Raw genomic sequence first — 72,089 nt, 5'->3', positions numbered from 1 at the left:
TCTAAGTCATAATAAAAATAAAACTAATTATAGAGAAAAAGTGATTATAATATTTACTTATAAAGCAAGACTAAGTCAATGATACATCTTTAATTTGCAAGGCAAGTTCCAGACAATATCCGAACAGGACTGTCCGATATAATTACGAGTTGACTTGACTTAATGCCCTTAAACTTGACAAACACGGCACCACCATATGGATAATGACCAACCCCTGTCAGAACCCCACCAAAAAGGGTGGGTCTCACGCCAAAAAAGGGACCCTCGCGCACCTATTGTTGGGGTTCTGTCGGGGGGGTCCTGTTGGTGAAGCACGATCCTATGGATAATAACCCCCATTTGGCCCCATTTCTTGAAAATGAAAAAGGATATAATAATATTTTTTTTTTTTCGAAACATGAGTAATTTAAAAAAAAAATTCGATTTATGTGTAATATTATTTTATGAAAATTGTGTAACTGAAAATAAGAGAAAAAAATAAAATGTAATTTAATGAGATTCAAACATGAGCATATTAGCCCCGTTTGGCTCCATTATATGAAATTTTAATGGTGATAATAATGTTTTTTTAAGAATGTATGATTAAAAAAGAAAAAATTTTAATTACGTATAATATTATTTTATTGGAGAATATGTGATTGATAAGAAGAGATGGAAAAAGAATGTTGGAATAGTGATTTTTGAAAAATGTGTAGTTAAAATATAAAGAAAAGCTTTAGATTTATGTGTATTATTTTTTATGAAAGAATGTATGGTTGAAAATGAATTTTAAAAAAATATATTTTAAAAATAATGGATATACTTTTTCCTCATATTTTGTGGAACTCATAAATGTTACATTTATTCACCACCTATTGCTATCTATTTAGCTTCTGTTTGATTCCTATTCTTTCATCATTAAAATGAAAAATATGACCATTATCCATCATATCAAGCCATCAAATTTGAATTTTTATCTTTTGTGTAGAACCCATAACGACTATATTTTTCATTTCATTATTACAAAAATGAGAAACAAATGGGGGCTTAATGTTTGAACCGATTGTAATCAATTTCAACTTGCTTTAAGTTTTTGATGTAGCCCTTGTTTGTTTGACAACTATTATTCCAAAACTCTTTAAACTATATACTCATTGTCAACCACATATTCACAAAATAAAATATTCATCACGTAAACTCTTTTTTTTTTTTTTTTTACCACATATTTTTCAAAAATTTATTATTCAAAATATTAATTTTAACGAATAATGGATATCAAATGGGGATTTATATTTTATCCCTGCCTCCAATTTTCAATGAACATCTTACAAGTTTAATCGTATTCTGTACTTCAAAAGTAAATTGTTTGGAAATTCACTCAATAAGTGTCGACTTGAAATCGCATCCTATCCTATCTAAGCCCCAGTTTGACCTCCATTTTTTAAAATTAAAATTGGTCGAGTAGTATTTTTTGAAAAATGAGTGATTAAAAAAAATGAAAATTTTTCAATTTATGTGTAATATTATTATATGGAAGATTGTGTGATTGAAAATAAGAGAAATAAAATAAAATTTAATTTACTAGGGGCACATGCATGTGATAAGCCCTTTAGAGATGGTTCTGTACATACTAAGCTCTTGTTTTAGCTCCATTTCATCGAAAATTTATTTTTTTAAAACTCATTTTCAATCACATATTTTTCAATAAAATAATTTTATACATAATCCAAAAACTATTTTTTAACGATATATTCTTAAAAAAACAAAAAAAAAAACCCTATTTCAAAATACGTTATTTTCTTCTAATTGGGACTCAAACAAGGGCTAAAGTTTGGTAACAAGACAATTATCATATTTAATTGATTAGTTCTAGAAGCATGTATAGAAACTCATAATGAAGAAGGCAATTGTTAATTATTTTTAATGATCCATGTAAATTAGTACATGTTTGCCCTTGGTTTTTAAAATTTATTTTTTATCAAACTTATTTTCAATCACATATATTAGTCCTTATTTGATTCCTATTATTTTCAAAATACATTTTTTTTATTCTCTTCTTTTCAACTACGCATTTTTCAATAAAATAATATTACACGCAAATTCAAATATTTTTCTTATTTAATCAGACATTCATCATCAATCAACTATTCAAAAATACATTTTTAGGCAAAAATATAGCTCAAATAGATCCTTAATAAGATTTACAACTCTTATCAAATTTTAAATCATATATTTTATTATTTTTTATCAAAGTTTAATATTTTATTAAATTTTTAATTAAACCAAACAGGACCTAATATTGCAAATGCAATTTTTGATGATTCTTCTAGGTCAAGGTCACATGGGCCCTAATTTTCCGGGGTACATGTCTCCCTCATTGGCAAGGAGTCTGTAGCTGTCTTTAATTATTGGAAAACTCTGTGTGGACGGAATTTTCAGTGACTGAAGAATTCCAAATACTTACATAGGAAGTGGATCCCATGTGAGTAAAATAATCCTAAAATTATCCCACCCACTCCGTGGTAATTGTATTATGTAAAAGGTCTATAAACAAATTTTCTGTACGTGAAGGCAGCTCTTCACTATTTTATAAGGCATTTCTTTTTCAAACTTGTCATCCTTATCCCCCCTAGTGGCAGAAAGTCTTCAATAAGGCGTTTCTTTTTAGAACTTGTCATCCTCGTCTCCCCTCTTGGCAAGGAGTCAAAAGTTCCAAAAGAAACGCCTTTTTGGAATTGTGAAATACAGCTCTGACCGTTGTCCAACACTTGCCAACAGGAAAGAACAACAAGAACATTATCCACAACAATAACCTGTTTGGGAGCGATTTTTCATTCCCCAAAAATTGATTTTTTTTTACGGTTATTTCTCTATTACAATCGTACTTTTTGACTTCTTCATTTACAGGTGGCCCTAACTTTTTTCCTAACGGTCAAAAAACTAATTCTCAAAATCAATATCGAATAGGCCCTAAATAGTGAAGAGGAAAGAAAGGATAAGCTCTTGTTTGACCCCATTTTGGAAGGGAAAAAAATTATTATTGAATAGTGAATTTTTAGAAAATGTGCGATTAAAAAGTAAGAATTTCTTTTAGTTTACATGTAAAATTATTTTATTGAATATATGATTAAAAATAAGTTTTGAAAAAATGGATTTCCAAAATTATTTAATTAACAAGAAGAAAAAGTTGTTTATATTCTATTTATATTCTATCATTAAAATACTTATTTACTTTATTATCTTATTATTTTCATCGTTACCTGAAGCTTCTAAAGTAACCCGCAGCTGCATCGACTTTCAGCCCATTGGATAAGTCTTCTTCCTGCTTTATTTTTTTCGAGTAACTCTGTACATTAGGGTGCAGGTTTTCTATTCATTGGTTTGCTGCATGAGTGGTAAAGCATTTTTTTTTTTTTTTTTGGACTTATAAATTGTGAATATTATGAGGTGTGTCTTGTTTGGGAAAACTTTTAATTGAAGTTGATCAAACATATTTAATATTTACATATTTTATAGGATTCATAATTTACTACTCCAGCATTTAAGATCTACAACTTATAAACACTTTTGAAAAATTAATATTTATTAGTCATACAAGAAATGTGTGGATAAAAATATTTTCACTCCGTTCCATTTCCGCTAGCTCTAAAGGTAAGGCCTACTTGATTTAAGTTTAAAATAGTTGACAATTAAATAAAAATCATAGATTGATTTAAGATAATATGCCTTTAATGTTAGTTAGGATATGTACCAGCCCCAGACTTGTTGTATTAATCCATTTCTACAATCATGATTGACAATGTATGAATTGTCAAGATACTGTTGGTTGCAAAAATAAGTTGTTTTCAAACTATCCAATAAAAGTTTGTGATATGGTATGTTGTCAACAAAATTATCATCCATGATTATACACCAAGCATGCTTTGATTTTTGTAGGAGAGCCAATATTTATGTAAGCTACTAGTTCCAGGCGGGACACTCTTCAAGGTGTGCAAGTGGTATGGCTACCTTGGATTCCATTATTATATCAATCATGCTACATGAAACAGAAAGTTTGACATAATGATTAACATATTGCCATATGACATTGAACAATTCCCTGTATACAGGCCCCATGTGATTTTTTTATTTTTATTTTTTCAAAATGCACCACCACCCCACCCCCGTGTCTTGCCTATAACAAATCTGTGAACCATCTGTTTGTAAAGGTAGCATCACTCTATGACATTTCATTATGAATAATGCTATTTATAGACTATTCATTGCGATAGTAGCCCTACGTGACATTTTACATAGAGGTTTGTGATTTAATAAATTAATATGATAGTTTTTTATTGTCTTAGGCATCAAATTGCTAACCGCCACATGTATACTACGTAGGACGACTGCGATAGTAAATGATTGCAAATATTATTATCCTTCCATTATTGGATTGTTTTAAACACACAGCTTTCCCTACCAATCACCTCCCACTATAACATCTTTGATCAGTGCACTGATTAGAATCTTCTGACAAAGTAACATTATTGAAATTGAATATACTAGATTGAAATACAATTGAAAAAGTTTAAAAACTTGTACAAGGTAGTTTCTGAACTATTGTGAAGATGTTTTAATCTCTCTAAAAACACGCTTGCTTGAGTCTTGAGGCTTTATCTTCTTCTATACTTGAAATTTCGAACTTGAAATTTTTTTGAATTTTGTTGAAGAACCTTGAAGGACAATAATCACAGTAATATCTGTCCTTGAAATAGTCTTTTGTTTGCCATTTCTTTTGAATTCTTGTCGTCTTCTCCCAGCTTTTGATAAGGAATTTGCTCTAATAAAGTTTCTTTTGTCTTTTGTCTGCCATTTCTTTTGAATTATTATCCTTTTGACTGTTGGTATTGCTGGTAAAAATAACTTTTGATATGACAAACACATTTGAAATGACACATTTCTTGAATTATGAACCCGATATTTCCTATACTCATTCAAGTTACTGTGTCCATATAGTCATTTTTTATACTTTTGACTTTTCCTGGGCAATTAGTTCATCAATGTTTAGCCTATAGCAATCATCTTTAAATTTTTTTTGCCTCATTTTCGAAGTGTTTAAATCATTGACGAGTAAGACTTGGTAAAATCATTTTGTCAAGACCAAAATAATCGAAATAAGTTTGAAACCATTTTGAAAAAATTGTAGAACAAGCCTGATTGAAAATAATGAACCAGGAATGGGTCACTGGTCTAAAATAAAATAAAATAAAATAAAAATAAATTGAACCAGACGTCCTTATAATCAAGATAATTGAAATGAGATTCGAATGTATCATCTTTTGATAATCTCATTCGCTTCTCTTCCCCTAGTTGTTGTCCCCAATCTTCAAAAGACAAAACCCTTTGTGCAGAAATTTTAGAAAAATCAATTTTGTTTGGAATTTTAGAATTTGGGGTATAAGTTATTATCGCTAATCTTGATTTAATTATGATAGCTTCATAATAAGTTCGGGGCCTTTTTGATGTTTCTAGGATTGAAATGGAAATAAGGGGGGAAAATGTCTTGAAGAAAGTCATCAAAAGATGAATATCTATGGTTCCATGAAGTTTTCATTTTAAATATGGGGTATGGAATTGGTTATGGGGTATTGAATTGGTTTGGTAATATAATGGAAAGATTTGTTAATGTTGATATCTATTAATTTTCCAAATCCAATGAGAGCAACTTTTTTGAAGTTTGATGGTTTTGGTCCCTCTAAAATTCTTTTATTTTGAGGGACATTTTGGAAAAGATTTTTGGAGGCTAGGGTAGGTTCTTGAGAGGTAGGTTCTTGAGAAGTAGAGGAAGATCCATGAGAATTTTGAATATAATCTTTTATTTAAAGCAGAGGTAGTGACGTATTTTTCTTATTCTACTTTGAGGAGGAAGAAGACTCCATACTCACAAATATTTTCTTTAGGAATTTTTTGCTGCAGAAACTCTCTTGTTAAAAAATCTGGAAAATAGTCTGATTTACCTTACGTATATTAAATTTTGAAATCAAAGTATGATAAGATGGCTTGCCATCTAGCGAAAATTTGTTTTGAAACAAGGTTTTTTTTATGGTTTTTTGCAAAATATCTTTTGAAGCTTTCCAATCTATTTTTAAAACAAATTCTTTGTTGATTAAATCATCTTGAAATTTTAAAATACATAAAACAATTGATAAAATTTCTTTTTTGATAATTAAATAATTCTTTTGAGGGTCAGCCCACACACCACTGTGAAACCTAATCAACTGTTCTGACTAGACTTTTTTGGAATCCGTTTTAACACCCCCACCATACCCTATGTTAGATACAAATGTCTCAACAATAATGGATGCAAAAGGGTCAATAATTGAAAAGCGTGGATGCTTTTGATGCTTCTTTAACTTTTCGTACTGTTAAAGTATGCTCGTGACTCCATGATGCGTGATGTTTTTGTAGTCTTTTCAAAAGAAGGGCACATATCAGCCTTATATTTTTAACAAAGTTTGACACGTAACTGACACAACCTAAGAATCTTTATGAACTTGATTTGTCTAAGATTTCATCAAGAAATTTGTCGGTGAGATCTAGATTTCTTTGAATTGGAATAATGGTTCGTAAATGTATATCATGTCCTAGAAACCTAATACTTGTTTGACAAAGAACAATTTTTAGTAGAAAATGCTAATCCATTTTCTTAACAACATGAATGAAGGTATTCATATGTTTAAATTACTGTTTTTAACTTTCGGAGTAAATTAGAACATCATCTATGTAAACAATTATGAAATTTTGAAAACGATTGAAGATATCATTCATAATTTTTTGAAATTTAGATGCTCCATTTTTTACACCAAATGACATAATATTCTACTCGTATTGTTCGAAAGGAACATTGAATGCAGTTTGTATCTATCTTCTTCTTTTATTTGAATTTGCTAAAATTCCGATTTCCTATCAAATTTTGAAAAGATAACTGTTTTAAATAATCTATTCAACAGATCTTTTCTTTTAAGGTAATGGATATCGAATCCATTGAAGAGCTTTGTTGAGATGCTTATAATTAATAACGAGTAGTGGAATGCCTCATTCGATTTCAACCGAATTATTGACATAGAATGCAAAACAGCTCCAAGGATATTTACTTGGATGAATAAGTCTCTTTTCAAGTAAATTATTGATCTCCTTGATACAATGATCAAGAATTTCTTTATTCATTTGAATATGAAGGAATTTTTTAGGAATATTTGACTCATGAATATCAGAATTGTAATGAATATGTTTCTTTCTATTCCAAAAAGCATTGGGAATAGTATAATATAATTCAGTTTCAATTTATTTTTTAAAATTTGAAATTTTCTCTTTAATTAAAGAATTTTGTAATTGTTCTTCTATTCTTTGAAATTTAATTTAATCTTTAAGAAATTTAATATGATTTTTATTAAGATTAATATTATTAACAATTTTTGAAATTGAAGCTTCCTTTAAAGAATTAACATCTTTATAAGAATGAGAGTTCGTAAAATTAAAATGTATTTTTTGACCAAGAGTTGTAGTACTTAATCCTTTTTTATCTGCTATAAAATGATAAATTTGAACAATAAATGGAGTTCCAAGTATTACTTCTTGGTCTAAATCTTTAACAAGATAAAATATATATTTTTTAAAAACATTTGAATTGCAAACATGGGCTTTTGGAGTTTATATTGAATATTGAGTTTTTTACCACTTGTACCTAAAGATGCTCAGTAGTTTTTTTCAAAATATTTTATAGGGATTAATTCTTTCCAGATGAAATTTTGATCAGCTCCTGAGTCAATGAGAACTGTAGAAGTGAGATTGAATTCTTTATTGACCACAATAATCATGATACAATACCATTTTTGAAGTTGAATACAGTAAATAACATTAACATCTCCTTCTTCGGATTGAGAATTTAAATGATGAGCATGAGAAGTATCATCATCAGAGGAGGATTCTGAAGAAGCTTTTTGTTTAGAACTATATTCTTATTCCAAATCTTTGGCTTTCAAGAGTACAACTTTCATTCTAACTTTATTCATTTGACGTTCAAGGATAGAAATTTGAGATTTCATCTCTTTAATTTTTTTTTATCATAAATTAGAACTAGAGACTTTTGACGCTTCTACATTAAACCGATTTAACATGTTTTTCATGTAAATTGGTTCGACTGGAGATTTTGATGGCTGAATAGAAGTGAACTTTTTCTTTAGTTGAGGATTCTTAATTTTTTCAAATATTTCTTGAATCCTTCTTTAGTAAGAACATTTAAAATTTTACAATCACAAATCTTCTTACTTTGATTTGCAGAAGATGAGTACACACTTGAACTTGTTTCAACATCAAAGTCTTCTGGATGTTGATAAACTTGTTCAATTTCGTAGTCAGATTCTTCATTTGAACTAGAATCGATTAAATTAAGAAATTCTAGTTTAATATTTTTATTAATTTGAAGATTATTAATCTTTCCCCTTCATAGGGCATTTATTAGAATAATGTCCAAAATTTTGCATTTCCAACGAGTAATATTGGAAGTCTCGGAAAAATTTCTTTGAAAATCCTTTTTTGGAAAATTGTTGAGGAGAAGATTTATGAATTTTTTTTGCCTTTTGAAATGTTCTTCTCTTCAAGTGAGAATGAAAATCCATTTTGTTTATTTTTTAAGAAGGAGGAATAATTTTCTTAAAACCATATTGTTCACAAAATTATCTAAGTTCTCTGTAACCCTCAGGTCTTTCTGATTTTAATTTGGCTTTGAGTTTAAGGTCATTACAAAGAGTTAGACCTTCTTTGTTAACAAAAATGATAAGTTCTCTATAGGTAAGATTTGAATATGGAATGGTATCATCATATTGACATTTGATAGAATTTTTTACTTTTTCAGCAAAGTGTCTAGGAAGTCCGGATGGAAATCTTTCTTTCCAATAGATTCAATTGCAATCTTCATGAAGTAAAACATAAGTTAAAAACAAGTTTGTATACCAGCAAAAATCGTGAAGTTTTGGACAATTGATATTCACCAGAATATTAGACTGCCTATCTAGTATATCAGTAAGAGTTCCAATAAAATGTTTGATAATACAAAAGAGAAGAGTGACAAGGCTATCATTATTTCCTTTATCATCAACAGCATTTGCAATCTCGTCTCTTTCTTGTAGTAGATAATTAAACCACCATTGTTTGAGTTGACTAGTATGTCCAATAACTAAATTATTAGTTGCGAACATTGGAGGAACCTTTTTTACAACATATGCAATATATTACATGGCCATAGTTTCCATTAATTGAATAAGTTGATATTCAGTTAATCCATTAATGTTCCATTCAACAACGGCTTTACCATCATAAGTATGTTGGAATTTTCTTTTTTCCTTCAAAAAATAAATATGGAGGAATATGTTGAGGATAATAAAGAGGAAGTTTTGAATATAGATTTTTTGAACCTCTTAGTTCATTGATTTGAGGAATTTCTTCATCAATAAATTGAGACTCTAAGTTCATCAATAGTGTTAATATTGTTTGAACTAGAAGATAATTTGGACAATTGAGTACTAAGCTCCTTTAAGACATTCATCTCAATATTTAGATTGCCTAATTGAGTAATCATAGTATTGTGAGGTTTGAATAAAGAATTGATAGGTTTTCTTTTTTCAACAGATTTAGAAGAAGAGGAAGCTTTAGATTTCGAATTAACTACAATTCTGTTGAGTTGAGAACACATGGATTGTTAAACAATACTAGTATAATGGTTTTGGGTTTGAATATTTTTAATATCTTTTGTAACAACTTCAGATTCGTCTAGTCGCTCGAAGATATTTTCTTGAGAGTAAAGGCAAGATTTTTTGTGTTTCCTTGAAAATTTCTTGCATAGGAGGATGTGTAGTTTGAAAGGAATCACCTAAAGGCATTTTTCAAGTATTTTGAACTATTTTTGTTTTAGTGGATTTTTTGATATAAGCTTTGAAATATGTCCACTCATAAAAACTTAAATATTTTGAGAATGAATAATATTCTGCCCAAGAAGATTCAATTTTTTCTTTTGAGAAACATTTTCGAAGTAATTTTCTAAAGGTTTTGACAACGACAGATTGATCAGTTTTGAATTCATCTCTTCTATAAACTAAAGAAGAAATGGCATTGCATTAATGATCTAATTTTTCAAAAGAATTTGGAAACATATCTGATAAAGTAAGGGAATCGAGTTGTTTTGATTCGGTATCTTCACCAGTAGTGTATTGAGGTCTTGGAATATTAGGAGTAAAATCAACTCCTTTTAAAGAGGAGTATAAAATCTTGAAGGTTGAAAAAGATGATCTCTAGATCTCTCTTAGATCTAGAAGAATGTGATCATTGAAGTCTGTTAGAAGATGATCCTTTAAAAATCATCTTAACATATCATCGGGAGAAAAAATAATTTGATTTGGAGTTGTACGAGTAGGAGGAAGAATCGAACTTTAAGCATTTTCAAAATCTCATTCTAATATTCTAGATTGAAGATTCCATGGTATTTGAATGAAGAGAATTGACTTCTATAAGAAGACTCTCTTCTTTTGGGATGAACGAAGAACTCAAATGTTTAATTAAATATTCATGAGTTTATAATATATTCGATATATTACAGTAAAAGCTTTTGAACGATCATCACATTCAACATTTTTCGTTTGAATATGGAGCTTAAGAGCATTAAGCTATGCTCCATCATTAAGGCTAATTGAAAATTTTGGATAACAATTTGAAAAGATTGGACCACTTTCAAGATTTGACTCAAGAATAGAAAATAATGAGTTTTTGAATTTGAGAATGCTTTTATCTTGAAGAGTTAAGAGTATAAGAATGTCTAAATCAAGTCGAAACAAAGGTTTGACAACAATTTGAATCAATCCGATATGAATATATTTGAATTTCTTCCTATGGGATTGTATAGTTTCATTTGAAAGTAAATTTATTTGAACATTTTGATTCTTTATAGCAAGGGTTTGCTCAAGAGTTTTTATGATATGATTTTCATGAAAATCAAATTTTCCTATTTCAAAAATGGAACTCTTTTCCACCTTTGGAATAGTCCAATTATGAAGTCTTTGTTCAATTTGAAGTTCATTAGAGTTAAAATAGTTTGATGCAGATGATGCTGATCTATTTCTTCTTCATCATGGATAGTGTTTAAAATATTTTCAGATCTACTACTAGATCTCCTAAACCACCTTGGCATTAAAGATATATATGAATAAAATGAAATTATAATGACTTACTACTGTTGACACAATGCTACAAGATAGATCGAAACTTATCAAACCTACAACGGGACCACCATACGCCTATCCTGGCTTAATAGGCTGACCAGTGCTATTTTTTGTCACATTAAAAGGCACAATATCTGCGGGGGATAAACATTATATCGATATTTTTTAAAATTTAGCATATATTGGAAAGAAATACAAAATTTTCAATTAATGACTTTTTTCTTGAAATTTTTCTACTAGTAAACAAATTTTCAAGCCAAAGTGGAAAAAAGATGTTCACTTTAATTAGCCTATCCATTAATATTTTTTTTTATATATATAAATTTTTGTTTCTTAAGGTACACTCTTTCAAATTGCACACAATCTAAAATTCCAGTAGCAAATGATTAACTCATTAATCATCAATTGCAATTTTTTCAAAAAATAATTATTATATATTTATATTTGCAATTGGCATGATCTATATAAAATATAGAAACTTTTCACAGAACTTGATTCTACAACAAATTTTATCCTTGAGGTAGAACCAATTTTAACTATCACAAAGTAACATGCATGTATGCAATCTAAGTGTATATATGAGTATAATATAAATGATCTACTAAATAGACCCCCAGCCGAGGGACATGTGCTCCCCAGTTATGTCAATATTGCTTAGTGATCGTTTGATTTTATGCAAGTGAACAAGATCGTGAACAAGTAATAAAGTAGTGAATAGAGTGTCAAAACCATGAGGACCATGTACTTAATTTAGTGTCAATTAATTTCAACGTTAATTGAGTATCTAACTTGGTTTGAGTATTAATGCTAAATGATCTAATTAAATTAACTAAGCTAAATATGAAGGTTTTTGTCAAATATGTGAGAAGAATTGTTAAGATATCGAATCCCCCGTTGTTCTTCCATTTTTAATGTAACAATTAAAGTGATAATTTGAAAATAATTCAGGTTGGTCAATGTTTCTAATTTAATCCAAATCCTCTCTCAATAGTGATCAAATATATTCCTCTCATGTGACATTTCCATCTATCGAAGAAAGACACAAACATGATAAATTCATTAACAAGTACTACAACGCATATTGAAACTATATAAAGTATAGAAGTATATCTCCATCATCTATCTAACCTTACAATATTTATTATATTATGCTTAATCCTACTGTCTCTCTCAATAATAATAAAATTTACTAGCAATTCAATTAAAGATCGAGCAATTAAAAAGAACGATAAAAACTATAATAAACATCCACAAATCAAACCAAATTAAAGTCAAAATAATTAATTAAAAACTAAAAATATCATAACAATTTTTCATATCATCCTTGCAATGTATAAAATTAGCTTACCTTATTGAAATTACAAGAAATTATATTTAATTGGAAAGACATAACCGGAATTTTTGATAAATTGAGAAGATAAAAATGAATTTTGAAATCTTGAATTTCTTCAATAGTTTCATGATGAATCTCCACTTATGCATTCTCTTCTTTGCCCAAAAATCAAGTTTGAATCTTTACTTGATTGAATTCTTGCAAGTCTCCTTCTATTCTCCCACAAAAACTATGAGAAGTTTAGGAGAGGTTTTTTAATGTATTATGCTGTTAGGTATTGTCTTTGTGCACAAGTCAGTATTTTGATTATAACATTCTCTCCTGATATTCATTTGAGGCAATTCAAAGTGTTTTGGAAAGATAATGCAAATGACTACAAATTTATTGGAAGTAAAATTTTTCAAATTCGGATGTTTATGATGCCAAAAATGGGTCTCAATTTTTGGCTAAAATTCTAGAATATAATTTGTGCGATTAAAATTGATCTGTAATAATAATTTGATCATATTCCATTCTTTTTTCATTTCTAATTGTATCCAACTGACTTCTAACAATTTTCAAAGTATCGTCTTATGATCCGTATCATCTATCGGATATTTTCAATTTGGTCATCAAACTTTGGACTTCGTGCCTTTTCGTCGATTTTTACTTCTTTCAACTCCATTTTCATTCATTGAGTTTTACCCAATAAATGAAATATACAATAAATTAGATTATAATTGTTTAAAAGAACTATTAAATGTCTATAATTTTTAGGTCCAAATAAGTATATAAGATATACTTATACATTTGTTTGTTCTGAAACAAAACCATAACCTAACTTAACAAACACACAAATATGCAAAATATTTTGGTTAGATAATTTGGTTTTGTGCCTCAAGATTTGAAATTATGATATTAAATATACAAACATCTTCAAGGTTACAATACTAAAATCAATATCCACTTCTTCAATGTAAAATCGATGTGTGTGTATGTGAAGAATCAAGTAGACATTAATGAATTCACAAGTTGTTCAAATTCTTGACTCTTAGTAGTCAAATATGTCCTTTCATCACTTGTAAGATTTACACACTCCAAACTTATTCTTTTTCATTCTTTTTCAAGTGTGTGATTTATTGTAGAATCTTTATATTAACTGCTCATTTTCTATAATTTAGATGGATATCACTAATTGTAAGTTAATACTTCAACAAATAATGGTCCTCCAAATATTTGATTGTTTCAACTTTTAAGACTCAAGTAAGCTAATAATCCCTTATAAAAAGTTAGTTTTTTTTTCAAACAAATGTTTGGGACTTAACCAAGGCATGTGGTGCGCCTTCTGTTTCATGCACCTACTTATTCTGATTTTTTTTTTTTTTTTGCAGTATTCTCTCCATTAAACTTTCTAAATGACCTATGCTAGCTTTTAGCTTATGATTTCCAAATCAAATGATTTTATGACATCAGGTTTTAGACACCTTTACATGCTTGATAACTCAAGTCATAAAAGGTTATGAAAAGAAGTTTCATATATGAAGTATCTCATATTTTTTTTTATTTTGAATATATTTTTCATAGCTCTGATTGGTGCATGCCCCTCATTAATACCTATTCAAGAAAATTGAACTTTAACTTAAGACTCTTGTCCAATTTTATCCTATTGATCTTAGACAATCTATACAAAAAAATTTCACACACCAAATTTCCATTCATATCCATATCTTTTTACAACAGCGACATCATTCCCAAATTATGCTATATTTGGTCTAAGGATGTATAAAGAACTATTTTTTTCTCTTTTTTTTTTTTTTTTAAGTTTTACTAATTCAACCTATCAAGCATATAAATCAACTTATTTATTCACACTGTCTAACTTAATTCACGTTCGCAATTAATATCAAATCTTTCATGGATAAGCACAAATCAATCCAAACATGTAACATATTCACAGTTCATAAATAAACACTTAATCTTAAATATATTCATCATTGTTGGTTAAGCTACCTAACCCACATAAACAAACAAAAAGAATTTTTTTATGGAATTTTTTCAAAATTTTCATTTTATTGTATCTTTCTCATATATAAAGGAATAAACACAACAACACACAAAAAGCAAAACTTAATGTTTTTCCACCCCCTACCTGTCAAGGCTAAAAGAAAATAATTATAAGAGTCAAAAGGCAGTGGAAAACGTGGGGTTTATGATAACCAATTTTTACATCCTTGGAACCTTGAAATACATGCCACTTGTTTTTCTACTATTTTCGAACTCAGATAAATTATTCTCTTATCTAAACTAAGCATAGATGTGATGATCCATCTATTGAAATGAAATGTGCCTACAACTAACGCAACTTAATAACTACATGCAATGTAAATACTGAAAGCATAATAAATAAAATGGTGAGGAATTGTATAGCTTCACAATAAGTGCTTAATTTATAGTTTTTAGCTAGATTATATAAAGGAACCGATCATGGTGATTCATGCTGGAGTCTTGTAGCTCTACACTCCTAGCAATTTTCAGCTATACATCCTGTTTTTGTCCTCCAAAACTTGAGCTCTCTATTCTTCTCTCAAGCAAGATACCCGAGATGTTTAAGTTTTGTCTCCTTCGACCCTTATTGAACTTCTTCAACAACATAGACAAGTAACGGTTGTTCGGGTGGATTGTGTGGTTTAAAAATCTCGTGTATGTCCTCCGTCCTCACAGTCAGCTCACCATTTTCCATTTCAATCAAGGTTCAACTTGTTGCTAAAAAAGTCGGCCTAAGATTATTGACATATTTTGGTCATATTAGAAGTCAATAACAAGGAAGTCTGCTGGGAATATCAACTTTTCAAATTTGACGAGCACATCCTCAACCTTGCCCTATGGGTATCTGGTGCTCCTATCTGCCAGCTGCAACATTACATTCAATCCTTTGACTTCCTCAATTCCTAATTTCCTGAAAGTAGACAAAGACATTAAATTTACACTTATACCTGTATCACATAAAGCATTAAAATGAAATCATTTCCCTAGTGAAAATAGGTAAAGCAAGACTCCGTGAGTCTTTGAGTTGTGATGGCAATTTATTTTACAGCCTTGCACTACTCTCCTTGGTCAATGCCACTTCTTCCTAGCCTAGAAGCTTTTTTCTTAGATATCATGTCCTTCATGAACTTCGCTTACATCGGGATTTGTTTGATTACATCGATGAATGGAATGTTAATGTGGAGCTTTTTTAGCATGTCCAGAAACTTCTCAAATTGATCATCAAGCTTTCTCTTTTGCAGTCTTTGCGGAAAAGGTAGTTATGGGAATAAATTCTTTAGCATGAACGGTTTTCTTAACCTGTGAACTATTTTGACTTCTGATCTGGAGATATTTTTGTTGATTGTTCAAACTGAACCAAGTGTTCCTCATCTGTAGAATGTACATTTTCATTTACTACCTCATGTCTCTTAATTGTAATTTCTGGAAGTTGAACCTGACTTTGCATAATAATTACCTCAATTTGCTTGTTATCCACAACTGCCACTGCCATTACCTACTGTTTGAGATTTGTCAAAGTATCACTTCGTAGGATTTATGGTTGTCTTTTTTAAAGTGCTTTTGCTATTTGTCTTATCTGATTTTCCAAATTCTGTATAGCAGCTATTTGAACTTGAAAAAATTTCTCAATTGTTGTTGCATGAACTTAGTTTATGCGTCAGCTATTCTCGTCATTGCTTCAGTTGATGCTACTGCCAATTTGCTAAACGTTCTTCCCATGCGGGCTTCTTTTCTAGCTATTGAAATTTGGGTGAAGCATTTTACTGTGGTGCAACATGAGCTATATGATCTTCAATCCAAAAAAATTGGGATGATTTTTCCAACCTGGATTGTATGAATCTGGGTAGCGATTATTTTGCTGCCTTTGGAATTTTTGCATATAATTTACATCCTCAACTGATTGAGCAAAAGGATTCCCCACATTACAGCCCACTCTCATGGTTTTTCCCGCAATGCTAATATTTTGGTCCAATTGCTTGAACTACATTCATTTGATCTACTTTTTGAGCTAATGTTGCAAACTATGTTGAGATCACTATCAAGTGAGTTAACTTCATAGATTCCAGCAGCTTTTTTCCCACTTGATCTATTTGATGGTCAAAGTGCACTAGTGAATCCTCCATGATCTGATAGACTTGATTTGTTGTTCCTTTTGTAATCGAGCCATTACATGCAAAGTCAATGTTAACCCTTCATGTCGAATTTAGCCTAATGTAGAAATACTACACTTGGAACTATTTTGCAACCCATGCTATGGAAAATGACGGAGCAATCCTTTGTACTTTTCGCAAGCCTCATGGTAGTACTTCGAGTTTAGCTAAGAGAATGTAGTGATTTCATCCTGATGAGAGTGTAAAATATAATATTTTCCCTCTTAATTATCGCATTCATGTGATTATTTGATACCAAAATATACTCATTATATTTATATTTTGATTCAGGTTGCATTTTGGTAGAAAATGTGAAATATGAGAGAAAAAAGAGCGAAAAATTGCCAAAGTGGAAGAAAATGTAAGTTAAGGTACTAAAGTGCAAATATTCCAAACTTGTGTATAACCTTATAATGAAGATTTAAAAGTATTAGAGGTCAAGTAGATGAGGAAATAAGTCAAAGGGATGAAATATCGTCAAAGTATGATAACACATCAATTCCCAATCGAAAAAGTTACGCATCGATTTTTAGCCTCACATTGGGACCCATTTTTGACATATCAAACGACTGAATTGGAAGATGATATCTGATGAAAAGTTGTAGTCCTTTGAGGTAGCTTTCCAACGCAATTTGAATCACATCAATTATACATCAGGAGGATAAGTTATGGTTAAAATACTAAAAACTGTCCAGTGGGAAAAACTTTTGAACTATGCAGTCGCATAATTCATAAACCACGCGTCCACATAGAAGGCTTCAGAGATTTCTATGCAACCGCATGAGTTCTACGATGTGGTCGCATAGAAGTAATTCTAGGCCGAATATTCAATTGTCGAATTTCAAGCCACCACTTATAGAAACACGTTTTCATACGTTTCTTTAGGCCAAAACATTCCAGAACATGGGGAATTCATCTATACACCATTTTTCTCATCTTTTGATACAAGAAAACTCCATGGAAGGCTAGAGAATTTTTGGTGAAGCCACAAACGAACTGAATTGGTATCGGTGATTTTAATGTCATTTCATGCATGTAATTTGATTTTTCATTGATGAACAATTCTAGGGTTTGGATTTCCTGTTTTATGAATGTATTTTGAAATTGATTTAATTGGTATTAAGTTTTTCATGGATCTAATCATGTTCTTTTCATTGAAAAATTGAAGTATTGATTGAATTCTAATTTCTATTATCCTATTGGTGTGATTCTCTACTATCATATGCTTGATGTATATAATTGCTTTTGAATCTTATGTCGATGGATTAAAGTGGTTATGTGTTTTGAGAAATTTGGATTTTAGAATTAATATAGCATTATGGTGAAATTAAATGGGTGTTCAATTTTTAATCTTCCAATTAAAGTATTAGGATAAAAGATATTTAATTGAGTATTAGAATGCGTAATTGGTATTGATTAATCCGAACCGATTGAGGGAATTTTGGTGCTTCATTATTTCATACATTGATTCAATCTTCACTATTTTGTAGATTGACATTTAAACTTCACTTCAAATTGATAAATTATTTTCATACATATCACGACGAAAACCCTAGTTTGTCAAATCCTTTAAGCAATTTTCCATCTTTCTGTGGAATCGACATCCCAAGGTTATACAACAATCACCGCGTTATACTTTGGACTTAATCACATCTCTCAACCTAGCTATCCTTTTATGTGGGAAATATTTGTTTAGAAATTTTTAGTTCAAACTGTTCCATCTTGTGATGCTGTGAGGCGAAAAAGTCTCCAATCATTCCCTGGCAGAGTCTTTCAAAGTGTAAGGGAAGAGCCTTATTTTGATTGCTTCACCTGAAACCTTGGATATTCTATTGTTGCACACATATCCAGTAATCTTGAGATATGAGCATTGAGCTTTTCAGTAGCTTTCCCAAAAACATTTAGTGTGTTTTGGAATATATTGATCACATCCATCCTCGAGTGGAAATTTACCTAATCAAATGCCAGATGCACAATACTGAATTGGCTATTCGTAATCGATGGAACCATGTATTCCTGCATCAATCTTGACTTTTCATTTCCTGTAGCCATATTTGGATGTGATGCATTTACATGCAATTCAATGGTCGCCTGATTTTGTATGTTTTTTGTGTTGATTATGTTTGGTGTTTTTGGCGTGCTTCTAATTGTTCTCTTTTCCTCAACTTGAATGTTGGTTCAATTTTCGAATCAAATTGAGCAACATCACTATGTCTTGAACTTTGCATACATAGTCTTAGAAAAACAGAAAACATTGTAATGTTTTTCTAATTAAAAAGGCTAGCTAAATAAGCAATAAAAATTCAAATTAAAGCTAAAATTAACTAAAACTAATTAAATACAAATAGTCTCCAACAACGGTGTCAAAAATTTGAACGTTTGCTTTTTTGCAAGTGGATGGAATCATGAACAAGTTATAAAGTAGTGAATATAATGTCGAACTCATGAGGACTATATACTTAATTTAGTGTCAATTAATTTCAACATGAATTAAATAGTCGAATTGGTTTGAGTATTTATGCTAAATGATCTAATTATATAAAAGTTTTTTGTCAAATATGTGACATTAGTTGGTAAGATGTCAAATCCCCCTTATCATTTCCTTTTTAGTGTAACAATTAAAGTGACAATTTGGAATCATCCATATCAGTCAATGTTCCTAATTTAATTTAAGGCCTCTCTTGGAACAATAAATCTATTTTCCTCACGTGAAACTTCTATCTCTCGATGAAAGATGTTAACATGATAAATTTATTAATATGTGCCAGAACACCTATTAAAATTATATAAAGTATAGATGTATATCTCTATTCTCTATTAAACTTCACCAATGTTTATTATATTGCTCTTAAACCTTATTATATCTCTCGATAACAATAAAATCTACTAATTAATTGGTGGTTAAGTAATTGAAAAAAAAAACTATAATAAACATCCATTTGAGGTAATAATAGTCAGTATTTTGATAATAACTTTCTCTCCCGATATCCGATTAAGACAATTTAAATTGTATTAAAAAGCTAACTTAAAGACCTACAATTTTGATAGAAGTAAAATTTTTCCAATTCGAAATGTTTACTATGTCAAAAATGGGTCTCAATCCTTGACTAAAAATCAGATGCCCGTGTATATATATATATATATATATAGAGAGAGAGAGAGAGAGAGAGAGAGAGAGACCCACACAGAGTTTCCCGGAAACTTCTCAGCAACTCAATCATCCCCACTACATTACGTAAAAGAGAAATAATCATCATTTATTTGGTGTTGAGTTGAAGTCATCTTTACTCTTCCTAATCCATTAGTCCATTACAGAATCGACAGATGCATGAATTCATTACAACACCATGAGGTCTCTTCCTTTCTGATATGAAATTCAGATTCCTCGAATGAAAAGACATTGGAGTTGAGATGCTCAAAAAAGGTACACTACGCGTTCAGTTGCTTTATATCTTTTCGAGATTATGAAATTAAGTAAACGGGTATCCTTTATCCAAACGTTCTAAAGTTATTCTTTCATATGCACGATGCTTTCTCGTTGTTGTTTATTATGCCTTCATTTGGTTCTCATTCTTTTTAAATTTGAATAATTGAAATAATTTTTTTTTAAATGTGTGATTAAAAAGGAATGAATTTTTTTATTTACGTGTAATATTATTTTATAGAAGATTGTATCGTTGAAAATAAAAGAGAGAAGAAGAATGAAAAGAAGAATGGGGGTCAAACGAGGACTATATACCCATTGTTTGACAGAAATTAAAATTCCGATTTTAATTTAAGTTAAAGTTAACAATTAATGTTAATAATATATTTTTATAGGACTCACAACTTTTCAATCATACATTTTATTAATTTTTATCCAAATTTACTAAAAATCTAATTTCATTTTAATCCCATCAAATAGGGGCTTAATTTATATAAATTGATTTAATATGCGTAATATATGTCTTAATGTCGGTTGTATCCTTGCCAACGTGGGCATTAAATACTAATGGCGATCTTATGGTCGTAAAAAAAATGATGAAAAACGTAAGGTTTGAGTTAGTTTTAGTCCACAATATCTACTGTTTAAAATAATTTGTTTCAACTGTATCACTTCTTTCATGTCGTTCTGATATTCAAGTAAGATGATTTTCAGCGACTTAACGGCCATGTGTCTAACGTTAGATAATGTCCCTATCTTGGCTCCGTTTGATCCACATTTTTTTCAAAAAAAATTATATTTTTAAATTGTGATTTGACATTATTTTACACATTTTTCAATAAAATAATATTATAAGCAAATCCAAATTTTTTTTAATTTTTTAATCACACATTTTTCATCAATAAACTATTTAAAAATGCACTCTTATGAAAATAATGTGGCTCAAATAAAGGCTTATATTGGATTAAAATCAAATAATTTTAAGTCAAAATCAACAATTAATTTTAATCACACGGGATCCTCACTTTTCAACTACACTTTTCATCCATTTTTATCAAAATCTACTTAAAATTTAATTTTTACCGACACCATGAGATTATGTGACAAATATATAAATAAAAAACCAAAGTGATGTTGATCTTATATTTCGCGATAAAGTAAGACTTGATTCTTTTCCTGCAATTTCGTTGCCTTTGTTTTATATTCTTTCATCCATTAACGACCTCATGACAGCAAAACTTGTCATCTGTTTTTATTCTACTTTCAAAGAGGCGGTGGATTCGAAAGCAGCTTCTCCTCAAACTCTTAACTATTTGAAAATCTCTCTCTTAAAGTTTGCCGGTGATTCAGTGAAGAGGTATGTGTCGGCTTTTTCGTTTTGTTCAATGAATATTCGTTTTGTTCAATGAAAAATTATTATTTGAATTGAACTGGTAATTTTTGGCAATTTATTTTATAATTAAATGAGAATTGACAATATGAAAATATAAGAACAATAAAAATTCAAGGATGAGAAGAATTCACTGATATCGAGTATGAAGGAATAAAAATTGCGTGGGATGATTTTTTTTCGAGAGAATTACTTCTCATACGTATAGTACAAAGAAGAGCCTAATATAAGGCGGAGTCCTAATATAATAGGCTTAACAAATAATAGAGTGTTTGAAGTAGAATATGAGTGAAAAAACTTTCAAAGTCGTGAATAGGGTTTACCATAAAAGGCAACCGTTAGAGTAGTCGTCTAGCGGTTAGTGAGCGGTCTGTTCACCGCAAAATCGGCTCAAAAGGTCCAAAGGAGGCTAGCTAGCCATCCTCACACGATTTTTTCTCCTTGTGGGTCTTTGGCTTCTTCAAGGCATACTACTAACTCCCAATAGAATTCAAGTCATATCCAAACTCTAACAAATTTTCACCTTGACATGAATTTCATTGCAAGGAATAAAATTGCACTCCTAAAAAAAATTTCTCTACCTTTATACGAATTCTTATGCAAGGAATAAAACAATAATTCTTCAACAAAAATTCTCCACCAAAAAAACTCTCCACCTCTCTCAAAAAAGCCCATAGAAGGAAAACTCGACAATAAATATCAATCAAATTTAAGCAATGATCAAACCTAGATATAGGGAGTGACTTAGTCATCATATCAATAGGATCATCTTCTGTACCAACGTTGTTCAACACAATAGCACAAGCAGCAATAACATTACTACTAACGCACTCTGCATAATTAGAAGGTTTTTCAGTAGACTCAATACCTTCCGTCACACTCAAAGCTTAAGCAACTAAATCCCTTTCATCGTACTTTGTGGAGGTCTATATCTCGTTAGGGACTGTCATTAGCAATAGAATACTATGGTACCGCCGTACGCTGATGGTGGGATGCCACCTTTAACTTCTGAACTAGACTGATATGTAGACTCTCTGAACCAAACTCAAATTTTACGTGTGTTTAATTTTTGTTGATTTTTATCAATACATTTCGTAGAACACTGCAAGATATATAATTGAGCAGAACTTCTCTGCCCCTTCATCGCAACATGGGCATCTTTAATAACCTTCAAAACTCTACCTTTACTAGTGAATTTGTACCTTTTTAAATCAAGAATACTCAAAGATATAAGATTTCTTTTCAAATCTGAAACACGTCTCACATCACCAAGTGTCCTAACGTCCCCATCAAATATCTTAATTTTGACTATTCCAATGCCAACTACCTTACAAGATGTATTATTTTCCATTATCATAGCACCTTTGGAAATGGTATAATATGTTAAAAAAATCCGATTATGACACATGAAACGTACAAATTGAATTAAGAATTCAATTCTCACAAGGTTTGGAGTCGACATCAAAAATAACTAGAAGTTCTCCATTACTACTGCAATTTTCAGCAATGCTAGCTTCACCTAAATCTTCTAATTGTTTTCCCTTCTAATTTGCCGCTGCTATTTATTCTTGTTATGCAATTTATAGCAATTAGATTTGATATACCCATTTTTGGCAATAATTATAGATTTTATAATTGTAATTAGGTTTCGATTTGCCACTCTTATAACCACCACGAACAACAAGACTCTCTGTCCAAGCCTCAGATCTAAATACAAACTGTTTCATCTTCTCCTTTAAAAATAAAGTATCATATATATTATCTATGGTGAGAGTAACACAACCAAACAAAATAGTGTCTTCGAAAGACATAAATTAAGAAGGCGGTGACCCTAACAAAATCAATCTTAAATTTTCTTCATTATACTTCATCTCCAGGGTTTCCAAATCAGCAATATATTCCTTAATAACAGTTAGGTAATCTTCTATAGAGGTGCATTCTTTCATGCGATGAGAATACATTCACTACTTCAAATACAATTTACCGATTAGACTTTTCGTTACCCATAACTGCTCCAATTTTACTCATAACACAACGACAATTTTCCTTTAAAACATTTTAAGGAATTTGATTTGATAGATGAAAATGAATTCGAGATAGGGTCTTTTGATCCTTATGTTGTTTCTCTTCAACTCCAACAAGGCATCATCCAAGTCTATTTGAGTGAGCAATGCTCGTATCTTTACCTACCATAACGAAAATCTAGTGTTGTGATACAAAAATGGAATATCAAATTTAATAGTTACAGAGAGTTCAGGTTTGGGACACTACACACTATTTTAAATTTTAAGATTATCAAGTTTACGTTCCAGATTACCGACTAGTTCGACTTTATGTGTGGAATTGACTAATTAAAGCAACATGTCATTTTTAATTAGTTTTCTAGATGATTATACATACAAATCAAATTTTCCTAAGTTTAAATACCGCAATTTGTAATGTGGAAAGTAGTAAAGAATACACAATTTGTTGATGGAGAAACCCAACGTGGGAAAAACTCCAGGATCAAGCCAATTACCTCCACTGTAGACAATTAGGGATGCAATGCAATTCCAGTCTAGCAACTTCCATTTGTTCTAGCTGTTATAATTCCTGTAACCTCTAAGATCCGTTGTCAATCTTCTGGTCTCACGATCTACTATCGTAGCTACTGTCTAGCCACTCCACTAGACTTCTCGATCCACCTCCTGCAACCTCTAAGATCCGTTACCTTCTTCCAACCTCCTGATCTTATACCAATTGTCTCTTTCAAGTGAAATTCTAAAAATCTCATGTTCTTGTGCTTTTTCTGCACTTGAAGTCCACCCCCTCTTAATCCCCAATGAGAAAGTCTCCTCCTCAAAGAATTAAGGAAGTCAAGTGTTTTGGATTCTCGAATCTTTGATTTTCCAAAACTTGATTGTTGGATCTCAAGAATGAATATGATTAATACATCAATGAATTGCGTCTTGGGTTTCTTGAACAACAATATGAATATGTTATGGTGTTGAAACACAATAAGCAACCTCTACAATTTCATCCATGACTAGTATATTTATAGTTGGGAGCGAATAGGTGTCATGGGCAACGTAAAATCCTCCAAAATCGTGACCTAGGGTTTGACTACGTAATATTGTCGAGCAACCACTCGGGGAAAAGAGAGCGACGACTTTTCGCTCGAGCGATGAGCTTACTATTTTTAACGAGCAACAACTTAGCGAGCAACTAGAGAAAATCCGATGAGTCTTGTACCTTGTTCCAAACCCAAACCCAAAATTTAGCCTAAACCATCTATACAAATTGTAGCTCAAGTCCTTAACTTTTTACACATGATTAATTTAGTCTTTTTTGTTCACAGAATTTCTAATTACAATATTGGACCTAATAGTTGCCATCACAGAAAATCAAATCTCACTCTGAAACCATTTTGTTACAATAAAACTGGATTTGACAATATGAAAATATAATATTAAGAACACAAAATTTATGTGAAAATCCAAGACGAGAAAAAACTGCTGGAAGAGGAGGAGAACTTACCAATATCAAATATAAAGGATTAAAAATTATGTAGGATGATTTTTCAAGAGATTTACTTATCATATATAGTACAAAGAAGAGCCTCATATAAGGTGGATGCCTAATATGACATGCCTAACAAATAATAGTGTTTGAAGTAGATTATGAGTGAAAAATTGTCAAAATCGCGATGAGGATTACACATATAAGATGACCGCTCGAGTGATTGCATAGCAGTTGGCGAGCAGTCTACTCACTGCCAAACCTACTCCAACAATCCAAAGGCGGCCTGTGAGAGATCTTCATACGATTTCTTCTCCTTGTCTGTCTTTGACTTCTTCAAGACTTTTTCAAGACATCCTACAAACTGATAGGGGTTTCAAAAAGGCTCGATGGCTCGAGTGACACATGACCCGGTTCGAGAAAAGCCCGAGTCAGCCCGGCTCGTGGCTCGGAGCAGCCAAGCTGAGGCTCGAGCCGAGCCCATTTTGGGGACACAAGCTGAGCCAACTCGCGAGCCTTTAATTATAAAAAACGAAAAAAAGAGGCAGCATTTGCTGCCTTAAAAAGGCAGCAAATTCTTCCTTTTAAAAGGCAGAATTGCTGCCTTTCAAGGCAGCCATAAAAAAAAAAAAACAAAAAGGGCTTGAAAAAGCTCAAGCTGAAAGCTCGGGTCGAGCCGAAATTCTTTGGCCAAGCAAAAGCTCGACTCGGCTTGGCTCTGACTCGTAAAAAAGCTCGACCATTTTAACCGAGCCCAACTCGAGCCGAAAATTTTAGGCTCAGGCTCTGCTCGTTGACATCCCTACGAACTAACAATAGATCTCCTAATAAAATTCACCCAAACTCTAACATTCTACATCAATAAGAGCAATAGTAAAAGCTATACTAAAACAAGTATATATTGTAGTGTTATAATTAATCTCTATTATAACAGATATAACTAAAAACATCCGTGTTTTGATATTTTCGAATGAACCGTGCCTAACTTCTTTAAGTCAAATTTATTATAGGTCGACCCTATCCCACGTTAATTGTGAAGTTGGACTCCAATAGACTGTGTTAGCTTGTAAATGCGTAATTTAAGTTCACATCTTGGCACTAACTGTAGTACGTAGCATTATTCTAATTCAGTGGTAAGTTGTCTTAGCTTGGACATTAGCCACCATTCTCAGCCTTCCAGTGTATTGAGATGGAAATTTATAGTTCAACAACATTTTATGGATGACTTGAGGTGAACAAATTTGATATGTATGGCATACTTTGTTGAATTGAAGCTCTTGCTTGCCTATACTTCGGCTTGATCTAAAACTCTAAACTGTTTGACGCTGGTGGTGATTGTTTATGTTGGGTTTGACTCAAATTGAAAATATGAATGAAGGGTTTGAAGAAAACTCCATGTGTTTAAATAACATAATATTAGAGCACGAAAGATTTACAAAATGAAATGGATTCATGAGCCAATGAAGAGTCCGCAATCAATAGAGAAGAGGTTTTTGGATATTGAGGTGAGGAGAAAGTGAGAAAAGAAAAGAATAGAAAAGAAGAGGAAAAAGAAAAAAGCACGTAAATGAATTACTTCTCCTTCTCCCCGCGAACGTAGATCAATTTTTGAACTACATAAACTATGTTTTTATTTTCTTCCACTATGTTGCGTGTTTAGGTGAATTTTCTATATAAATGGTATCAGAGCTAAGAGTTATCTAAGATAGCGAGTTGAAGAGATGTAAATATAAAACTTTGAGACAGAGCCTTTGATGAGAACAAATAATTTCAATATTTGGCGAAATATTACTACTAATGTTCTCATGCAAGCTGTTGCAAAATAAGAGGCCAAAAGAGATGATAGATGCAAATTGGGAAGAATCAGAAGCAAAGACAATAAGTACGATTAGATTGGCTCTTGCTTTCGAGGTAAAGTACATTTAAAACAATAATCGCATTGAAAAGTGTACAAGTAGAATTGTCCATAAATAAATAAAAAATGTATCCTTCTAAGTTATGAAAAACATTAGAAACTTTTACATTTCTAAGTCGTTAACAAGTATAGCGTATTGAAAAAACAATTTATGAGTTGAAGGTTATAGAGGAAAGGAAACTATGTGAATAAGTTTAATAAGTGCATAATTAGGTTGTTGAAGATGTCGAGATTGAGGTCAAAATAAAACAAGAATTTGAGGTTTCGTTGCCTAATTAAATGAGACTGGCGATTATGTTGCTTGTTGGAAAAGCCACTTCGATATATTCAATGTTCCTTAGAGACAAGTAACATTAAGACCCAAGTAGTAATTCTCTCGGAGATCAAATCTTATTGATAGAATTTGAGACATGGCATGGTAGAGGCGGATCACAAAGAATGTGCCATAGGTAGAAGAATAATCATTCTCAAGAAATACTGTTGAAGAATGTGTAGTTGAAATGAAATTAAAACACTATTCAAGAATTCATTTTTTCCAAAAAACGGAGCTCAATCAAGGGCTATCGGTTCACAAAGAAATGACATAGTATGAGAGAAACTTACAAATCATCTTAAAGAGAATAAAAAACACCAAAAGTTTCAAGAAGCTTGAGATTCTATGACTGTGGTTGGCAATGTTATCAATTGTGATAGTAATATATATTCAATCAATAATTATGATTTTTCTTGTTATTTTTGAATTTAGATTTGAATTGCTCTTATCATATGTGTCAGACAAACTTATAAGCCACTTGATGCTCGCAATGTTAAACCTAGTCCAACCCCTATTTTTTCGCACTAGGAGCCTTTCCTAGGATGTTAGGCGATAGTGCATGTTGTTGATATACCAGGACCTTTTCTATCAACTAGGATAGTCTAGAAGACTTGTAGAGAGATTTTGCGATTGAACAATCTTGAGTCGACAAAAGTGCTTTGGGTAGCACAACATGGGGTTCAATTTCATCACCTCTATTAATGCAACTGTTGACCTTAGAAATTGGACCCTCCACGTGGCCAATCGATAGCCACTCCACGTATTTCTTCCTGCGCACAATCAACACACGGTCAGATGCACACGGCCGGAACCAGCGGGGGTGGCGGCGACCGTATACACTTCGACGGTCAAGTTAGGCTCAGGTGATCGGAACAGTACCAAGGTTGTGCAAAATAGTGGGGAGGAGAATATATATATTTGCTTGCTATGGAGTGCTAAGTAGTAAGATTTTCATTACCTTTGCCTCTTGTCAAGCCTTGGGTATTTATAGGTAAGGAGAATCATTGGATGTGGGACACGTGTATACATCTGATGGTATGAGGCGTCTGCTCATAGGCGTCAATCAGTCGCATCTATAGAGTAGGTGGGTAATTACATCTTCCGAGTTGAGTTGACATAAAGTTGATACGTCACATCAACTAGCCTCATAGAGAGGTCAAATCACTTTAAACCTTAGGAGTAGAAAAGATCTTAACAAAGATCTCATTCTGAAATTGGCGGCAGATCCTCTGACAGAGGTCCCCGGAGTGCATTTCGCCTTGGATTCAGGGACGAGGGCGCTTCGGTCAGTCCCACAGAATTGCCTATGCCTCGTAGTGTGATAGCATATCGTCCTTCGAAACCACTTCGAATGAGTGTTCCACACCTCACATGATGTGGTGGTGGACTTTCCGAAATGGTTCAGATATGGGCGTAACAGTTGTCCCCCAAGTCCAGGTATGAATATCTATATCATGGGTGGACTTATCTTCCCGATCGGGTATGTATGCCTCGGGATGGGGACCATAATTTGTGAGAACTTGAGGGTTGATCTTCTGTGTTCGCCGAAGCGTTGATCCTAGGCAGATGCGCTAAAGCTTCGCTACTGCGTGAGGGAAAAATTTATGTGAGATCGAGGTACTGCCCAACTGGACGATGCGTAGGGAGACGATCAACGCAGCGACTGAGGCGATGACCCACAGGGGACTCCGTGCTAGGTTCATCTAAGTTTTGTAAAGTTGAGTGAGAAGCTCATCTGCCACTAGTGCGCTGACCCACAGGGGACGATGCGTTAGGAGATACCTAAACCTTGTAAAGCTTAGGAGTGAACGCAGCGACTGAGGTGATAACCCAGAGGGGACTTCACGCCAGGTGCGTCTAAATTTTGTAAAGTTGAGTGAGGAGCTCATCTACCACTGATGCGCTGACCTACAGAGGACGACGCGTTGGGAGATAGTTAAAACTTTGTAAAGCTTAAGAGGGAACGCAGCGATCGAGGAGATGACCCATAGGGGACTCCGCGTCAGATGCGTCTAAGCTTTGTAAATTTGAGTGAGGAGCTCATCTGCCTCCGGTGCGCTGACCCACAGGGGACGACGCATTGGGAGATAACTAAAACTTTGTAAAGCTTAAGAGGGAACGTAACGACCGAGGCGATGACCCACATGGCATTCCGCGTCAGGTGCGTCTAAACTTTGTAAAGTTGAGTGAGGAGTTCGATCCGAGGCGGGCGCATCTGACGTTAAATGATTTGACAGCTGTTACGTATTTTCAAGGTGACAGTTGGGTGCAGCGCCCATTCTCCTAAAAGGCTGCTGCGGCTACTTATTGTTGACGGCTGGTGGTGACTGAGGCGACGCGTGAGGGTCACAGCAAAATCTTAAGCGTAGATCAAATCTAGCATTTCATTTCAACGGCCTAGATTGATGATGCGACGGACGGCCTAGATTGATTGCATTTGAATTCAACAGTGGAGATTAGTTGGAGTGCTCTATAAAAGGCGGACTTGAGCGTTTTTGGAGCTTTTCACTCTTGCGAAAACAGAAAATCCCATTTGCTCTCAAACTCTCTGCGATTTCCGGCGTTCTTCAAGCATTTTCGACCAGAAATTTGAATTTTCGGCGACCACACACCGCTTTTTGACCATTTCCGGCTGGGGAACACTCAAACTCGTAAGTTTCAGTAAATATTTGAGACATTTCCTTTCTGAAAATGGCTTCTGAGGGTAGTGCTAGTTCGGGGAGGGGGCTGGAGTTAGTGTGGATGGACGAGCCCATTGTGGCGACCTCCTTCGAAGTAGCCGAAGTGATACTTGGGGGGAAGAATATTTGGAAGAGGCCGAATATCCCGGCAGATACCTCTGTGCATTGGGGGGCTTCGGATTATCCCTCCAAGCTAAAGGGGGCCGACATAGGACTGAATATAGGATCCCAGATAATATAGACCTGATCCTACCCGAACCTGACGAGAGGGCCTGCTATCCTAGGCCAAGGTGCGTGAGATAAGCGAGGCGATCCTTAGGGCCGGTCTTAGGCTTCCAATTCACCCTTTTTTCCAGATGATGCTTAGGTCTTATGGCTTAGCACCGACCCAACTGAACCCGAACTCCTGGAGCCAAATGGTGAGCTCCTGGATGTTATGGAAAGAGGCGTCACTTGGGATGGAGATGCCCTTCTCTGTTTTTCAGACCTTCTACATTCCCAAAGTAACAGTCGGGGGGATAAGACAAGGGGCTGGTATTACCTGACCTCTTGAGATCCCCACACTCCTTTCATGCTCGATCTGCCGAGCTCCATCAAGGAGTGGAAGAGTTCGTGGTGCTGGGCTGCTGAGAGATGGGACACGATGGAGGGGGACCCCCTAGCACCTCTTACAGTCCCCACGAAGTACTCGTCACTTAATGAGTATTGTAGCTGTGTTTCTTGTTTATTTCTCTGTGGTTAGATCATAACTAACATTTGTGTTCATTTTTTGAAGGCACTCTTCCTCGGTGCGAGCTGTCCTTTGACGACTTCAACATCATCTGCGTCATATATCAGCTGCATCTGAAGAAGAGGTCGTACTACCGGCTGATCAGAAAGAACATTCATTCTGTGACGCACGACCTGATGGCCTCACAAGGTAATATCTTGAAGCGAATACCTTTCAGTACTTCCAAGTCGTTTACACTTGTACTAATTTACTTGTTTCTTGCAGATAACTTTAATAAGAAGATGCCTCTCCGGCCCGACTTCAAGACCATACAAAAGATGATGGCCGAAGCGAGGGCCTCGAAGACCTCCTTCTCCGCTTGTAAGAAGCAGATGGAGGACTTGGTGGATGCCAGCAAGAGGCTCCAGCCTCCGACGGAGGAGAAGGTGCCTGAGGATCCTGAGGCCAATCTGCTTCGAAAGGGCAAAAAGCCTGCTGACTCTTCGAAGCGACCAACGGTGGCGAGGCCACCCCTCGTTCTGAGGCAAACTACAATTCTTAGCGGGGTGGCCTTTCCGAAGAAAACGCCTGCGCCATCAGAGGCTTCTCCTGCCCCGGCCACACTGCCAGTTGCTGCTGTGCCTCTCGCCCAGGTGTCGGGGCAGCCCAAGAGGAAAATAGCCCGTCCCTCAAAGGAAGTGGACTTCTTGGGCACGAACTTTGAGGAGCCAGTAAAAGAAGTATTGGAGGCTCTCCTCCCAGAAACGGCTGCAGCGGCGGTGGTCCACAATAAGTACTGGACCGAAGAATGGAGGGACCACACCGCCTCCTGCACTGTCGAGGACTTAGTGGCGGCCAATAGTGCCTGTGTGGCCCGAGCTCTGAGCACCAGCATCCAGCTTGAAGGCTTGGTGAAAGACTTCAACGCCAAGAAGGAGGACCTCGCCAATCACCTCAAGGAGGCGATGCAATATGAGGATGCGGTGAGGGAGGCCTGGGCCAAGGCCGCGGAGGAAGAGAAAGGAAAAAGGGAGGCTGAGGCCCAGTTGGCAGCTGCTAAAGAAGATATAGAGCGGCTAAAGAAGGAGCTCTATGAAGTGGAGTGCCAGGTGGCTGCTATGACCCAAAGAGTGGATCATGCCCATGAGCACCACCGGCTCGCCACGAAGGCTCTGGAGGCCTCCAATAAAGAAAAAGCGGAGCTGAGGCAGAGGGCAGAGGCCCAATGTGAGGAAATTGCCTCTTTGAAGGAGGAACTGAAGTCGGTAGGAGAAGTGACTGTTCAAGATTTCATTGAACACTTCGAGGAGCATCCCCTGTACGACGACTTTGCAAATTCTTGGGCCTCTTGGAGTGCCCAAGGCTCATTGGGTCGATTGAAAGAAGTTCACCCCACTCTGGACATCTCCTCTTTAGAGGCAGAGTTAGGGGGATCTACTGGAGGTCGGCCTGATAGGCTTGCCGAGGACGCTCCAGAGGCCACCGAGGTGGGCGAAGCAGAAGCTGGCGGGGAAGGCCCTCCTGTAGATTAGGGCTAATTTTGTAATGGCTTCGGCCTCTTTTGTTACTCAATTTCAAGTGAATGAAATGAAATTTTTGACAAGTATTGTTGCTTCTGTTTTCTTATCGTGTTGATCTATTTACACATATATGAATGACAAGCACTTAAGATTAAGTGCCTCTTAACAATAATCAGAAGATCGAATCACTTAAGTAAACATCAAGCGCCTCTTAACAATAACCAGTTAATGACAGAAGATAGGATCACTTAAGTAAACATATTGAAGGACTGAGGTAACAATTTACTAACCGATGTGACAAAGAACTAAAGTATCATTACTTAGAGAAGTTACATTACCCTTTACTAAGGCATTTTCAGCACTCAGTAAGCTAAGAAAATTACAAACGAGATTGGATCAGGACATACATTTATTAGACAACATTGAGATCGGATTGGAACAAAAGCTCATCACTGATAGTACTTCCTCAAGTGTTTGATATTCCATTGATGAGATAGTGCTTTTCCTACCTCTTCAATTTCGAAAGTGCCAGGTCGGGATTCCCTGCGGATGCGGTAAGGACCCTCCCAGTTCGGTCCCAATACTCCGGACCCAGTTGGCTTTGATGATTGGAAGACCCTTCTGAGGACAAGGTCCCTAGGCGAAGAGTTTAGTTTATGACATTGGAGTTATAATAGCGGGTCATCTTTCTATGATACTTTGCCAAATTCACCTGGGAGGTATCCCTCCTTTCTTCAAGGAGGTGGAGTCCGTTTACTCAGGCCTCGTCGTTATTGATCTCGTTGAAGTGTATTCGACGGTGCGATGGGACCCCGACCTCGATCGGGCTCATGGCCTCGGCTCCATAGGTCATTGAGAATGGTGTTTTCCCTGTTGCAGTTCGGCTTGTGGTTTTAATGGCCCAGAGAACGTGGGAAAGCTCATCGACCCAAGCCCCCTTTAAGGTGTCAAGCTTTCTTTTCAGGGTATGCTTGATAGTTTTGTTTACTGCCTCAACTTGTCCATTTGCTTGCGGGTGATGAGGCGTTGAGAAATCTTTTTTTATCCCCAGTTCGTCGCACAATTCTTGCATTTTCCTGTTGTCGAACTGTCTCCCATTGTCGGACATTAAGGAGTGGAGAATGTCGAACCTACAAATGATATTCTTCCAGACGAATTTCGTAGTATTCACCTCGATGATCTTGGCAAGAGGTTCAGCCTCGACCTACTTGGTGAAATAGTCAATGGCAACAATGGCGAAAGTCGCACTTCCTCTTCCTTTTGGGAGTGGTCCAATGAAGTCGATGCCCCACTTGGCGAATGGCCAAGGGCTGGTCACTACGGAAAGGCTATGAGAAGGCTACCTTTGAATATTTGAGAAGCGCTGACACTTGTCACATTTCTGGACAAACTCGCAAGCATCCCTTTTCAGGGTCGGCCAGAAATAGCCTTGACAGAGAACCTTGTGTGCCAGAGCCGTTCCTCCGGAGTGATTTATGTAGATTCCCTCATGGATTTCCCTAAGTATATATGTGGTTCACCTCCCACACATCGGAGAAGTGGTGAGGCGAAACCTCTTTTTGTAGAGCATATCCTCTTGCAGGACGAAATGCGAAGCCCTTCTTCTTAACTTCCTCACCTCGCTTCTAAAAGCAGGTAGTGTTTGATCATTTAGATAGGCGATGATGGGTTGCATCCATAATGGGGTGTCTTTTATCCACAGTACCTCTTTACCTCCGGAAATGGAGGGCTTCGATAAGTGTTCAATAGGGACGACCTTTAGTAGCTCAGAATCCTTGCTGTTGGCCAATTTTGAAAGGGCGTTTGCATGTGTATTCTCTAGGCGTGGGACTTGAATCAGTTCGAACTTTCAAACTAAGGAACTAGGTCCATAACCAATTTCAAGTATGCAACCATGCTGCTGTCTTTGGCCGCAAAGCTTTCATTGACCTGATTCACTATCAGTTGAGAATCGCTGTTTGCCAGTAGCTTTCTGACTTGCATTTCCTTAGCAAGTCTAAGACCTGCCAGAAGGGCCTCATATTCAGCAGCGTTGCTCGAAGCTTTGAAGCCGAACCTTACCGCGCAATTTAGCTTGTGACCCTCCGAGCTTTCCAAGATAATTCCTGCCCCAGAGCCAGCCTCTTCTGAGGATCCATCTATGAATAGTTTCCATATTGGGGGCTCGGCTGGTTCCATTGTTGCCTCCATTTTCGAGGCTTTGGTAAACTCAACTACAAAATCTGCAAGGGCTTGACCCTTGATGGCATGTCGAGGTCGGAACAATAGGTCGAACTCGTTGAGCTCGATCGCCCATTTTAGTAGGCGTCCTGATGCATCTGTTCTCTGCAGCAATTGCTTCAATGGGAAGTTGGTGAGAACTTCAATCGAGTGGGCTTGGAAGTATGGCCTCAGTTTCTTTGAGAATGTGATGAGGGCAAGTGCCAGTTTCTTCATGTCTGGGTAGCGTGTTTCAGCTGGGAGGAGTGCTTTGCTAACGTAGTATACTGGCAACTGGCGCTCATTTTCTTCTCTGACTGGGACAGCACTAACCATCACGTCCGAAACCGCCAAATACAGCAGCAGTGACTCTTCTGGTTGAGGTTTTGACAAAAGGGGCGCCTCTCCGAGGTGCTTTTTCAGCGCCTGGAAAGCTTCCTCGCACTCAGAAGTCCATTGAAACTTCTTTCCTTGCTTAAGCACATTGAAGAAGGGCAAGCTCTTATCTATAGCACTGAAGATGAAGCGACTGAGCACGACTATCCGACCATTGAAGCTTTGGACCTCCTTCGGTTTCTCAGATGACCTCATTTCCAGCAAGGCCGTTATCTTTACTGGATTTGCTTCAATTCCTCTTTGGTTAATAATATACCCCAAGAACTGACCCAAAGCCACCCTAAAGGTGCACTTGAGGGGATTCAACTTCATCTTATATTTTCTAAGTATTTGAAAGGTTTGGTCGAGGTGATTTATGTGTTCGCTTGCCTGGAGGCTTTTGACTAGTATGTCGTCCACGTAGACCTCCATGATTTTGCCAATGAGTTCGGAAAATATTATATTGACCAGTCCCTGATATGTAGCTCCAGCATTTTTCAATCCAGAGGGCATGACTTTGTAACAGCAAAGTCCTCTATCTGTAATGAATGATGTAGCTTCCTCATCAGGTCGAAACATGGGTATCTGATTGTACCCTGAATATGCATCCATGAAGCTCAATAGTTCATGTCCAGTGGTGGAATCCACAAGTTGGTCTATCCTTGAAAGTGGGAAGCTGTCTTTAGGGCACGCCTTATTCAAGCTGATGAAGTCTACGCACACCCTCCACTTCCCACTGGGCTTTTTCACAGGATCGGATTGGATATCCACTTCGAGTAGATGGCTTCCCTTATGAAGCCACTGCGGCTAAGCTTGCCTACTTTGTCTTTGAGCGCCTTGTACCTCTCCGGGTTGAGGGCACGTCTTTTTTGCCGATGAGGGGTACAGGAGGAGTTGATGTTAAGATGGTGGCAACTGATCCTTGGATCTATTCCCATCAGGTCTTCATGCTTCCAAGCGAAGACATCCAAGTTCCTTTTCAGGAAGCTTATCATCTCTTCTTTTACTTCAGGGGACAGTGCCTTCCCTATTCGCAAGACCTGACTAGGGTCCTCTGGGTTGGCGGAGAAAGTTTCGAGTTCTTCCATTGGGGTTGCATTTGGTTCAGAGTCAATTATCTGGGGATCTAACTCATCAAGAGGGTGTCCTTGTTCAGGGTACTCTTCCATGTCGACGTCTTCCTCCTGTTCGGAGGTATGCCATTATTCAGGGGCGTCGAGCATTTCCACGTCCATGCTGGCTTCATTGGCAACTTCAGTTATGATCACGTTAATAGTTCGGGGCTCCGACTTTCGCAGAAAGTTCAAGTAACATGCCCTGGAGCCTATCTGGTCGCCTCGGACCGTAGCAATCTCATGTTCAGTTGGAAATTTCATACACAAGTAGTAGATGGATGTGACGGCCCAAAGATCTTTCAAAGCGGCTTTGCCCAATATTCCATGATAGGCCGATCTATGGTCTACCACTAAGAATTCCATAAAGTGTTGGGCCACTAGGGGTGCTGAACCCATCTCGACGGGCAAAGTGATTCACTCTCGAGGGACGATGCTGTCTCAAGTAAATTCGAATAGTGGGTCGTTCATGGGGATCAACCTATGTTCAATTTGCATTTTGTCGAAGGTGGAGCCGAACAGTATGTTCACGGAACTACTATTGTCGACGAGCATGCGTTTGAGTCCGTTTCTAGCCACTACGACTCTCACAACCAATGCGTCACAATGGGGGTGGTGAACTCCTTGTGCATCTTCCAGGGAGAAGGTGATTGGGGCCATCCTGTTGGCCTCTTAGAGCTCGTTGACAATGTAAGTGATCATTGGTGAGTCCTTTGCTTCCCTTGTGTAATTCCTTTAGGCGTTCCTGGTGTTGCCGCCGATGTGAGGTCCCCCAATGATTGTGTCAATTTCCCTGATGATTTGGCCCCGTTGTCGATTTCCCTGATTATTTGGCCCCCAAAAAATGGGGCCTGATCTCTTCGTCTGGACTCTCCTCGGTCCCTTGATTCTCTTTTCCGGGGTGATTGCTCTCTATGCCTTCTCTTTCCCCTGTTCAGAGAGGCGGATTTGTGAGGATATTCGTTCCTCCTGAAGGGGTGTGGCTCGCTCCGATCCGAGCGTCGAGGAGCGTCTCTGCACTCGTTGGTGTCATGCCCATAAAATTGGTGGAAAGTGCAAAACCTTGCCCTTTCCAAAGGCCTGTTTGATCGCTTCTTCTTCTTCTTCTTCTTACTATCAGTTCTTCTAAATGGTCCTGCTTCGCCAGGAGCATTCTCGTACGCCAATACCGGCACTGCATTCTATATAGCGGAAGCCTGTGTCTGTCCGGAGGTGGGAGCTATTGTGTGACCTACTTGAGTCCATTGCTGAGTGACAAGGTGCGCTACGGGTCCTCGACCTACCTGTCTCTGAGGTGGAGGGAGTCCCTATGCAGCATAGTTTCAGTGATCAATCATTTCTTGACTGACGATTTTCACTCTCATCATTTTCACCAGTTCGGCATAGGTGGCAAGATTCTTGCTGCGCAAGTTCTTCTAGAACAGAGTGTTTATGTTGAGGCTGCCTTTCAGAGCTGAAAGAGCTTCTCTGTCAGTGACCTGTTTGCAGTATGTAATTTCGTCTGTAAATCTGGCGAGATAGCTTTTCAGCGTCTCTTCAGGGTTCTGCCTCATATCTTGCAGGCATTGCACTGGGGCATCTCCTTCTCTGCGTGAGAAGTATTGGTTCAAGAATGTCTTCTTCAAATCTGGCCAACTCCTAATGCTCAGGGGAGGAGGTCTGCTATACCACACTTCAGCAGCTCCACCCAGGGTTAGGTGGAAGACTTTGCATTTCAAAGCAGGCGAGACTCCCCTGAGGCTCATCTGTGTCATGTACTTGATGAGGTACTTCTCCGGGCCCCCATTTCCTTCATACTTGGGGATCTTAGGGGTATGAAGCTCCTTGGTATTCGGAAGCTTCGGATCTCCCTTGAGAAAGGGAGGTTATCATCATCATCATCGTCAATTTCATAAGATTGACAATGTCCATTTGACCCTTTATCATCTTGAATATCCTGGGGAGGTGGAGGTGCTTCTCCTCGACTCCCCCAATCGACTGGGTTCCTCCTATCCCTCCTATTTCTAGGAGGAGGAGGTGCCTGTTCTTGCTCCTGGTCTTGCCGCATTGATCTTCGCACTGAGTGGACCCTATTGTTAGGGTCTTGCTCTATTCGATCGAAGACGCTTACTGAACTTTGTTCCTCATATTCTTGAGGGAAATTGTTCCCTAACTGTGGTTCTGCTGGCTGGCTCCCTTGCACATCGGATGTGGCTTCCGCGCCCACTTCTCTTTTAAGGGGGCGTTCTCTGTGCTAGCTCATATAGCCTCGGGAACGAGATACATGGGCTTCCTGCACTGGGTAAGATCCTTGGGGCATTTGAGAGCCCTGGTGACCTCAGGCTTGCATGAGAAGTTTATGCATCGTCATATTCTGAGCTGCAATGTCTCTCATGCCCACAATTATTTGAGTCATTCCTTCAGTGAGCATGACTGTTCTTTCATCTCGACGACGCCAGTGATGGGGTTTTTGGTGAGTGACATTGTTATGGAGCACCTCTTCTTTAGAGACCTCTTTCATGGGATTGTCATCTTTATGGCTGGAACTCATTCTCTCTCCCTTTTCAAGGGTGATGAGAACTTGGATTATAACTCGACTTTGTTCTTTTTCAAGAACGTGCCCTTTTCAGTGTAAGTCACTAGTTTTCTGGTGATTTCTCCGGTGGAGAATGCAGAACTTTGAACGGGAAGTTTCCTATAGACGGCACCAATCTGTTGACCTTGAAAATTGGACCCTCCACGTGGCCAACCAATAGTCACTCCACGTATTTCTTCCTGCACACAATCAACGCACGGTCAGATGCACAAGGCCGGAACCAGCGGGGGTGGCGGCGACCGTCAAGTTAGGTTCAGGTGATCGAAACAGTACCAAGGTTGTGCAAAATAGTGGGGAGGAGAATATATATATTTGCTTGCTATGGAGTGTTAAGTAGTAAGAGTTTCATTACCTTTGCCTCTTGCCAAGTTTTGGGTATTTATAGGTGAGGAGAACTGTTGGATGTGGGACACGTGTATACATATGACGGTATGAAGCGTCAGTTCATAGGCGTCAATCAGCCGCGTCTATAGAGTGGGCGGGTAATCACTTCTCTCGAGTTGAATTGAGATAAAGTTGATACGTCACATCAACTAACCTTATGGAGACGTCAAATCACTTTAAACCCTAGGGACAGAAAAGATCTTGACAAAGATCTCATTCTGAAATTGGCGACGGATCCTCTGACAGAGGTCCCCTGAGTGCATTTTGCCTCGGATTCAGGGGCGAGGGCGCTTCGGCCAGTCCCGCAGAATTGCCTATGCCTCGTAGTGTGATAGCAGATCGTTACCATGGATGAAGTCACTTCGGAACCACTTTGGATGAGTGTTCCACACCTCGCATGATGTGATGGTGGACTTTTCGAAGTGGTTCAGATAGGGGCGTAACAACAACTACTCCAATTCATGTACAGAGGTACATAATTCTTGACGAAAATAAGCGACTAGATCCATGGCAAAAACTCAAATATTTGAATTTCAGCACGAACCACTTAGCTCAAACGAGCATTTCCTTCACTTATGTACTCTAAAATCTGTGTTCAATTTAGCGTGCAGGTGAATACATAAAATACGTGCTAGACGACTTTTGTGTACGATAACTTGTTTCAGAAGGTAAGAAATGCGTGACAAAAATTTAAGCGTAGTTTTACCTATAAATAAAAATCAACAGTAGGTCACAACCCTAAACATATTATTTTGCAACACATAATTGAATACACTATAAAACGCAATATGAGTGCTAAGGCAACATATTGTAACACTGCAAAACTCATGTTGCAATGCTAAATGTCTCTTAAACCCTATTAAGGGTCATGCCACTTGAACAGGGTCGAGGTGGCCCTGTTCAACGAGAATAATCCTGATTTTAATATCATGTTGTGACATGAGAGCAAGCATGTTGCAATGCAATAGAACAAAACCTCGTTTTGTTTTGTTTTGTTTTGGTTTTTTTTTTTTTTTATAAAAAGAATTTAACTTAATTATTAATAATTATACATGATGATGTAACACGAAACATGCACGTTGCAATAGTAAAATAGAAACTCATTTGCTGCGTTCCTCCTACAAACCTTTCCCCAGTGAAGGAAGTTGAGCTGAAAATATAAAACAATAAAGTTAAATGTAAATAACCATAAAATAACTAAACTCTCTCTTTCTGTGAAGCTTACTCCGAATAGTACATATACATGGAGAGAATGGGGGATGGCGTCGGCAGATTTAGGTGGGTAGGGTTAAGAGGTATAAGATATGGGATTGAGTCAATTTATGAATTTTAGAAGATTTCACAAACAAAAAGAATGAATTTGGACCTTTAAATTGATTTAAATTAAAAATTGAGATTCTTTTTCAAATTCTTTCGTCATAAAACTCTATAAGAGGACCGCTCCCCTAAATTAAACTGTCAATTGTTGGTCTCATGATATTATGATTAATATCCTTTATAGTTTTTGGCCGAAATTGTCTCCTACAATCTCGCACTTGAAATATAAAAATATCCCCGTAAACATAATTAAGATTTCATATTTAACGCTAACGTAAAGATTTGAAATACTAAAAATCATTGATCGGTTATTTCAATCTCAATTAGACCTATCACTTCTGAACAAGGTCATTTTAATCTTAATTAGATAATTCCTTGCAGCACTACAAAATAACTTGTGTTCATCTCAATCTCATATTTAGAACCCTAAAGCTGTGTCCCAATCTCAAATTTAGGAACATTAGTCACATCATATTGAAATATAAACTAGGAAATCAATTTTAAAAATCTTTAAAATGTGGATTAACCATATTTTTTGTTGATGATTGCTTGTGCTTTGTAAAATTTAGAAAATATGAGGAATGAACTTTCATCTTGAAAATACAAGCTTGACTATGCACTCTTGATCTACAAAATAATCTTCTTCTTCTTTTTTGGGGAGTTTGGCCATTATAGGGTTGTAGAATAATCGGTATAAATTGAAGTCTTGATCTATATGAAAGATTAATGCTGTTTAGCTCCATTGGGTTTGCAATCCTAGTTTAGATGGTTCTAACGTGACATTGATTGATAGTCAGAATTAAACAATTCATTTAATTTTACATTTCATTTAACCTATCATTTAGTGTCACACAGACTGAATTTGCAATTCCGATGAAGCTACATAACATTACTCATATGAAAAAGGGTAAATGAAATGTGAAAATTGAACGTAATAATAAATATGGATATAAGTGGTGACAAAATGATTATGAATCTAAATTCTACAGAGCATCAGCTGTCAAACAAATTTAACCTTCAATTATGTCCAGAAAAATCATCTAATTTCATTGCGTTAAAAGTGGTAAAATTATCATTTGGTGATTTAAAATCACAAAATTGATATGATTAGAATTCATGATTTTTCAACATTCGGATTCAAAACTTAATGTCCGAAAATTTCAACAATCCAGATCACGATCTAAATCTCCAAAAGATTTGAGAAATATATTCATTTTCATATCTGAGCCTCATAAAATATTTGGCTCGACAATACATGGTAGGATTTACTCAGAATTATGCCTCCCCGTAATATACAATTCTAAAGTATCATCGAGAACCTTCAAAGTCCTTTATAACTGAGTGAGCTTTAGGTCCATTGGGAATAAAAGAAAGGTGAAGACTCATTTTCGCTGTCCCAAATGTGAATCAATTAGTGGAAAAGAATCAATATTAAAGAATTTCGGTTCTCTCTTTCTTCTTTCTGGTTTTTCCTAAATCATAAAGTTTCATGAACCTTATGTGTATGGGTTTCCACCTGTCCCTGTCATCAGAATCTTCTATTTGTTTCCAAGATCAATGCACCGACCGCATATATTCTGCTCTTTTTCCACGTCGAAAAGGAAGGCAAGGATTGAAACAAGTACATATCTGATATCTGATATCTGAGGGAGTGTATTTTGACGTGTTCGACCTTTCCTTGTCATCAGAATCTTCTTTTCCGGGTCGTTTCGTGCTTCGTAAACGATGTTAGAAATTGGACCATGAGCACTTTTAAAATGATATTAATAATGTAATATTTTGACTTCATTTCACATTTCATAATGACCCATGAAAAATTATTGAGAAAAAACAAGAAAAAATGTTTATATATAATAATAAAGCTCAAAGTATAAGAAAATTTTTATACGGACTCTAACATTGAATGCCTTTTTTCCCATCTTCATATATATATAGCATGATTGTATATATAATAGGTCGGCATACACATTTTTTTTTGTCCTCAGGACATAGTCCAGTGGTGCAAAAAATAGAAGTGAGGTTTTCTCACGTCTTGTTGGCAGCTGTAGTGTGCAGGTTCGATTCCTGAGATGTGAAATTGAACTCTTTGTAGGTGCAGTATACAAACAGCTATTGTTTCCTAGCCTATTGGGACACATCCCGCGATTTACTTCTCTTACAAAGCTCTAGTGACGGAAGAGTGGGAACCTTCAAAATTGGGGTTCAACCTTTATATATAATGGGTCGGTGATAAAGGCAAGGCGGGGTGGGAGTGGGGTCAAAAAGGGGAAAACAGAAAGTCAAAAAACAACCAAAGGTTGTAGATCGTTCTCCTGCCCAGTAGTGTGTAGGAGAACAATCCTGAAAAAGTTAATTATATATAAGTAAATTATTTGCCTTCTAATTGCTTTAGGTGGAAGTAATTACCAAAAATAGTAATCATGGCGTCTTGAAAAAGATGAGCTTTTTCTTTTCCTACATTTTCAAAAAATTATTCTTTACGTGTAATTCAATTATTCCAAAGCAGTGCGGAAGAAGACTCCGAGCTGAATTGAAAATGAAGAAATAATTAAGAGAGGTATTAGTTCCTATTCCCTCCTGAATTTAAATTTTGAATTTTCTTTTTAATTTGTAATTCTAATTACTTTTCAGCTGTTCCCAAAAAAAAAAAAAATGTTTATAATTATTTTGAATTTTCGATGTTCAAATGCATGCGTTCTTAACATGGTAATAATTAAATTAATTGTCATTATGAAAATATGGACAAAATTATTCCTAAAATATGCACTTTAGATTTTCATTTCTTTTTGCAATATTATAGCAAAATTAGTTGTCATCTTTTGAAAGGAAAGGAGATTAGGCAATATAATTAGATATTTAGTTTTTGTGTTTGATTCACAGTATAAGTTCCCTCTCAAGCTATTTCCAGAACACAGTGAGAGCAGGGTTTTCTTTTTCCTGGTATGTATCACATAATTTTTCATTTCTTTCTTTTGTCTTTTTTATTTGTTAGCATGGCATAATATTGTCTAGTCGAAGTTACTAAAATGCCAACAGTAAATATCAACGCTAAAGAAGAATAAAGAATGTCGATATGCTAGTTCATCTTTTTCTTTTTAAATGTGCATTTTTCTACTTTGGTAAAGATCAAAAAATGGGATTCGCATATTTCTTGTTCTTGTTAAGATGATATACACAATTGAATTTTTCTAGTCAGTTGCAAAATGTGACGTGTAACCTACAAATATAAGATTGTACAGTGTGAATTAGCCCCCGTATGAATCTCATTAATTTTGATTCTATTACATTTTATTTTTTTCTCCTATTTTTAACCACACAATTTTCAATAAAATAATATTACACGTAAATCAAAAAAAATTTCTTCTTTTTTAACCACTCATTTTATTAAAAAAATATTATTCCATCAATTTTCATTTACCAAAAATGGGGGGCAAATAGGGGCTTAGTATTTTATTTTTGAGGATGAGTAAGAGTGTAGAGAATATGAACGATTAATTTTGATTAACAAATTTAAAATTTAGATTATGTTATTCGTCTGTCAAATTACTTTACGCGTTTATTTTCTTGTTCAATCAATACTCGTTCCTCTCACGAAATATATCGACATGGACATGTAACCAATTTAGTTGTGGAATCACATTCTATATGACTAAAAACAGCTACTAGAGAACCACTTTTTCATGCCCTACCAACCATATTTACACAAATTTTCGATGTTCAAATGCATGCGTTCTTAACATGGTAATAATTAAATTAATTGTCATTATGAAAATATGGACAAAATTATTCCTAAAATATGCACTTTAGATTTTCATTTCTTTTTGCAATATTATAGCAAAATTAGTTGTCATCTTTTGAAAGGAAAGGAGATTAGGCAATATAATTAGATATTTAGTTTTTGTGTTTGATTCACAGTATAAGTTCCCTCTCAAGCTATTTCCAGAACACAGTGAGAGCAGGGTTTTCTTTTTCCTGGTATGTATCACATAATTTTTCATTTCTTTCTTTCGTCTTTTTTATTTGTTAGCATGGCATAATATTGTCTAGTCGAAGTTACTAAAATGCCAACAATAAATATCAACGCTAAAGAAGAATAAAGAATGTCGATATGCTAGTTCATCTTTTTCTTTTTAAATGTGCATTTTTCTACTTTGGTAAAGATCAAAAAATGGGATTCGCATATTTCTTGTTCTTGTTAAGATGATATACACAATTGAATTTTTCTAGTCAGTTGCAAAATGTGACGTGTAACCTACAAATATGAGATTGTACAGTGTGAATTAACCCCGTCTGAATCTCATTAATTTTGATTCTATTACATTTTATTTTTTTCTCCTATTTTCAACCACACAATTTTCAATAAAATAATATTACACGTAAATCGAAAAAAATTTCTTCTTTTTTAACCACTCATTTTATTAAAAAAATATTATTCCATCAATTTTCATTTACCAAAAATGGGGGGCAAATAGGGGCTTAGTATTTTATTTTTGAGGATGAGTAAGAGTGTAGAGAATATGAACGGTTAATTTTGATTAACAAATTTAAAATTTAGGTTATGTTATTCGTCCTTCAAATTACTTTAAATGTTTATTTTCTTGTTTAATCAATACTCGTTCCTCTCACGAAATATATCGACATGGACATGTACCCAATTTAGTTGTGGAATCACATTCTATATGACTAAAAACAGCTACTAGAGAACCACTTTTTCATGCCCTACCAACCATATTTACACAATTAAAAATTGAGATAGGTTATCACGTGTTTAAAATAATCACACGCGACTTTTATATGATTTAAACGTCGATAAATTTACAAATTTGAACTGATTGCACAAAAAGTTAGGAATCGAACCTAGTTTTTAAAATTCTCGAATGAAATTTCGAAGCAATATCCTCACAATATTCTTAATGAATGCACCACTTTACTTTTTTAAAGAAATATATAAAGTTATTCCCATATATAATATCCAATAATAATATTCGTATTCCCACGCTTTATTTACTTTCTTGTTTTAATTTTGCTACAAAATTAATTTTTCTTTAATTACTGACAAATGTATACAAAGTTGATATAGAACGGTTACATTTCAAGAATAAGAAGAAATATCAAAGTAAAAACCGTATCCACATGCAATCCTCGTGATTCTGAATTCTCTTCATCCCTCTCAACGTTGGAGACGGTGCAGTTTTACATTTTCCGTTCAGGTGTCTCTTTGTTTCAAATACAATAATATTATATGCTGAACAAAAACTTAAATGTTCGTGCATTAAATGTTTTAAGAATTCATGGTCGGTGAATTTTGTCTCTTAATGAATCGCTCTTTAAGTGAAAAATAAGCAAAAAAGTATTTTATAGAATTTATCGTTATTACTTATTTATTATTAACACATTTAGTAGAATTCAAATTTTATAATTATTTAATTACCAATCAAATATGTATTAAAGTATTATAATTATAAGAATGTTTTCCTTCACTATTATTTTTTTAATGAATTATAACGACAAAAATCTTGACAAAAAATTAGGGTTTGGGTTTCAAACTTTATTTTTTGTGTTGTGATTATGAGTTTCGATCTTCAAAATTGAGATAGGTTATCACGTGTTTAAAATAATCACACGCGACTTTTATATGATTTAAACGTCGATAAATTTACAAATTTAAACTGATTGCACAAAAAGTTAGGAATCGAACCTAGTTTTTAAAGTTCCCGAACGAAATTTCGAAGCAATATCCTCACAATATTCTTAATGAATGCACCACTTTACTTTTTTAAAGAAATATAAAGTTATTCCCATAAATAATATCCAATAATAATATTCGTATTCCCACGCTACTTTCTTGTTTTAATTTTGGTACAAAATTAATTTTTCCTTAACAAATATATACAAAGTTGATATAGAACGGTTACATTTCAAGAATAAGAAGAAATATCAAAGTAAAAACCGTATCCACATGCAATCCTCGTGATTCTGAATTCTCTTCCTCTCTCTCTACGCTGGAGGCCGTGCAGTTTTACATTTTCCGTTCAGGTGTCTCTTTGTTTCAAATACAATAATATTATATGCTGAACAAAAACTTAAATGTTCGTGCATTAAATGTTTTAAGAATTCATGGTCGGTGGATTTTGTCTCTTAATGAATCGCTCTTTAAGTGAAAAATAAGCAAAAAGGTGAAAAAAAGTTCGAGTTATTCTCGTTGAGAATCATTTCTGGGAGTAATGTGCTTCTATTTGATGTGATTTTACGGTGATATCTAATCGGTTTTCATCTCTCGTGCGTATTTGACAGGAAATCGAAAATGAGCAACGAAGAATACAAAACGTCGCCGTACAGGCGTTACCAGAATGATCCTGAAGCTGGTGCCAGTCGCCCCGACTTCTATGAAGATGATGAAGCGGGTTCTGGAACGTTTGATATACCTAGAACCAAAAGTGCTTCACTCGAACGGTTGCGTAGGTGGAGGGTAAGTTTATCACAACTTTCGTTTTCCCTTTTTTACAGTTCTTACGATTTTTTATTGTAATTTTATTATGAACTTGCTGTTTATTTGCAGAATAAATTTCCTTATTAATCAAAATGATACAATGAAGTTAATATTTGTTGTTATTTTGATTTCTTTCCTGATTATTGCATAGTTTTATGTACTGTGATTTTATTCCTGTCAATGCTACGCCCCCTCCATGTGAGGGGGTGTAAGGCTGTCAGACAGCATTATTCTTCAAGGGAGAAAAATCGGATGTGCTACATGTACATCACAATTTACAGATTTATTTACCGACATATAATGTATCCTCCCTTTCTGTTTGACACCTCATTAATCTATAAAAGATTTAGGATTATATAAATGGGATGTACAGCCAGCATTTTCCGAGAAAAATATATCGTGTCCAAATTTTATTTTCCTTTTGGATTTAAAAATATATCGGTCTATTTTAATCTCTATGGTAATATTCGTATAAATTTGTTAGCTTCTATGATTTTGGTGGAATGGGCTTTACATATAGAAATTTGTCTCTTGCAGTGGAATAAAAAATAGAAGTGTAAATTGATGAAATTACCGATTTTAAATTATCTGGCTTCTACTTTTACTTTGCAAAGTCTTGTATATGTGAAGTGCCATCTTTATTCTTTCCTTTATGATTGTTACTTACTTTAGCAATGCATCAAATAATTGCTTAGAAGTAGTAGGGTGCGGGAATCATCTTTAAAAGAAAATTAGATGTAATCTATAAATTCTAAATTATAATTTTTTTCAATGTGAAAATACTTTTGATCTCTTAGGGTCCGTTTGATTGCAAAGATAAAATTGAATTGAAAACGAATTCCAGGGAATTGAATTGCCTAAAAATTGTTTTCCTGAAAATTGTAAATTATTGTGTTTGATTGGTATAATTTTTCACGTGGAAAATGTTGAAATAAAAGTGTTTCTTTGTGTTCGTTTGGCTTTGTTTTACATTAAAATTGTCAATTAAAGGGATAGATTTTACTGGTATTGGGAATGAAATTTGTTACTATTGTTAAAAAAAAAAAAAAACAAAAATTTAAGAAAATCATCTATCCTTTGTTGTTCGTCTGACTTTGTTTTACACGAAAATTGTCAAGTAAAGGAAAATATTTTTTTACAATAATTTTTAAAATTTGTTTCCATTGCCAAAAAAAAAATTGAAAAAGAAAAAACTCTACAGTAGTTGGAAATTGGAATTTTCACCATATTGGTGAGAATTCCAATTTAAGGAAAAGGTGGTAGAAGGCAAGAAATGTGGAAAATGAATTCTCGGGAAAATAAAGACCATCAAACAATGGAAAAGTGGAAGATGGAATTGATTTTCCAAGTTCCATGGAAAATAAATGGCTATCAAACATAGCCTTAGATAATTGTCATTGCAATAACTGTGTGGAAGAAATACTGCCTCATTAAATGATTATTGCGTTGGCTTTTTTGGTTCGATTTCTGTCCTATTTGTTGGTTGATTATTCCAGAGTCAGTTTCTGGGTTGGGGAAGGTATCCACACATGTTCGTTTTGCTTTATCAAGCTGGCCTAGTATTGACTTCTTTCCTAAAAGTTCAGGTGGTATTATTTGTTTGTATGGTTAACTACAGAAATAGAGTTTGACCAGTTTGTTTAATAAATTGACTCAATATGGTTTGAGGAGATTGTCTTAGAAAATTCATATCCTACTCTAATAAACTCGTGCATGAGTAATGGTCGACATGTCTATGCTAATAAATGGCTCTGTAAGGTTTGAGGAGATTGTCTTTGCTACATATCCTCCTGGTTGATATGTGCGTGTGTAATGATCTGCAATGGCCTCCAATCGGTTAGAATTTTTTTACCGGCCTTGATGAGAGGATTTAATTAAACCACCTTTAGATCTTCAAGGAGGTGTGTGGTCTTCATAAAAAAATTGATCATTTTTGCCCTTAACTAAAAGATCTGAAATTGCTTCACAGTCACCTATTGGCTTGTTATAATCGAACAAGTTCAATGGTGGTGTTGGGTTAGCATTAAAAAAAATGATCCCATAGGCTTTTTTCTATTATTCATGCAGTTTAAAAATAAATGGTTGTTTTTTCAATATGCTTTGATGAAAGATTATTCAAGAACTCATCTACAATCAAATGAAGCTCGACCATTGCAGTTCTTTTGAAAATCCCAGTGATATAAGATAGTTGATTTTCTTGTCAAATATTATTTTTCCCGGCTGTTCAAACTGCTACGTTATTTGCACTAATCCGTTGTTACAATTTGGATCTGCTTGTGAGACGATATAAATCTGCATTAATGGGACACTGTGCTTTGGCATCATGATGATGCATTATTTTAGGTTTTTTTAAGCTTATTTACATTATTTAAGGTATGTTTTGATGTAAAATTGATATTGTCCATTTCAGCAAGCTGCACTTGTGTTGAATGCTTCTCGTCGATTTCGGTATACTCTGGACTTGAAAAAGGAAGAAGAACGGAAGCAATCGCTTGCTAAATTTAGATCGCATATTCAAGTTCTTCGGGTAATTTATATTTCTTATTCTTTATTGTGTGATAAATATTTGAGTATTTTGTAGAAGTTTATTAATTATTTTATCTTACCAGGCCGCTAATCGCTTCCAAAATAATGTGAAAGAAAATGGTAATTCTTTTTATTTATTTTCCTTTTTAAATGTCAATTACATTTTATTATCTATAATTATTAATTACACTGTTATATTCCTGCTTTTAGTACCAAAAGCTCCAGGGCCGTTACCTCATTCAACTACCACCCGTGTTGGCAATTTCGATATCAGCTTGGAGGAGCTAGTTTCAATGACCAGGGAAAATGATCTTTCTCTTCTGCAGCAATGTGGAGGGGCAAGTACTCTATAATCACATCATCATTTTTCATTTTCTGTCTATGCTGAACTAAAAATAATCACACTGGTTGGTTTCTTTTCTTTTCTTTTCTTTTTAATTTGCATCAGGTTAAAGGAGTGGCAGATAAATTAAAATCGGACTTGGAGAAAGGTATACCTGGAGACGATATTGACCTCGTAAGCAGAAAGAATGCTTATGGATCGAACACGTATCCAAGGAAGAAAGGTCGAAGTTTTTGGGTAAGTATCGAACAATTTCTTAGAAGCTCTTTTTATTGTCCTCAGAGTTATATTATTTTTTCGATATTAGAAAAAGTGTAACTAGTTGTTTTGTTTGCTTATCCTACAGAACTTTGTCTGGGATGCTTGTAAAGACACAACTCTCATTATCTTGATGGTTGCTGCAGCTGCTTCTTTAGCATTAGGCATAAAGACTGAGGTAAGATTAAGAAGAGGTCATTTATCAATCTAGTTGTTTCTTCTAATTATCAGTGGTACAACATTGATAAATGTTCTTGGTTCTGTCGCTCTGACCTTTCACTCTTTCCAATGAGCATCGAATTTTCACTTGGCCAATCTTTTTAAAGAAACACTTTGATGGTTCCAAACTGCTTCGGATACATACATTATATCATCAATGTGATCCTATGCACCGCTAATTATTAATCCAAATATGCTTTGTAAAATAAGATAGAATTGAAAACTGTTCAGGATAGAATTGAATTTTTACTAGTTATCTTATAAATTTTCTATGACTACTCTGGCATTAAATGATTAGATGGTGTATCATGTCCATGAGCTTATGTTTCGTTTATTTATGATTGGAGTTAATCATATTCAAATAAAATATGGAGAAAATAGATGTATTTGAATTTTTTTATTTATTAACACTGTAATTGTTATCTTTATGATTTTTTTTATTTGTTGTTTTCTTTTTTTCCCCAATTCTTGTAATCTCTATAAAGGGAATAAAAGAAGGATGGTATGATGGAGGAAGCATTGCCATGGCAGTCCTTATTGTTATTATATTTACAGGTACAAGATTTGTAGCCTGTTATTTTGCTATTTGCCTGGATTAATTTTCTGTGCAATCCTGCTGTATTCTTGTTTGCTTTTTTCCTAGATTTATTATCTACTTTGTCTGAATTAATGTGCTAAAATTTTGTAATTCAAGTAGGAGTTTTTGCAGATAATCTCAATAAGTTACTTTTTCTGCAACGTTATTAATGTCCTTGTCATTTTTTGTTCTTTTCAACGTCCCTTACTGGCTTCTTCACAGTATTTTGTTTCAACGGAAATCTGTGTCTTGTAGTTTAGGTTGATCTGAGATGTCATATAGTTTTTAAATTCTTAGAAAACTGTGTTCATGTATTTTGAACTAGTTGTTGCTAGTGGGGTGCCTCTGAATGAACATTATGTGCCTGCATGCTTGAGCCAGATGGTTACCTCAGTTGATTAAATGGATTCAATCCAGGGAGATTATTATTATGCCCCCGTTTGTTTCCATTATTTGCCCATTAAAATGAAAAATATGACTGTTATCCATCACATCAAGTCACCATATTTGACTTTCTATCTCTTGTGTGGGGCCTGTAACAGCTATATTTTTCATTCTCATTTTTACATTAATGTGGTTCAAACGGGCTATTATTATTATTTTCTGAAATTTGTGTTTTGTGATTTCTTATGTTAATATTATGCAATTGCCTTCTTAATGTGAACTTTTAAGTGTTGCAGCATGTGTCTTATTTTTATCTTTTTGCAGCTGTTAGTGATTACAAACAATCCCTACAGTTCCAAAATTTAAATGAAGAGAAGCAAAATATACACATGGAGGTTGGCGTTATGTTCTTTGCATTGATTTTCCCTCCATTTTGCTTTTCTGGTTACATTTCAGATAATTCTTTACAGGTCATTCGAGGTGGGAGGAGAGTTAGTATCTCAATATTTGACATAGCTGTTGGGGATGTTGTGCCTCTAAAAATTGGTGATCAGGTAAATGTCAAGATCCCTCTCCCCCCACCCCAAAAATAAAAAAATAAAAAAAAAAATAAATAAAAAGCGAAGAAGAAGATGAAGATGAAGAAGAAATAATAAAAAGAAGCAGCAGCCAAACAGACAGGTTTTGAAGGGAAGCAGCCAAGCGTTTGGGAATGTGGGGGTTGTGTATAAATCTTGCATTCTTATCCACTGATTGTCTTGTTTTCACATTTTTGATAGGTACCTGCTGATGGAATTGTAATAACTGGTCATTCTCTTTCAATTGATGAATCAAGTATGACAGGGGAGAGCAAAATTGTAAGAATCAATTGATTGCCTGCTGTATTTCCTGGTAGTTATCATATCCATGATCTTTCATGATACTCAATTTTGCTTTTGGCAGGTACACAAGAATTCAAAAGCACCATTTCTGATGTCTGGATGCAAGGTTGCTGACGGTTATGGCACCATGCTGGTAATATTTTTGGAATCTTTAATGACTATTTTACTTTTTGCTTTGTATCATAAATTAATCTGAAAATAGGTGATGTATGTGCATGCGAGCAAGTACAATCCATATATTTTTTTTAATTCAAGTATTTCCAAGGTTCTAAGTATGATAGATAAGAACTAACTATAAAAAATCGGGCACTCATGGATGGAGGGGCATTAATTTTGTTTATTGCTTATCTCCACATGTGACCTTCACCAGGGGTGAATCTAGGGTTCGCGTTTTGCTAGGCATATCGTGAACGTTGATCGCTTACTGTCAACGGTCAATGTCCGTGATAGTGGTATTGTTTATTAATATTTACTTAAATAATATTAAAAAATCATACAGATTAGAACTAGAAGTACTAGATACACCACTAGAACTAGAAGAACTAAGTACGAACTTTCATTTCGAATGAAAAATTCGTTCTATAATTTACGAAATGCCCTAATTTATTTTTCAATCAAACATGCAATATATATTAACAAAATGTCAATATTCAATTTACAATTAAAGTTAATTATACGAGCATTATTATATTAACAAAGTTGAAGTTATTTATATGCTTATATCAATTTTATGTGCTTGTGCGATCCCACTTTTCCGCAATCGATTTTTTGTGAACGAAAAATGGAACCTGCTATTAATTAAAAAGTTTTGTTGAAAGACTCCTTGTGACACTAAGTCCAATTTTTCTACTAATTCATCCAGCATTAATTGATCAAATTCTCAATTGATTAGAGAAAAGAATCAAGAAGAGGGACAAATCACCGGTTAAAATGTTTCTATTTGCATTAAAATTGGTAAAATTGAATATATGCTATTTTGTTTCGTTGAGTGTTAGAAATCAATGACTACCATGATGGTAAAGCAGTCAATATGCTTAAGGAAGAGTGACAGGTTCGAATCCCGCTCCTTAAATTGTGTTGGTAAAAATTGTTGAAATACAAAAATTACACGTCATATTGCTATTGAAGAGTTTCGAACCTAGAACCTTAAATTTAATAGTGGAAGCGCCAGCCAAATGAGCTACCACGGATATTTGTAAATAAAATGAATTATCAGATATATAATAGAAATATTTTATCTATTGTGAACCAAAAAAAAAAATCTTCTCGACAAATCCAGCACGTGTGGCCACGGGGGCTCATCGAGTGTTGGATCCGCCCTGCCCTTCCCAGCTGTTACAACTTGAGGCTGTGTTTCCTAAACTCTTTACGATGTGGATCTATATACGATTCTAATAATGTATGTTTTTAGGAATTGCTGATTGTGTTAGTAATAGAAAACCTTTCAACAAGCAATATAAAAATCCTTACTGAGTCAAACTCCCCCACTATTTTCAAGCTGCCAGCCAATGACCTGATTTCAAACTATTTTCTGATGGTTGCATTTCTTTACATTATTTATAACCCTTTGACAATGTTTAAATATGTTGCTTATACGATGCATTGCATTTACTTAAATTTGCAAATACAATTTTTGCTAATTCTTTTTTATGTTTTAATTTGCAAATATGTAGTGTTTAGCATGGTTACATTTCCTTTTTGAGCTCTGCTCTTTTAACTTTATCATGCTTACACGAGTTTGTGTTTTGCATAAATGTTTTTTCACAGGTAACAGGTGTGGGAATAAATACCGAATGGGGACTGCTTATGTCAAGCATATCGGAGGATAATGGTGAAGAAACACCATTACAGGTTAAATTTGCTAATATTCCTGATCTTTTGTATGGATTCAAGACTGCTTGGCTATAATGTTCACATTGTTGTGTTTTACTGAGTTTAGGTACGTTTAAATGGGGTTGCCACTTTTATTGGGATTGTTGGCCTGGCGGTAGCTGTAGTCGTTCTGATTGTTCTTGTGGCCAGGTAACTTCAGATATATAGTTTTGTTCTGCCTGCCAGATAATATGTGAGTAATATTGATTAAAAATCAACTTTGTTCTTGTGCAGATTTTTTACCGGGCATACCAGAAATCCAGATGGGACTGTCCAATTTAAAGCAGGCCAGACTAAAGTTGGTGAAGCGATAGATGGGTTCATAAAAATATTCACTGTTGCAGTATGTCTCTATTCGATTAACTTTTTGATTTAGTTCTGCTGTATGTTCACCTTTGAATTGTTAAATGAATTGCGAAACAATTCCAGGTGACCATTGTAGTTGTTGCAGTACCGGAGGGGCTTCCTTTGGCTGTTACCCTGACGTAAGTTCACCTGTTGATGCCCATCTAGTATTGAGTCACGTATTTGTTTTTTATTATGTCTGAGTTATAGTCAACAATTTTGCTGCATATATGGTACTAATTTTTTATCTGAAATTGTCATATCTTTTCTGACAAGAGCCCAGCAATACTCTTATAACTAGTAATAGCTTCTTGATGTTGGGTCTGTTATTGCTCCGAGCTTTCTAGTTGTTCTCACAACCCTTTTCGTTTTCATTATTGTGATTTAGTAATTTCTTAAACTAACCTTGGCTACCTGAAGCAATTTGGCTTTTCCTTCCATTGGTTGGATGAAGCTGAAATTGCGTTTTCTGTTCGCTGAGATGGATGCGTGATTATTGTATCTTTTTTCACACTGCCAATTTCCATAATTTACTGTATCCTACATTTGTCCTGTAGGCTTGCATACTCTATGAGAAAAATGATGGCAGACAAGGCCTTGGTATGTAGACATAATAAAGGCATAGTTTTATCATTTTGCTTGTTTCTTAGAGCTTCTACTGTTTTCTGCTAGTCATAATTAATCAATTTGGGATGCAGGTGCGGCGGTTATCCGCCTGTGAAACCATGGGGTCTGCAACTACCATTTGCAGCGATAAAACCGGGACTCTAACTCTCAATCAGGTCAGTCATTAGTTTTCTTCTTTTGCTTCGACATAGCTTTTCGAGGGCTAACTCAGAAACTTCTGGAATCAGTTGTTTTAATTTTAGTGATATACAAATTTTCTTTTTCCTGTTGTGATGATTTTCCTTACAATTTTTATGTAGATGACCGTGGTCGAGGCATATTCTTGTGGAAACAAAATTGATCCCCCAGATAATAAGTCCCTGCTTCCTTCTAATATCATGTCTCTACTTATTGAAGGCATTGCACAGAACACGACTGGCAGTGTATTTGTTCCTGAGGTAGGTTTTAACTGCATTTTAGTATATTTCAATGGTTGTTTATTCAATTATATCAACTACTAAAATCGTGGCGGCATGTTACTCGTGTGTATGACAGTGCCTAAAACGTTGATAGTGAGTATCACTTTAATATCAAGTGGCGAGGAATTTTAACCTACAGAAAGCCTTTTAACTTTTTGCACAATGTATATTATAAGGCGGTTGGATGTTTTAATATCAAGTGGCTAGGAATTTTAACCTACAGAAAGCCTTTTAACTTTTTGCACAATGTATATTATAAGGCGGTTGGATGTTTTATATTCATTTTTATTTTATTTTCAATAGGAACCGTCCCTGCTTAAAATTTTTATCATGAAGGAATTTAGCATTCTTTGTTGTCTGCATAAGAATTTACTAGGTTTTGGGGTTTAAAATTGCCGCCTAATATTTTTTGAAAATGTGATGTTCCTAGCTGACACTTCAAGGGTGAATAACTAGATAACATAAAAATTGAATCAATTTAGTAGCTGACGTTCATAAACATGTAAAAGCTTGTCTTTGGTTTAGTGATGTTGCTAATGTTGTAGCTGTGACTATTATACTATAACTCGTTTCTTTTACACTATAAAAGCTTTGTTATGAAGCATGCACATTCGCTGTGGCTGATTGTTTACAGGAAGGTGGAGTTCTGGAGGTTTCTGGTTCACCAACAGAAAAGGCCATTCTTCAGTGGGGAATTAATGTAATTCAGTTAATTCCATTTTTCTTGTTACTTGATTCTTTGTTCTCTTCATTGAATTGATTTAATTAATTGCTATGTCTCCTGTAGCTTGGGATGGATTTCAAAGCTGCAAGATCAAATTCAGTGATAATTCATGCCTTTCCATTCAACTCAGAGAAAAAGCGAGGTGGTGTCGCTCTGAAACTGGTAACTGGATAAATCAATTCAGATATTTTATGTGTACATATATATGATACTTATATAAGTGAAATATTGGTTGGCATAGGGCAAAAGACAACAAAGGAAATTTATTTTGAAGATAAGATATTAAGTGATTAGATAATAAGCAAACATATCTTTATCACTACAGTTCCAAAAGCTGCATTAGATGATCAATCACAAATGTCTTTATTTTATGTTCTCTCTTACTAATTATGAGACTTGAAGCACATTTCTAAACGTTCCAGTCCTTATGTTGAGGTTCGTAGTATTAGCTTTAAGGTTGTACTCTCATTTTGTGATATATAAAAAGGGGAAGCAAGTTCTGTTATATGTGGGCTTCATGTATTTATTCACTATACTTCAAAATCATTATATTGCAGTCGGATTCTGAAGTTCATGTGCACTGGAAAGGGGCTGCAGAAATAGTCCTTGCATCTTGTACAAGTTACATTGACACAAATAATCATGTGGCACCAATGGATGAAGATAAGGTTTTCTAATACAGTTCCTTTTCTTTGTTACATAGCTATCCCTTCAACCCGCTCTTTTATCAACTTCTGTTTTTTGTTACTTTTAGTTTCTAAGGCAAAAATGTTTGTAGTTTCCAAGGAACAAAAAAAAAAGAAAAAATGCAAGCTTATTTCAAAGTGATAAGAAATATACTTGATAGTTTGTAGCAAATGAAAAGCAAAACTTTTTCTGGAGTATCGGTATTTTTTTAAATTTTTTAAACATCATCTCTGCCGTTAAATAAAATTATTATCATCTGCAGTCATTGCTTTTTAAGAAAGCAATTGAAGATATGGCTGCCAGAAGCTTGCGGTGTGTTGCTATTGCCTACAGGCCATATGAAATGGCGAAGGTTCCAAGTGATGAAGAGGAATTGTCGAGTTGGAAGTTACCAGAGGGAGACCTTATTTTACTGGCTATTGTCGGTATCAAGGTACTGATGAGTTGTTCACCCTTTCATAATAATTGAACTTTAGCTTTTCACATAAATAAACTATTTGGTTAAAAATGAAAATGACAGGTTTTTCATTCTGGAAATCAGATTCTGAGTGTTAGAAATGATTTATTTTTTCACCAAATAGGGAAAAGAACTTGCTGTTTTCACTAGATGTCAGTTCTTTAGCTGCACATACTTGTATACATGGTGAGAAAAGTTCCCTTAAGATGGTACTTTTGAATATGAATAATCAATTTAACTATTTGGAAAATGAGGGATCACTTGCTGGTCAAAAGACTTTTCTTCTCACAATCAGCAGATTCTCGGTGGCAGTTGTCTGACTATATCTATTGGCGAAGGCCATAATCTTGTTCCTAAAAATGTACTTCCATGTAGTTCTGGGAGGTCGACTTCGATAGTCTCTATTAATTTTGTGTATGTTTTGGTGTCCGAGTATCATACATCTCCCCATAATTATGTCATATGTTGAAAGGTTATCATTTTTCTCCCATTTTTCGGGGCAATACATCTCTGGATCAATTTTAAATGTCTAAAGCACTTATTTCATGTATAAAATAGATCTGTGTAAACTTTTATGCAAGTCTATTATATTTTGATACATGCATGTTTATTATACTTAGTCACTTAGTGTGTTTATCTATGACATAGGATCCTTGTCGTCCTGGCGTGAGAGAGGCAGTTCAATTATGTATTAATGCTGGTGTTAAGGTATATACATCTCTCAAGCACATTCATGTCAGTTTTCTCTTATATTTATGTTATCAATTAGCATGTTTCTATCCTTGATAATATTTTTTTCGCGCATCTTTTTCACCCCATCATTTCCTCCTTCACTTTGGCTCTTCTTATAAGCTCAGAAGATCAACACATCAGTGCAGATAAACCATCTTAAATGCAAGTATTTGTGCAATAAGTCTAAACATGCTTTCCGCCAAAATTTCTTATGTCCAATTTGAAAGATGGGCAAATTGATGCTGTTTGCATCTGGGAGTAGCCATATTTTGTCAATAATTTTGCTGCTTCCTTTTAATGTTTGCACTGGCCAAAGCTGTTTATTTAAATTCTCTACCATACTTATTTAGAAAAGTTTTTATTTTTCCATGGCATTTTATCTCAAATATTTTTTCTTATAGCCGTCAGATATTCTGATCTTGTGCAGAACTAGTTGTTCACACCCATAGTTCTGCTCCATTAGTTTGAATAACATTTCAAGAACTATTTTTCTGACACAGTAGAAAATTTTGTGTATATTGTGACGACATCAGACCTTGTTTATTATCTTGTCCAGATAGCCCACAGATATTAGTGTGGAAATGATGTTTACCTTAATTTGAGTTGGACTGAAACTTTTATCTAATTGATTATGTGATGGCTTAACAATATTTTTACACTTATACATCAGTAGAATGTGATTTCACTAATGGGATTTTTGGTCTTTGTAATGTGTTTATCTGCTGATTTAGCCATGAAGCTTCTTAAGTGTTCCATTTTTTTTGAATATCGTTTTAACAATTTAATAGGTTCGGATGGTCACTGGTGACAATCTTCAAACAGCTAGGGCAATAGCTTTGGAGTGTGGGATATTAGGATCCAATGCAGATGCTACTGAGCCTAATCTTATTGAAGGAAAGAAATTCCGTGATTTGTCCGACACACAGAGACTAGAAGTGGCTGACAAAATTTCTGTAAGAGCTGTAAATAATCTTGGCTGCTGTTCGTTTGTGCTAGTTGTTAAGGGACACTGATGACTTCTTGTATGATCAGGTAATGGGCAGGTCAGCTCCAAATGATAAACTCTTGCTTGTGCAAGCACTGAGGAAGAGGGGACACGTAGTTGCTGTTACTGGAGATGGAACTAATGATGCTCCAGCACTACATGAGGTTTGATTCTTTGCTGGTATTACTGGTTCATTTTATTAGTTTGATTAGAAAAATTAGATTATAAGTAACTTTTAAGATGGCTTTTTTTAATCTGTGACTACCTACTTTTAAAAATGCCATCTTATAAGCTACTAAGCTCACCGGACACAATTTGTGTCTGAACCATGTTGTGGTTAGGTACAAATTTCATCTGTACAAGTCAACTTTTATTCGGTAGGATAAAATGAAATTTTATTTAGTCTATCTTTGGTTTAGTGTGTACAAGATGGTTGATTTCATACTCACAAGTCCTTGTTAACTTTGTCTGTAACAACTGCTGGTATATCAGTTTCATTGTCCTAGATAGATATGTTTATGGAATTCAGAAAAGATCAAATTAAATTGACTAGAAGTCTGAACTGTATTAAATTGGAGGTAAGTTCTGTAAATGAACATTTGAATAATCTGTGTCCATGAATCTCATTATAGTACTTGCTGTATAGAAGAGTAGCAGAAGAATATTAATCTTGTCAAAGACTTCTATGTTGCATTTTATTTAGTCTTGTTTTTACTTCTTCAGTTCATATGATCTGATCTGTAATTCTATCGTGGTGTAGGCAGATATAGGTCTTGCAATGGGTATCCAAGGCACTGAAGTTGCTAAAGAGAGCTCAGATATTATCATACTGGATGATAATTTTTCCACGGTGGTAAAGGTCAGTCACCATTTCACAATATGATGCCACTTATTGTAATTTTCTCATCATAAATGAACTCTAAGCAATGCTTGTTCATACGCTATCAAGCAAAAACTACTTCAATTTCCTTCAGTCAGGAACATGGATAATATTGCTTCAAATGAAATTAAAACCACCTTACAAGGTGATTGTATCAGTTCAAATCTGTATATTATCATTTATCATCACTCTTAAGATTTCTTCTGGATGCTTCAAGTTTTTCTTCAGCTTCCATGGAGTTACAAGGACCTTCCTCTGGTTGTCTCGATTTTAAACTAAATAGTCATTCATACATAAAAAAATCAATGAGCTTGTTATCAGTTTTTCCATAATTCATGGATCCCTGACCTCCATAACAGCTGTAAGGATAGGGCATGATGGTTTACAGGTTTTGCAGTTGGGTGTTTGTGTTGCAGTTGTTAAGACTTGGGGTCCATCTTAATAAGGTCAACCTTGTTAAGAGGAGTGTCCCAATCCTTTATATATTGGTCATTATTTCGGTATTTTACCGATGTGGGATTATATTCCCTTAACATGCCCCCGCAAGATGGTGGCTCTTTTGAGCAGACCAATCTTGAAATCCGTGTACTCATTTTTAGAGACTTAATCGGATCGAATAGCTCGTTGGAACTTAATGGGCTCTGATACCATGTGAAGATTTGGGGTCCATCTTAATAAAGGTCAACCTTATTAAGAGGAGTGGCCCAAGATCTATTTAAATTGGCCAATATTTCGGTATTTAACCGATGTGGGATTTATTCCCTTAATATGTCCCCGCAAGATGGTGGCTTTTTTGAGCAGACCAATCTTGAAATCCGTGTGCTCATTTTTGAGACTTGATCGGATCAAATAGCTCGTTGGAGCTTATTGGGCTCTGATACCATGTTAAGACTTGGGGTCCATCTTAATAAGGTCAACCTTGTTAAGAGGAGTGTCCCAATCCTTTATATATTGGTCATTATTTCGGTATTTTACCGATGTGGGATTATATTCCCTTAACAGCAGTGGGGGTAGATTTTTGTCTACATGTCTGGTTAAAGACTTAAAGCCTTTCAGAATTGAATTATTGTGATTTCTCAGTACATTTTTTGTGAATTGCAGGTCGTGAGGTGGGGAAGATCTGTGTACGCAAATATACAGAAATTTATTCAATTTCAGCTCACAGTTAATGTTGCTGCCCTGATAATCAATGTAGTGTCTGCGGTTTCTTCTGGTAATGTCCCACTAAACGCTGTGCAGGTTCGTAATCTCTCGCTCCACCTGCTAGCCTCTGTGGTCGTAGATCTCTCAGCTGTTTCTTATGTGGGTGTGAGTACCTGTGTAGTAACTTCCACATTCTATTTCTTCTACACAGCTTCTGTGGGTAAATCTTATCATGGATACACTAGGAGCTCTTGCACTTGCAACGGAACCTCCCACTGATCATCTCATGCGTAGAACTCCCGTGGGTAGAAGGTTAGACTTACCAGCTATTATGTAATGTTCTAAAATCGTTTACATAATTTAAAAATTGGGTTTATTACTTACCATGTCTGGAAAGTTCAGACTACTCTTCTCCCTTCCTGGCATACCGAAAGAGAAATGATTAATTTAATATTCTTTTTGGAGTGCTGCTTTTACATGTTAGGTGGTAATCATAGTGGACTATTGCCCATTGAAAAATTAAATTTTATCATAATTAGAATTATTTTTGTATGTGTGCTGTGCAATCACTGTGTTATTGTAGATATGTTTTCTTTGTATCTTTGTACACCTTAGTACCCATGTCAGTCAGATATTCTCGTATGAAACTGATTCTTGATCCCTCTAAAAAAGGAAAAAGAGAATGAAAACAGAAATAAGATATATTAGTGCTATAAGAACTCCCTCGTCCTATCATATTATTAAACACATAACCTTAATTATCTGCCAAAGATTATTGGTAATAATAGCAAAATTCTGAAACCAATTTTGATATTTAAAGGCGTGCTCGGCTCTGAGATGGAAACAGAATGGCAGATAAGTCTTTAACCATGTGGAAGTGGGATGGGTTGCATGAAGGGTGAATTTTTCTGTGATGTGAATTTCATATTGAATCCTTGTTGATTAAGATACCGCTGCTATTTTAGGGAACCTCTCATAACAAATATCATGTGGAGGAACTTGATCATACAGGTACAAGTTTTTGTGACTTTTTTTATTACGATTTAGAGGCTATGAATAGAAAATAGACTCTTTTTTTTTAGGGGGTTTTGCTGTAATCTCTATTGGTGGTTCAATAATTTCAGGCTCTATATCAAGTGACGGTTCTCCTCATCCTCAATTTTGGCGGAACAAAAATCTTGAATTTAGAGCATGACACGAGTGACCATGCATTCAGGGAGAAGAATACGCTGATTTTTAATGCATTCGTTTTCTGCCAGGTAATTACACTGTTTGGTTCATAAGTATTTCAGGTCTTTGATTTCTGCTTTGGAATGTGATTTAACTGATATCGTTTGATGTTTATGATTTCAGATATTTAATGAATTTAATGCTAGAAAGCCTGATGAGATTAATGTGTGGAAGGGAGTAACCAAAAATCGTCTTTTCATGGGTATTGTTGGCCTAACCCTTCTGCTCCAGGTAAATGCGAACATCTTTGCTCTTTCTAGAAGCAAATTTTCTTTTCAGTCTCTGCATCTTCGCTGATTTCATATATCTGCTATTGTTATCCAGGTGATAATAATTATGTTTCTTGGGAAGTTCGCTTCTACTGTTCGACTCAGTTGGAAGTTGTGGCTCGTTTCCATAGCCATTGGTGCTATCAGGTTCGTTTGTCATTGAAGTGTCGGTCTATGACTTTCATCCGTTTAGCTTGCTCATAATTCTTGTATCTCATTTGTAAATTCACCGTTACTTCTTCACCAGCTGGCCACTTGCAGTCATCGGAAAACTGATTCCCGTACCCAATAGGCCTTTTAGCGAATTCTGTACAAAGAGATCGCATCAATAAAGAGGTAAATACAACTTTTTGTTCGCTCTTAGAGAAATGTCCATCCTGGCTGGTGATGGGGACGACGTGTTTATTGTCAGTAAGAAGCATTTATTTAAATGTGTTTTCGCAGGTTGACTCTACCGCATGGTTTTCTTCGCCAAAGTGATCGACATAGTGTGCTAACATTTTCATAGATAGAATATGAAGTTTTTGGGAGTGCTGAAATATTGTGCTATTGAAAACGTCGTAGCTTCTTGATATGGGTACAGTTCTATTACGTTAGCTGATTTACATGTTTTCTGAATGTTTAACGTATTGTGTTTTGGGGATACCAACGAAGAAGTGCCATGTAATTAGCTTGCCGCTTTCTGGTTGGTTTATTCTCATCTTATGCAGTTTTATGTCATTTTATTGAAAAAGTTCAAATCTAACTTTTATTGTTTAAGATTGTTTTTTGTATAAGTCATGAGATTTTCGGTTTGATGCTTTGAATCACTCAATTGTGGAAAAAAATAATTTTCAAACTCTCTCTTGATAACCTTAAACATGGGAAATCACGAATCTCTTTCAGCCAAAACATGATCTCCAGATAAATAAAACGGAAAAGAACATTTGCTCTGGATAATCTTAGGTATTTCGTTTACAGCAACAAGAATAAGGGAAATGGCTGTCTTAGCTATGTATGGAGAATCATGATCATTTGCAGATGCGGAATCTCTTTCGGCCAGAACAAGTATTTGTGCTTTCCCGTAGACAATTTTAATCCTCGCTACACAGGTATGAAATTTGCTTGGATAGGCTGGTACAAATGCATCACTTTGCGAACAAATGTAGAAATCAGATAATTTTTTTTATATATGGGACCTTACAAATCCATAAACCTCGCTGACGTAGCGGAAGGTTATAGGAAAGATGAACACAAGTCTTATAATATTAAAAAAACTCAAAAAAAAATTAATTCTCTCAATCAATGCGGCCACAAGGACTTACAATGCTTTATATAGGAAAAATCCTAGGAAAATTTGGAAAAATAAAAAAATAATAAATTGTATTTTTTGTCAAAACTGGAAAAAAAAAATCAAGATAATGGTAAAATTGAAATTTCAAACCGAATTTAAATCAGACTTATATTGAATGAGACATAACAAAAAAAAAAAAAATTTATCAAAAAAGGGAAAAATAAAAATTGAAAAAAGGCTTAAAAGAAGGTCTAGATGAAGGAATTTGCTCGAAATTGGACCTACCACTCCTAAGTCTTGTTCATTAGCCTGTTTTTAATCAAATTTAACTAAAATTTCGTAAAAAAAATGACAAGCCAAAATATTTTCAAAAATCAAAAAGTTGTCTATTTTTGCTTGCGCCAGTTCCACTTTTTTCATAAAGTTCAGGCATCATTGCATCCTATTACAATAGAAGGAGAATAGATTAAACATAGAACTTCGAAAACAAGAAAGGCTTCAATGGTTATGCAAAAACATAAGTTTATGACGAGAGAATAAACGTGATGGAGTGCTGAAAGGGAAGGGAAATGGTGAGCAAGAAGAATCCGAAATTATTTTACATCTATCATGCTCTAAAAAGGCTGCTATGCCTTTATTAGAGAAGTAACAGCTTGTGTACCAAATCTGTTCATGGGATCTTTTGAAATAGCAAAAGGGCATGGCCTAAAAAATGAAACAAACAGATGGTTGATTGATGGTGGACTTCTGGGGCTAATAATCAATCAATGGAGGTTGTTGATTATTTGCTGACCTTTAGTCAGCCTACACAACACTTCGTCTCGTTCGTGAAAAAATATCTGCAACTAAGGTACGTTGGAGTCGAAACACTCTTCGTGCCGATACAATACAATATTTCAATAATTCAAAACGACAATTAATTATGGATTTTCAACAATATGGAGATGTTATATCTTTAACTTCTGATATATGAGAAGGGGTTAATAAAAGAGCATATATAGCTACAACCGCACACTATATAAACCCACTTTCGTGCATACATAAAAAAGTTATTGCTTTTAGAATTATTGAGTTTCTTCACAATGCTAATAATATATATAATGTTATTATCAGTATTGTTAGAGAATATAATTGCGAGACTAAAATTCGGTCTTTTACTTTTGATAATGCTAGTGTTAATAAGGTAATCGTCGATAAATTGTGTAGGACACTTCAACCTGATTTTGGTAGGTATTTGTTTTATATTCGTTGTGCGTACCATATCTTGAATTTAATTGTGCAAGATGGCTTAAAACATATAAAGGATGAATTTCAAAGAATTAGGAATGCTATATATTACGATCTCTCCTAGTAAAAAACAAGCATTTGAAGATTTTTGTGTCGAACTAGGGGTGACGACTGCTAAAACATTTGTTAATGATGTAGGCCATAGATGAAACTCTACTTACTTGCTATTAAAGTCATATGAAAATTTTGAACATTTAATAACTGACTTTTATAACAATAGGCACGTTAGAAGTGATGATGATGGTATGTTGAATGAATCTGATTTGGTTTTAGCTTTGAAAGTTAAACGATTTTTGACATCTTTTTATGAGACCACAAAGATTTTATTCAGCGTTTATTATCCCACAAACTGTATGGTGCTTGAACGCCTTTATATAATTGCAAGAATGTTCCATAAATATAAAAATGATCTTACTTTTAGTGAGATTATAATTGCTATAGAATTAAAGTTTAGAAAATATTGGAAAGAACTGTCTATGTTATTTCCTTTAGCATGCGCAATAGACCCCCGATATAATATTTCGGGAACTAAATACGTAATTGATCAAATCAATAGAGGTTTAATACTTGATACACCTGTCACCTATGAGAATTTAGAGTAAACATTATGTGGAATGTATGATTTATATGCGGAAAGAATGGGTGCGAATGTCAGTCGGGTACCCTCTGCACCTACTCACTCGGCTGAAATTGAAGAAGATGATACCGAAATAATAAATTTATTTCAAGGCATTAATACATTTAGATATGATACAACTGTAATGTGTTCATCTAGTGCTATGTCGTCTACATTTGCATCTCATCAAATATCGGCCACAACTCAAAATGCGATGCTTGTTGAATTAATTGATTACTTTAATCATAATATGCCAATAGACAAAACAATTAAAAAAAAGTTCAGAAGAAGTAATTGAATTCTGACGAAAGTATGAAAGATGTTAGTCAATTGTTTCTGTAATTACGAAAGATGTGCTGACACATTTAGTTAGCACTGTTGCTTCAGAATCTGCTTTTAGTGCGGGTAAAAGGGTTTTGACCGATATCAGGAGCCAACTGAAGGAAGATGTTTTGGAAGCATTAATGTGCTTGAAGGATTGACAGGACGCTCATTTTCGACACAAGATAAATACGCTAAAATTGCATGTTGTCATATAAGTGATATTTGATTTAATTATATTAATTAAAATTTCCTTATTTTTTAATCGTTAAATTTAATTTTCTTTAAAAAAGTGTACACATTACAACAAGTTGTTTGTGTACAATTTTTAACTCCACCTACTTAAAATTGATATAGCCGGTCTCGAGCTAGGATAAAGGAGGAAGGTTTACATTCTATCTACTTTAAAAGGAAATCGAAAAAAATGTATTTTTTGTAAATGTATTTCAAAAAACAATTCGTCTTCATTATATAAATATTTTATACTTTATAAAAAATATTACAATATGACATAAATGGAAAAAGAAAAAAGTGTTTTCATTAAATCATTTGTATTTTTTGACACTTTTTATTTTTTTTAAAAGTGTTTTCATTACATTATTTATGTTTTTCTCTATTTAAAAAAAACGAAAAAGATGAGGAGCTCGCGAGCCAAACCTTGGCTCGGCCCACGAGCTCGTGGATCAAGCCGAGCTCAAGCTCAACGAGCCACGAGCGTGAGTCGAGCTCATGAGGTTAAGGGCCGAGCCGACAGATGCATCATATTGCATGACTAGTGATGCTGGCACAATTTCCTATAGAAAAATTTGGATCTCGTCCTATTTTCATTTGTCATTCAATTTTAAGAATTTCTTTCTCCTTATATTTTTTTAGGATAATCATAGTATATTTGTGCATTCTCGTTGAAATAAAAAATAGTATAGAACATCAGGAAGCACGATTAGATGTGATCAAAACAAAACGAAAAAAGTAGATAAAAGTTACGACCTGATTTCTATGTCCAAAGTGTTAAAATATATGTACTGTGCACTTTCAGCGAGCCTACACCCACGTCCCCAAGATTCGAACACAGGTCCTGCCTCTTAAAAGAGGCTTAAATTGAACCCTATGCCCAACCAAAGCGATAGTACGTATGTTTTAACAGCTTGGGCCAAATTCAATTGGTATTAGAATTCAATTTAAGCCTCTCTTAAAGTGAGAGTCGTGTTTGAATCATGGGGATGCAATAGAAGGGTAAGTGGCGTTGGGTTCACCCAAAGCAGACGGCTTGGACATAAAGATCGGGTCGTTAGAAAAAAATTAAACACTACATAATTTGTACATTATAAGAACCACATTTCAAAATTGACAAACTCGCTAAAAAATTTCATAAATCAGGGGATAAATCATAATATTGAACATATAATTATAATATAATATCTACTAAATTTGGATTAAATATACTTTACTAAATTATCTCCTACAAATCAGTTACTATACTACATTTAAAAGATATTTCTCACTCTCCTCTCACAGTCTAATGAGATTTTCTCTCTACAAATCCCCGCTTGCTAAGAATCTCCAAAATCACAAAAATTCACCATTTATCCTCGATTTCGATGCACAATCAATGAATAAGATCACAATTCGATCGACATGCTTCTGATTTTTACTGCTATGGAAAAGTTGAAACTTGGATGTGACGGAATTGGATTTTCCCTAAGCAATAACTGAACTTCTGTGGTTTGATTTCGAAGGTAAACTTATAATCACCGTTAATCCTCAATTTTAAGCCACGGTCGTTAAATGAGGTCACAAACCTATCAACATACTTCTAATTTTCATTTGTCTAGAGAAGTTGAAGCTCGACTGTAGAAGAATTGGATTTTCGTTAAACAAAAATTAAGCTTCTATGATCTAATTTCGAAGGTAAACTTATAATAACTTAATGTAAGCTTCTGATTTTGAAGACACCAATGTTTTCGATCCAAATAAAACATTTTTCCAATCATGATCAGAGGTTTCTCGTTGGGAACAATAACTTGCATTTTAACCAACGTGCGACTTGTGTTTTTTCATTAGCCATTGATAGATTTTAAATTCTATTTTCAATTTACAGTTATGGACCTACTGTTATGTGAATATCTATGATCGTTTATGTGATTCATTCACATTGATACATATTTCTATTAGTAGTGACTAGTTCTGACTACTAAATTGAATGGTTTGCGACCTATATGATAAAGGCCTTGACAATTCACAAGTTGAATTAGTTTAATTTGTGATCAATGTCATTGCATTGAAATTGATTCTCTGTGATCCTACAATTGTTGACTGTATGTAAATATATTTACATTTAAATATGAAATTTCGTGCCCTTTATTGATCAATCTGTGACTTCTTTATCCTGATCTGTAACCAATATCATTGCATTCAAATCGACTCTCAATGAACCTACATGTCTTGACTGTATGTCAGTATGTCCATATTAAATGTGAAAATGTGTCCTTGACTGATCTATGTTTGACATATTATGTCAATATGTTATGCTATTAACCATCTCCGTTACATCTAAATGTTTCTTGATTTAGTGAATTAAATGTAACATGCTATTTCTATGAGATTAAGAATGGCAGTTTTGCACGTTTGCTTGTTGTATGGAGGTCACACATCACTTATACTAGTGAATGATACATGCGAATTTGATGAATTAGTTGAGCTTGTTATTTCAAAATTGGGTCTTAATCATACAAAAGTAGCTTTGACAATTACATATTCTTTAGATTCTATTTTACCTTCAATCCAAATTCTGAGCAATAATAATGTCTTAACGTATTTGAGCTTGTTATTTCAGAATTGGGGCTTAATCATGCAAAAGTAGCTTTGACAATGACATATTCTTTAGATTCTATTTTACCTTCAATCCAAATTCTGAGCAATAATAATGTATTAACGTATTTGAGGTTAAAATCTTTGGATGGGACTGTATCGAGTTATCCTATTGTGATTGATGTTATTACTACAAATTCATGTAAGTCGAGATATACATTACAATGCCAAGAGTCATTGACTACTTTCGTTGAGTCATCGGCTAATATGTTTTCTTTACAACAAATAGCTCAAGAAATTTGTGACTCAATGGTGACCCTTGAGAAAGAAAAAATTGAAAAAGATGTGACATTGGTATCCGAAGCAGATATTAGAGCAGTAGTGGAGAGAAATGTTTTTCGCAACAAGGACATACTGAAATTGAGCTTGGTCTTCTATGCTGTGCAAAAGAAAAGTTTGAATATAAGGTGTTAAAATCAAAGGAGTACATGAAGTGTTTTCATAATGATTGCAAATAGATATTTAGGTCTTCACGGTTAAGAGAAACGAATATGTTTAAGATCACAGAAATGTGTAATAGTCACACATGCTTGATGAACATTGTTTTAAGATCTCATCGACAAACATCTAGCTCAATTGTTTCAGACTGCATCATATACAAATACACATCTTCACGTACAATAAACACTCCTAATGATATCTCGAATAACATGTTACATAAATAAGGAGTATCGGTGAATTATATGAAAGCATGGAGTTCACGTGAACGTACATTAAAAGTGATTAGAGTGATCCAACGATATTGTTTCAATTGTTACCATCTTATTTTTTTATGCTACAACAGATGAATGTAGGAAAAGTCATAAGAATAGAAACAAATCATTTCAATATTGTTTTATGGCTTTGAGTACATCGATCGCTGGTTGAAAATATTATAGGCTAGTCATTGTAATTGATGACACATATTTGAAAGGTCATTGCATGAGTACAATCTTCACAGTTGCACACAAGATACAAACATTCTCATACTAGCTTCTGTGATTGGGGATGATGAAAATAATAAGTCATAAAGATGATTTCTTAAGATGTTGAAGAGGGCATATGGATCGAGAGATGGATTATGTATAATATTAGATAAATACAATAGCATAAGAAGTGCCATTGAATTCGTAATCCAAGGGCAATGCATGGGATCTTTTCATACCATTTGCTTAAAATTTTGAAGACTTATTACGCAAAATCAAGTCACAATGTCACACATTCATTCAATTACACTATAATAGCATATACAGTGGATGAATTTGAATACCAAATGTAGCAATTGAATTCAATGAATGAAGAGATCGAGAGATATTTAGTGTGTCTATATCATATACTATGACTTTCCGTGACTTATTCTGTGATATTATGAAATGTTAATAAATATTTGTGATCATGCACGTTTAGTGTACGAATTATATTTTATCTATTGTTACGTGAAATTGAAACATGATTACGAATGAAATATATCAGTAAATATTTAGCATGTAGCCTCATTTACAATTGAAAAATGATATATTTTATGAACCTGTTACGTAATAATACTAACTATCTGTAAACTTTTTAAAGTTAATTGTGACTATATGTGACATATTGTTACTTATGCTTGAATATATTATCTAATAACTAAATTATTTTCTAGGTGGCTATTGGATATGAAAAATGGTCAAGATTGCAAACTATATTTATTATGTTAATCACAGGTATAATTTTAAATATTTTTTATTTTTAGGTTTCACCTACAAGTCACACTTTGTTTGAAGTGGAGGACAATTCTTCATCGTATATGATTGATATAACTCAGCATACATGTAGTTGTAAAATGTTTCGAGTGGATCAACTTCTTTGTTCACATGCACTAACAGTGATATCAACATTGAAGCGGGATATATATGACTTGCTCGGTGTATTACATAAGAGATGCACGTCTAAATACTTAGAAAGAGATAGTCTTTCCTATATGTAATAAATCAGAATGGAGTTTAACGGAAGACTTGAATAATAGAGTTGTACTTGCTTCAAACCAAAAAAGAAGTTTTGGCCGATCTATTGACAGAAGGAAGAAGCCAGCATGTGAGAGATTACAAGTTGTGAAACGTGAAAGATGCGGTGAATCTGATCACAATCGTCAAGCATGCATAAAATAGTGCCACTTAACCAGAACAACAAAAAGTTGACAACAAAGAGAAATGCAAATAGCTTAGTGTAATTTTTTTATACAAGGATATTCTTTGTAATTGCAAATTGTTTCATTTTATTGGAAAATTGTGTATTGTTTAGATTATATGAGTTGACAGATTTATACATCGAGTTTGGATTACATTTCAAGTTGTCACATATGCTTCTGAGAAGGGTGTGCAAACAGACATTGAGTGTAACTCTGTTTGTGATGATTGTGCCTGTCTGTGGCCATTTCTAGCACAAAAGGCAATAACAAGCAATAGGTTTTTTGTTTGGCTGTGGTTGTTTGTAACTGACTATGAATAAAATTCGAAGTTAATTGACTTGAGTGTTCAAACTAACTCTGAATGTCATCTTCTTCAACTAGATGTGACTAATTATGTGTTTACTATTTATGACAAATGTATAAGTCCTACCTATTAAGCATATGTTACCATTTGTGACATGTTCATATGTAACAAGTTAATCAACTGTTGCTATTTTTGACCATTTGTAACTTGCATTTATGTAAGACATCAACGACATTGACCAATTATGACCATTTGTGACGTTCATATCGTGCAAATGTAAACTTTTACCTCCATAAAATACCTAAATGATATAAACAAAACCATTCACATAAAGATCAATACTTTCACTTCCATTTTATCAATTACTTGAGAAAAATAAGTTCGCATTCAATTTCAAAACATATTACAAAGATAAAAATTACATTTGTTGACTACATCGTAAAAGCACTTGTTTGTCTACCTTTGAACAGCTATCAACCTAATCTATCATGAAAATAATTCCATCAACACTAATTCAGTCATCTGACTTTGATTTTTATCTTCCAACCTGCCTCAGTTGTTTATTTTTGGATAGCAATAATACAATTTCAAGCCTGACATTTCTAGCATCAAATGACATTGGCATTTTAGCAAGATCATTGTACAACAAATATTGTGCATACTTTATGACAAAAATACTACAATTATGCCTGTAATATTTGAAATAGACGAACCATAAGTAACTACAAAAGATTGATGAAAAATGACAAAACTTGTAATGTTCATAATGAAACTTACCCATTTTGTTGTTGAGATAAACCACTGACAATGTTAATATGCAGGTCCTGGGATACGTCACCCATATTATCAGTAGTTTCCATCCACAGCCCGACCACTTTTAACATATGCGTAAAAGCCTTCACAAACAGCAATACCCATTCACGAACCTTATTATCCTTGTACAACTTATTGCTTGAATTGAATATGTACAGGATGTGATTATTAATGTCAAGCTGCCACAACATCCAATGAGCAAAATTTGTAACCATAATGGGCATCA

At 34.5% G+C, this 72,089-nt stretch overlaps 1 protein-coding gene and 1 long non-coding RNA gene across 7 annotated transcripts in view; one reads left to right on the top strand and one right to left on the bottom strand.

The window, feature by feature from the left end:
• The first annotated feature begins 20,068 nt into the window (after positions 1–20,068).
• On the top strand, positions 20,069–68,794 carry LOC111376275 (calcium-transporting ATPase 8, plasma membrane-type-like). 6 transcript variants are annotated; one of them, XM_022999223.1, is made up of 38 exons: positions 20,069–20,160; positions 21,430–21,517; positions 42,655–42,705; positions 43,029–43,088; positions 46,443–46,617; positions 49,049–49,165; positions 49,248–49,284; positions 49,375–49,502; positions 49,613–49,744; positions 49,854–49,943; positions 50,470–50,539; positions 51,270–51,340; positions 51,416–51,499; positions 51,725–51,802; positions 51,888–51,959; positions 53,594–53,677; positions 53,766–53,848; positions 53,933–54,041; positions 54,128–54,183; positions 54,601–54,643; positions 54,742–54,825; positions 54,970–55,107; positions 55,763–55,828; positions 55,916–56,014; positions 56,410–56,520; positions 56,802–56,972; positions 57,645–57,704; positions 58,517–58,681; positions 58,761–58,877; positions 59,474–59,572; positions 60,695–60,832; positions 60,948–61,048; positions 61,702–61,747; positions 61,861–61,995; positions 62,090–62,197; positions 62,291–62,382; positions 62,483–62,571; positions 62,680–62,994. In XM_022999223.1, exons 5-37 carry the CDS (start codon positions 46,453–46,455, stop codon positions 62,565–62,567), a joined length of 3,234 nt encoding a protein of 1,077 aa, XP_022854991.1. In that variant the 5' UTR covers positions 20,069–20,160; positions 21,430–21,517; positions 42,655–42,705; positions 43,029–43,088; positions 46,443–46,452; the 3' UTR covers positions 62,568–62,571; positions 62,680–62,994. The 6 variants fall into 6 exon arrangements, 4 of the variants coding, with proteins under 4 accessions (XP_022854991.1, XP_022854992.1, XP_022854990.1 ...); XR_002699441.1 differs by lacking the exons at positions 20,069–20,160; positions 21,430–21,517; positions 42,655–42,705; positions 43,029–43,088 and adding exons at positions 46,034–46,184; positions 63,196–63,326; positions 68,566–68,794 and having other exon boundaries at positions 62,680–62,812; XR_002699440.1 differs by lacking the exons at positions 20,069–20,160; positions 21,430–21,517; positions 42,655–42,705; positions 43,029–43,088 and adding exons at positions 46,034–46,184; positions 63,196–63,405 and having other exon boundaries at positions 62,680–62,812.
• Positions 68,795–71,516: 2,722 nt separating this feature from the next.
• Positions 71,517–72,089, bottom strand: part of LOC111376274 — a 5,581-nt gene continuing 5,008 nt past the window's right edge. The window contains exon 6 of the long non-coding RNA XR_002699439.1: positions 71,517–72,042. This is a non-coding gene — a long non-coding RNA (uncharacterized LOC111376274). The remainder of the gene's footprint in view (positions 72,043–72,089) is intronic.

This window comes from Olea europaea, unplaced genomic scaffold (assembly GCF_002742605.1).
Source record: "Olea europaea var. sylvestris unplaced genomic scaffold, O_europaea_v1 scaffold1480, whole genome shotgun sequence".
NCBI lineage: Eukaryota > Viridiplantae > Streptophyta > Magnoliopsida > Lamiales > Oleaceae > Olea > Olea europaea.
Note: the sequence above shows the minus strand (reverse complement) of the source record. Positions and strands in the feature narration are given on the sequence as shown.

Coding starts and splice junctions, on each gene's coding strand:
- LOC111376275 (XM_022999223.1), top strand. CDS start 46,453: ATGAGCAACGAAGAATACAAAACGTCGCCGTACAGGCGTTACCAGAAT. Junction 49,285..49,374: donor AAATAATGTGAAAGAAAATG/GTAATTCTTTTT, acceptor TCCTGCTTTTAG/TACCAAAAGCTCCAGGGCCG. Junction 58,682..58,760: donor AAGTGGCTGACAAAATTTCT/GTAAGAGCTGTA, acceptor TTGTATGATCAG/GTAATGGGCAGGTCAGCTCC.